Source organism: Lolium perenne, chromosome 7 (genome assembly GCF_019359855.2).
Source record: "Lolium perenne isolate Kyuss_39 chromosome 7, Kyuss_2.0, whole genome shotgun sequence".
Classification (NCBI taxonomy): Eukaryota; Viridiplantae; Streptophyta; class Magnoliopsida; order Poales; family Poaceae; genus Lolium; species Lolium perenne.
The window spans coordinates 323,452,063-323,524,151 of NC_067250.2; the positions used below are offsets into that span (position 1 = coordinate 323,452,063).

Consider the following 72,089-nt stretch of genomic DNA (forward strand, 5'->3'; position numbering starts at 1 on the left):
TCATCCCATCATCTTCCACGCGCTGTAAAAGCCTGCCGCCGTTGCCGGACGCGTAGCTTCCACGCGGCGAGTTAATGCCGTCACCTTGGTTTCACGCGCGTTGCCCTCTATTTATCGCCGAACTACCGTGTCTGGCCGCATTCACCACGCCGTCTCTCTTTTCACCACCAATCTTTCCCAACCTCATCTAGCGAGAGCAAGCGGCGATTATCCATGGCGAACGACGGAGAAGCCTACAACGGCTTCGGCCGCCGCTCTCTCCACCAATGGGAGGGGTGCCTCCTGCACGCGGCGGGCTACCTCGCGCCGCTGGACTTCCGCGCGCCCGAAGGATGGCAACTCAGTGCGGGCGGCGTCCCGATCCCGCCACCGCCGATGGGTCGCGCCGCCCTGGAGGTGGAGATCGACGCGGTGCTCGTCACTCTTAGTGACGAGCAGCGCGCGGAGGAGCGCTTCTTGTCAACACCCGGATTTTTAAGTCCAGATGCCTATTATGCCATTCCTCGCAATCCCAGGAATATTTTTTTTTGCGAGACATAATAGATTGATATCACAACACATCATTCATTACATACCATAATCGTCTTACAAATAAAGGATCACATGATCCAGTCTCATTACAATAATAGAAGTTCTATTGATCAATTACATAACCCATAGCGAAAGCGAAACAGCGTAGTAGTAGTCCATTTATTCCACATGCAACTGTTGACGTCAGGAGTGATCCTAGTTGTCGTAGACGTCCTGCTGTCCTTCTTCCGGGTTCTGGTACTCCTCTTCATAGTCTGGCCATTTGAATAGCCAGGGACACAGCCATGAGTACTTTAAAGTACTCGCAAACTAATACTAAGGTAAACACTATCAACTATAGTAAGGGGGTTCTAAGCTCTAGTTTCATTTGCATAAAGCCAGTTTTATTTCATAAACACTTTAATAATCAAAGCCTCTTCATTTGCTTAACTCAAGTGGGAACATTCGTGTCATTCCCACAACTCAGTTGTGATTCAAAGTCAAAGTCACCTTTCAATTCAAATCACAAGTCACCATTCATATTTTTAGAAAAGTTCTGATGACGGAACAATATGGCCTTTCCAACTGTCCATGACCGCGGACGCGGCTATTCGAATAGGTTAAACTCTGCAGAGGTTGTACACTTGTGCCACAACAATTGCAATAGTTCGTCAGGGGTAACTGTCCCTGATTTATCGTACGCAGTACGCGAACTACCAATCCTAACCTTTCATTTACATACTCGTATAGGCACCTCTCCCCATGAGCTTGGCCTCCCGGTGAAAACAAACCATCAACCCGAGAACTGCACAGGGCTTGGGTAGGACATTCACCTCATTTCACGTTATTTCACTTTCAATGGAGGCAGCCTCGGCGTAACCCCTATGACGCTTGTTCAGAGGGAACCCATACTAAAATACATAAGTTTCCAGTTAAGCCTTACCCAGATTCAGGTATTGTGGGGGTACTTGTAAAATTGGAATGGTATCGCATCCGAACCCAACCATCAGTTTTGGTAAAATTCACCAAGTCATTCACAAGTCATATTCACCTTCAAAATATCTCAATGGAATAACTCATCATTCCAAGGTTTTCAAAGTCATTTCAATTCACAAGTTCCCAACTTAGAGTAGTCACTTTTACTCTTTAGCACAAGCAACTAGTTATGAGGGGTGCTAAGTATCTTGGAGCTTGCTAGGCTAAGTGTGATACTATTGTACTACTCCATAACTAAACCAAGTGAATCATAAATCAAAAAGTAACTCTGATAAATGAAAACCAATAAAGCTTGTAAAGTAAAAACTTGGGATAGGATCATAAAGTAAAATGTAATGGTGCCTTGCTCTTGTAGAGCTTTGCACTAATCTATCTTGCATTGGTAATAGCTTGCAAACAAAATAGCTTGCATTAGTCTAGCTTGCCTTGATTGGTGAGGTGATCAAAGTTTTCTTCTTCTTCCTCTTGGTAGAAGACCTCTTCCTCTTGATAGTCTCCGGTACTAGCGTCTATAAACGAATACGAGGATACAATCACCAAACAACACTTAAGTAGTCTTAATTAGCCTTGATGGCTCACACAAATGATATAGCATCACTACTTAACATTTATCCACAAATTATGCTAGGGTTTCTTACTTAGTATTAGGAAAATAATTTTCTCTCGTTGAAAATTGGAATTAGGGTTTCTTTTTAGTGCTTTGGAGAAATAATTTCCTCTCATTGAATCTTCTTAAGATTTAATCTTCTCAAATAACCATGTATGATCACATGTTGACCAAGGTCAACACTTCACACTTATCATTTGAGAAAAATGATTTAAATGAGATTCATCATCTCATGTGATTTAAACAACCATTGTAATTTAAATACTATTTTGATTTAAGTTTCACAAGTGAGCAAGTATGAGCCTAAGCAATAGAGGTCATCAAATTACTTCATAACACTTGATAAAATGATTCAAATGAGGTGCTACACCTCATAGATTTAAATTCCTAAAATATGAAATGGTTTAAATGGGCTAGTTATTGACTACATAGCCAAAATTTTGCTTCTAGCCCATGATCATATACAGAACCCATATCATATTTTTACATAGTAAATTAGAGTTTGTGAAATGTGAATTATAGCAATTGGATTCACTTCAAAATTCAAATTGGTTGATTTTCTAGATTTATTTGAATACTGAAAAGTATCTAACTTATTATTTTTACTATTAAAAATCTACACAAGCTATGGGGTCGAATCCAGTGGGGTTAGCTAGATCTTTTCATAAGGATTCTGGAACATTTTGATTTACTAAATTTGGACTTGTAGGTTTGAAACTATTCAAAAAATGTCAAAGGATCAGTATTGAAAATTTGCTGAATCATATTATTTGAATTAAACCAAATGGGCTAGGCGGGAGAAGAATTGGGCCAAAATGGTTTGAAACAGAGGAAACCAGCCCAGTAACGTTTCGGGCCAGCTGACAAGGGGTCCCACGCGTCAGCGACTTAATCCCACCGAATCGGTATCTCCTAACCTGGGCCGTCGGATTAGATCGAGGATCGACGGTGCAGCTGCGTCGTCTTCGTCGTCGAGAGGGGCATGCTGTCGCGGCGGAGGTAGGGGGTCGGCGGCGTGCTGGAGCTCCGGCGAGGGGCGGCACTGATGCTAGACGACGTTGTCGAGGACGAGGAGTCGACTGGTAGCCGTGGTGGAGCTTGAGGTGGACGGAATCGCGAGATTGCACTGCGACGGACTCCGGCGATCGACGTCTCAATTGGAGTGGTCTAGGGCGTAATCGGAGTAGAGCAGGGGTTGAGGAGGATCAGAGAGAGGAGAGAAACTCGTTGGTGTGAAGGATTCGAGCGCGGAAGCTCTCCTTTTATAGGGTGAAGGGTTGCTGCGGGGTGCCGTGGAGGGTCATCGACGGCAATGGTGCTCCAGGGCGCGAAGGGGCAAGTTAGGGGGCGCAGGAGGTAGGTGACGTATAGGTCGTGCTGATGAGCTTGAGGGCATGGCGAATGATGGACTATGGCGTGCGAGCGAGGTGCGTGTCCTTGCAGTACCGGTGCGGCAAGGATTGGATCATTGCGATGGCGACAGGTCCTCCGCGAGCTAGTGAGCTTGTCTACGGGGTAGATGAGGTGGTGGCAAAGCTCGATGCAGAGGTAGGCGTGCAGGGGTGTACTGAGGCGACGTCACGACTTGCCGCTCTGGCGCGTCCAGGACGTGTCCGTGCGCGCTCACTGCGTGCCTGACATGGTTCTGGGCGTGTCTGGGCGTGCAGCGTGTGGCCAATGCCGTGCTCTCCTTCGACTAGGGCTGGTACGAGCATGCTCAGGGGAGTGTGGGCGTGCTTGCTGACATGGTGAGATGGATAGGAGAGGACCAGGGCGATTGAGTGCTTGTGAGTGGGCATGGTACACGGCATGGTGAGGTTCTTGATCATTCCTCCACTTTACTCAGTGCAAAATGGCAGGGCTTGATGCAGAGGAGGTACATTGTGGGGACCCCGGACTAGCTGTCCAAAATCCCTGTTATGTATACAGTTCACGATCCCATGATCAGTGCGTCGTGAACACATAACCAAACTGATATCAAATTACACCATCCATTACAAAGCGGAATAAGAAAATTACAATGAGGTCACATGACCATTACTTACATAATAGCCTCGAAGGGCCTAACTAAACATCAGAGTAGCATCATCACTTCAGCAGCGCAGTACCCAAGTCATCTGCCATAACCCTACAGTAAATCGATCGGGAAGACGTTCCTAGCTCGCATAGACGTCGTCAACTCCTTCTTCATCTGTCGAACTCCTTCAAGTCTGGCCAAGTAAATAGCCAGGGACAAAGCCGTGAGTACATTTGGAATTGTACTCGCAAACCATCAAGAAGGTGATAAAAATTCTAACTAGAGAAGACAAGAGAGGAAAAATAGTTTCTCTCGTGGATGTAGCATGTGGAAGAGAAATAGTTTCTCTTGTGGATATAGCATGTGGAAGAGAAATAGTTTCTCTTGTGGATATAGCATCCCGGCATCTCGAGTGATGGGGACACTAAGGGAGTCCTATGACATCTCTATACCTTTGTTAAAGAAGAGGTAGCATACCGCCATCTCAATTGATGGGGATACTAGGGAAGTCCTATGACATCTCTATATCTTTATTGAAGAAGAGTCCCTCTACAAGAAACACTGGGAAGGGTCACCCAATTTTGTTTCATTTTCCTCGACCATCTCCATATGGTCGGCACCAGCCTTTCCGTACCCTTCTGGTACATCCAACACACACATTTCCTTTGGAAATCATTTTCTAAACCAAAACTCGACACAGCTCTGTAACGGCCATCCCAACCATCCATGACCGCGGACGCGGCTATTCGAATAGATTTGACTCTGCAGAGTGTGCGCACTTTCCCCACAAGATCTGATAAATCCGCCGGGATCATCCCCGGATCGTCATACGAAAGTATGCGAGTCTCGGATAATCAGTCGAAGCCTTTCGCCCATTCAACTTAGCAAGAGGTCCTACCCTATGGAGTATGTACCTCCCCGGCACCGTGGCAGCTCACCTCCCTTTGAGCGTGGCTCCACCGCCAAGCCAGGAGACCCATAGTGTCTTTCGGACGGGTCAGCCCCGAAGGCCTCCCGTTATACTATTGTCCCAACCATGACAACCCGGACTCGGGGGTAACCGTACCCTTGTATAGTTGTGCGGTGCCTCATGCTAAGAAGAACAAACGTCAAGCTAAGCCCCGTGCCCACGTTGGAGTAGTGTGGTTGCGCGGGTTAATTGTTCCGGGCGAATACAAAGAACCATGTGTCGTTTTTCTCAAAACCCAAGTCACACCCACATTTCCTTTTCTCAATCATCTTTGACAAGATCCTTTTTGCCTTCATAAACCATACACTCGGGTAAGGTCGACTCACCCAAGGTTTTCTCAAAACTTTTACAACAAGGTAAACCTTGAGGGGTTCCCAACCTACAGTTTTATGTAGGAGCTAAGATATAACAATGGCAATGATGCTAGCCATCATACCACTAAGGAGATGATAATTGAATTGTCAAGGGGATCATACATGCTTAGGATAAGCATGCATGGGAACAACATAAGTAGGATGATTCGACAAGGGTCATGATGTTGATCATCATACCACTAAGAAGATGATAAAATAGATGGTCAAGGGGGCATACATGCTCAGGGTATGCATGTATAAGATCAACAAGGGGTTCAACATACTCGAGAGTAAGTATGCAGAACATCAACAAGGGGTTCAACATACTCGAGAGTAAGTATGCATAACATCAACAAGGGGTTCAAGAAGGGTGTCAAGAGGTCGACACACACAAGATAAGTGGGCATACCCATCACATTTAGAGGGTACACCAAGATCATGATGTTGACAACCACCATTCAAAAAAAGGGGGTTTGTCCGCGAGGTGCCAAAGAGAGTAAGCATGCTCACGGTAAGCATGCTCCAACAACAAAAGTAGAAATCACACAAGATTGATCGAGAGACAATAATTATAACAAAGTAACCACAATATGTGATTCAACATTCAAAGATCAAGAGATGGCTTGCCTTGGCTTATTTGTCCCTGGACTTCTTCAACTCCATCAAATAAGAATTCCCACAGTACAAATAAAATCCTTGTCCGATTCCACTTCTTCTTCTTCTCCTCCGAAATTGTTCGCATCTATCGCCGGAAAATATAAAAGGAACACAATCAATCACATTGCTCCAAACATAACAAGCATGCAACATTCAACAATCAATAGCTAACCACTTTACTAAGGGCTAACATACAAAAGACTTATAGATACTACAAAGCAACTAAAAGAAAACCCCATTTATTTACCTAGTAAAGGTATGAGAGTGCCACGACTTAGCAATTGCCTCTCTAGGTATCACCATGGCACAACTAAGTATCCCCTGGTAGATAACATCATAAAGAGGACAAGAGCATTAGTTTGACATCAAATACATTCACAAAACATTTTCAAACATTTTTGGAAAAGTAGAAAACAGTTTTCCTAACTTAGTTTGCTCACATAACACAACATCCAAAATAGGAAGCAAACCACATTCCACATCATTTGAAAACTTAAGCAAAACAATAGGGCTAAAGTTGAGTTGCAGAGGTTTTGTTTTGCAAGCATAAAACAAAGGTTGCCCAGTTCTAAATAAAAGAGTTGGTCAAGGGTTTTAAATAAACCCAACAAGTTTTGGTCCAACAATGCATGTCACACATATACCTTACTAACAGTAACGAAAATGCATGAACAGAGACTAACACTATTTTTCCTAGATGGCCAGTACTAATACAAGACTAACCCAATTGGATTCACTCAAAAATATTAAACCTACAAATTTAGGAATTTGTTTGAATCTGACTGTACAGAAAACAAGATCTGTAAGCCATAAATCGTAGAAAAATCCTAAAAATATGGGACCACTGGCATTTGAAAGGTATTTAAACAGAGATGCATACACAATTGGATTTGGGTTCAAATTGTTTCTGAAACTCTCACAAATGGATTGACAAGGTTACTGCATGTTTGTACCATTTGCTTTCTCTCTGGAGTTACAGAATAGGTAAAGGTGTGAAACTTGTTTGAGAAGATTAAGAAAACATTCAGTAATCCTACAGAATTGGAATCACTCAATTAGGTTCACAAATGGATTTTTGGTGATTTAAAAGCTAACAGCCATGTCTGCAGAACACACATAACAAGTTTAATTCACCCAAAATCTTACATAACTCATAAAAATATGAGGTCAGCTGCATCTGAAAGGTATTGAAAATCTGGTTCTTACCCATTTTGTTTCATTCGAAAATTCGTTCCCAAGCTCCTGGTTTAATTCAACAAAGTCAGATCTGACCAGATCTTGATCTGTGAACCATTTCAGTTTCAGGAGGTCAATCGAAGTGAAACCAACGCCAAAATGAAGGTACTGAAGAGGGCTTTCACCCACCGTTGAGTTTGCTCAAAAAGGTTTTGTAAAACGGAACAAATCTAACAAACAGTGAATCTGCATATTTCCAGAACTTTATTTACCAGGGATAATCCGTAACGAATTTGAGGATGAGACCAACGCCAAGTTGTAGATCTTTCCAATATCTATCTGTGGAACTTTGAATCACTCGATTTGGATCTGCACACGAGATTTGGTGGATTTTACAAGTTTGTACCAGAATCTGAAACAGCAAGATAGCAGAAATTACTGCAAGGATTTGGACGAACTTTGCTCAAGAACTTCAGATCTGAGGATTGCTCAAGCTTCTTCATGCTTGGACCAACATGCACCTGCATCAAGATCCAATCTTAGCAATGGAGGAAGAAGAAGAGGGAATAAAACCATCTAGGGTTGGGGAGAAGAAGGAGAGGGATGCTCTCATGGTGAGGATGAGCTTGAGGGAGGAGGAGAGCTTCATCTTGGTGGCTTTCCATGGCCATGGCCGGCCATGGAAACTAGGGGGAGCAATATTTCGTGGGAGAAGGAGGGGAGGGAGTGGGTAAGGCAGGGGAATGAGTGGAGAGTGGAGAAAAATGAGAAGAAAAAGAGGAAGGGGTGGCCAGCCAAGTGCTTTTATAGAGGGAGAGAGTGGTGGCTGCCTCCTTTTTGATTGGCTAGGATGGGTGGCTGCCCATTTATTGATTGGGGTAGTTGGGAGGCAAGGCTTGTGGAGGAAGGAAAAGAAGAGGGAGGGCTGGCCGAAAATCTTGCCATGGCCGGCTCCTTCATGTGTCACTCAAAAATGAACAAAGAGAGAGAGATGCACAACATCCATGTGAATAGATCAAGGCATGATGTTGAGGAGGTAATGTCAATGAGTGATTTTGATGATGATAAGAATATGAGTAGGTACATATAGATAAAAAGAAGTATGAAGGTGACATGTGCCATGAGAATAATCTCCACCACTTGGGTTGAGACCAACTTATGATGAAGATAGTTCCCAAGGTATATTTGATGATTAGAGGTTTTTATTTGAATTCAATTTTTGGAAGGATTGGGATTGACCACATGCAACAATGCATGTGAATGTCAAGGTAGATGGGATGGTGATGGTGGTTTAGACAGTTATAGAGCAAGACTAAGAGACATGGTGAGTGAAGTAACCATGTACTCACAAGGATGAATATGGTGGCAGAAATCACCAATTCATGAGATCAAGGTGATGATGGAAAAGAATAGAGGATTGAGATGGGTATGATGAAATATAACTTGTTCTTCAAATAAGAGGTCAATTGGGAGTGATTTGAAAGTATCAAATGATCATCCATTTGATCAAGAATTGGAGGATGAGGGTGGACAATGTGGGAGATCAGAGAGGTTCACAACTAGGGACAATTGGGAATGAACTCAAGTGGAATGAAGTTTTGAAAGTGTTGAGATAAAACCAGTTGGAACATAGGGGTTCAAACTATTCTACTTACTTTCTCAAGTAAGGTAGAGTTTTTCTCAAATGTAAAATAAACAAGAGGAAAACAAGGAATGGTATAAGTACCATAGACAAGCCTTTTGTTAAAAAGAAAACAAAATAGCAAGTAATGTTTCAGAAATCAGTACTTGTTAGAAATGGGATGAAAAACAAAACCCATTTCAGTTCTTTGTTTTCTTTGAAGAAATATCTTAAAAAGATTTAGTAAAATTAGAAGTAGTTTTGTGATCAAAACTAGAGAAGGAAAAACAATAGGGTTTTTGAGAAAGAAAACTTAATTTAGGGAGAAGTGTTCTCAAGGGTAGATGGTGGCTACAAAATGTACCCATCATTCCCACTCTTAGTTTTGTGAAGATAAACTTGGATGAAAACAAAAACAAGAGGTAAAAGAGGAAGAAGTGATCTGGTGCTGGAACATGGGATAGGATACCAGATCAAGTTGAATATATGAGTTGCAAGGATTGACTGAGACATGCAGGACGTGGAGGTGGAAGAGGGTGTTGCATAGATGAGATCAATTGCCAAAGTCTGGACATTTTAAGCCTGTCGACACAGATGGTCGACATGGCCTCAAAACCAACAAGGATGAGTGGGTATAAGAGAGGGATGTAGCTAGGGGTAGACGATCCCAAGTTTTGAATTAAGGATGATTGAGCTATCTTGTACCACAAAGAGAAAAATCAAGATGACACACTCATGTTGTCACCAGGAGAGAGGTTTGATGTAGTAAAAAGGAAAACAATTTTTCCTAAGTCACACATGTGTTTTATTAGGTGAGTTGTTTGACTGACCACTAGAGGTGTTGTTCTTCGAGGTAACTCAAGACAAAACTCAACAAGCAAAACAAGACAATACATCTACCAACAGATCAAAGCAATTCATCTTAACAGACAGATCAAGGCAATTCATCTTAATTAGTCTATAGAAAAAGTTTTTGTTCCCCCTAATTTTTGCACTAAGGTCAACAAAACATGGTTGCAAAAGTTGGGGTGTTACAGATCTTCCACCCTTAAAATAATCTCGTCCCGAGATTACTAAGCGTAGGGCTAGAGGGGTTGTAAAGTTTAACTAAAGTTAGACTCCATTCTTCTGTAGATGTGCCATTGTTGAGAAGGTCGTTGCTTCATCTTCTGGGAGAGATGATGGATTCCTGCCGATGGCGAGCTTCATGAAGAGGTTGAATACTCCATGCCGGTGTTAGATTTGTAGCTTCTTAGCGATCCTAGCAGAGTCCATGATTTTGGAGAAGTTAGTGCACTCCAATGGTGTTTTAGCAGGTTCGAAAACTTTTTAGAGTTAGCTTTAAATTTTAATGGAAGACGAAGTCTTCCACCCTTAAAATCGTTCATCAGGGGTTCTGAAAAACTCTAAGCTTCAGCCACGGAGTCTGGTCGGGCGCTTTTGAAGGGGTCTTCGGTCTCTCGTCTTGAGTTGAAACATCTTCAGAGGGCGTTGTGTAGTCCACGGCTTCAAGAGGGGTTAGTGCATCCCACGTTTCCAATGATGTGTTAGAAAGGTTTAAAATGTTAGGGTTAGCTCCAATCGTCTTCCACCCTTAAGATTTTTCATCGGGTTCTCGGAAAAAACTCAGAGCTTCTGCCTTGTAGTTCTGTCTGGGGCTTCTGAATAAGTTGTCGATCTTCCGTATTTAGTTGAAGAATCTTCGGGGGAGAAATGTAGACCACGGCTTCAAAAGGCACTCACGGTGTTTACTAAACCTTATAATGTGCGGTAAGTTAGTAAGTCGATGAAGCGCCTGGTTGTGTCCATATGAAGTAGCAACGAAGGTCGTCGGAGACAATCTTGAGCTTGAGAGTTGGTGCTGACTTGTACCAGTTGAGAAGTGTGCGGTTAAACTACACCTAATCTTGAGTCTTGAGGTATCTTCAGGAGCTTCACTTGATGAGGAGCGGATGAACCAGGTGATGCAGCTTGGCTTTGATGCTATTGTTCCCTCAGCTTGTTAGATGACGTGTTAGAGGGTGGTTTCAAGAAGATATGCTCGAGGTTAGTGCGGTTATGCTCCAAGGTTAGTCCAAATTAGTATGTCTTCTCGCAGAGGTGCAGTCACTCTTGAAGGAAGGGGCTTCTGCTTTCTTGGCGTAGTAGAGATGCTCCAGCTGATCTTGAAAGTGGTCGGCGTGGATAGGGGTCTGGGTTAGTTTCTCTGACGGTTGAGAATCGATGGTTAACAGAGTTAACTTATCCAGTAACTAGCAGTTAGTATTCTAACGGCGTGGTTGATGAGGGTAAAAACATCTTAGGGAGGCTGTCTAAGCTAGGTTATCACACCGAGGGTGTTTTTCAAACTGAAGGATCAAGACAATCATGCACACAACAAACAGATAAAAACACTCAAGGCAACACACGAGGAACTACAAGCAATCATCACACCAGACATGGTACTCTAAGTACCCAAGGATGCCTAATACGTAGGGGTAGCTCAATCAAAGCGATTGAGTTTTGTCCTATCCATCCTATAGGTTTGGGGCTGGTCGCATATGTTGACGTCTTCATATCATCAACGTCAGCTTCAACTTGGATCCTTGTAGCAGTTGGTAGTGAAGGGGTCGGGTGTTGAGTCATTGATGATGAGGCGGAGGAGAAAACTGTGTAGAACTTCTAGTCTCGACATCCCGGAAATATGAGGTCTTCGAAGAGGTAGCTGTTGAGGTGCTCTCGAAGGCGGCAACTTCTGGTGGCTGGCCTAAAAAGTACTAGTCAAGAACTGAGGACTTGATCCCAGACGACTGCAAAAAGTGCAAGTCCATGGAGGAACAAGGTCAGCTCATCGACAGACTTTGGTGACAACCAAAGATGTGATGTTATCATCCCTACATGAGCACGGCTAAGTCGGCATCAAATCTTCAATAGCTGCTGTTGGAGATATGTGAGACTTCATAAAAGGTTGATCCATCTTCGAGTTCGAGTCTCCGGTCTGGGTTGGGGACATCGTCCAATATGTAGGTTTGAATTGGATGAGACAATAGAGTAAGAATTTTCAAACCCTTTTATAAAGCGGAGAGATAAGAATTTAGAAGCTTTGAATAAATAAGAGGAGTAGAAGCTATGCTTCCGACTAAAGAAAGAATTTGTTTTGTAAATAGTTTTTCCCAAGTACTTGTTTCCTAACTAACGTCCATGCTAACTAAGGTCTCCTACAGTCAGGATAGCTCTGATACCAGCTCTGTGGGGACCCCGGACTAGCTGTCCAAAATCCCTGTTATGTATACAGTTCACGATCCCATGATCAGTGCGTCGTGAACACATAACCAAACTGATATCAAATTACACCATCCATTACAAAGCGGAATAAGAAAATTACAATGAGGTCACATGACCATTACTTACATAATAGCCTCGAAGGGCCTAACTAAACATCAGAGTAGCATCATCACTTCAGCAGCGCAGTACCCAAGTCATCTGCCATAACCCTACAGGCAACTGACTGGGAAGACGTTCCTAGCTCGCATAGACGTCGTCAACTCCTTCTTCATCTGTCGAACTCCTTCAAGTCTGGCCAAGTAAATAGCCAGGGACAAAGCCGTGAGTACATTTGGAATTGTACTCGCAAACCATCAAGAAGGTGATAAAAATTCTAACTAGAGAAGACAAGAGAGGAAAAATAGTTTCTCTCGTGGATGTAGCATGTGGAAGAGAAATAGTTTCTCTTGTGGATATAGCATGTGGAAGAGAAATAGTTTCTCTTGTGGATATAGCATCCCGGCATCTCGAGTGATGGGGACACTAAGGGAGTCCTATGACATCTCTATACCTTTGTTAAAGAAGAGGTAGCATACCGCCATCTCAATTGATGGGGATACTAGGGAAGTCCTATGACATCTCTATATCTTTATTGAAGAAGAGTCCCTCTACAAGAAACACTAGGAAGGGTCACCCAATTTTGTTTCATTTTCCTCGACCATCTCCATATGGTCGGCACCAGCCTTTCCGTACCCTTCTGGTACATCCAACACACACATTTCCTTTGGAAATCATTTTCTAAACCAAAACTCGACACAGCTCTGTAACGGCCATCCCAACCGTCCATGACCGCGGACGCGGCTATTCGAATAGATTTGACTCTGCAGAGTGTGCGCACTTTCCCCACAAGATCTGATAAATCCGCCGGGATCATCCCCGGATCGTCATACGAAAGTATGCGAGTCTCGGATAATCAGTCGAAGCCTTTCGCCCATTCAACTTAGCAAGAGGTCCTACCCTATGGAGTATGTACCTCCCCGGCACCGTGGCAGCTCACCTCCCTTTGAGCGTGGCTCCACCGCCAAGCCAGGAGACCCATAGTGTCTTCCGGACGGGTCAGCCCCGAAGGCCTCCCGTTATACTATTGTCCCAACCATGACAACCCGGACTGGGGTAACTGCAGTACCCTTGTATAGTTGTGCGGTGCCTCATGCTAAGAAGAACAAACGTCAAGCTAAGCCCCGTGCCCACGTTGGAGTAGTGTGGTTGCGCGGGTTAATTGTTCCGGGCGAATACAAAGAACCATGTGTCGTTTTTCTCAAAACCCAAGTCACACCCACATTTCCTTTTCTCAATCATCTTTGACAAGATCCTTTTTGCCTTCATAAACCATACACTCGGGTAAGGTCGACTCACCCAAGGTTTTCTCAAAACTTTTACAACAAGGTAAACCTTGAGGGGTTCCCAACCTACAGTTTTATGTAGGAGCTAAGATATAACAATGGCAATGATGCTAGCCATCATACCACTAAGGAGATGATAATTGAATTGTCAAGGGGATCATACATGCTTAGGATAAGCATGCATGGGAACAACATAAGTAGGATGATTCGACAAGGGTCATGATGTTGATCATCATACCACTAAGAAGATGATAAAATAGATGGTCAAGGGGGCATACATGCTCAGGGTATGCATGTATAAGATCAACAAGGGGTTCAACATACTCGAGAGTAAGTATGCAGAACATCAACAAGGGGTTCAACATACTCGAGTAAGTATGCATAACATCAACAAGGGGTTCAAGAAGGGTGTCAAGAGGTCGACACACACAAGATAAGTGGGCATACCCATCACATTTAGAGGGTACACCAAGATCATGATGTTGACAACCACCATTCAAAAAAAGGGGGTTTGTCCGCGAGGTGCCAAAGAGAGTAAGCATGCTCACGGTAAGCATGCTCCAACAACAAAAGTAGAAATCACACAAGATTGATCGAGAGACAATAATTATAACAAAGTAACCACAATATGTGATTCAACATTCAAAGATCAAGAGATGGCTTGCCTTGGCTTATTTGTCCCTGGACTTCTTCAACTCCATCAAATAAGAATTCCCACAGTACAAATAAAATCCTTGTCCGATTCCACTTCTTCTTCTTCTCCTCCGAAATTGTTCGCATCTATCGCCGGAAAATATAAAAGGAACACAATCAATCACATTGCTCCAAACATAACAAGCATGCAACATTCAACAATCAATAGCTAACCACTTTACTAAGGGCTAACATACAAAAGACTTATAGATACTACAAAGCAACTAAAAGAAAACCCCATTTATTTACCTAGTAAAGGTATGAGAGTGCCACGACTTAGCAATTGCCTCTCTAGGTATCACCATGGCACAACTAAGTATCCCCTGGTAGATAACATCATAAAGAGGACAAGAGCATTAGTTTGACATCAAATACATTCACAAAACATTTTCAAACATTTTTGGAAAAGTAGAAAACAGTTTTCCTAACTTAGTTTGCTCACATAACACAACATCCAAAATAGGAAGCAAACCACATTCCACATCATTTGAAAACTTAAGCAAAACAATAGGGCTAAAGTTGAGTTGCAGAGGTTTTGTTTTGCAAGCATAAAACAAAGGTTGCCCAGTTCTAAATAAAAGAGTTGGTCAAGGGTTTTAAATAAACCCAACAAGTTTTGGTCCAACAATGCATGTCACACATATACCTTACTAACAGTAACGAAAATGCATGAACAGAGACTAACACTATTTTTCCTAGATGGCCAGTACTAATACAAGACTAACCCAATTGGATTCACTCAAAAATATTAAACCTACAAATTTAGGAATTTGTTTGAATCTGACTGTACAGAAAACAAGATCTGTAAGCCATAAATCGTAGAGAAATCCTAAAAACATGGGACCACTGGCATTTGAAAGGTATTTAAACAGAGATGCATACACAATTGGATTTGGGTTCAAATTGTTTCTGAAACTCTCACAAATGGATTGACAAGGTTACTGCATGTCTGTACCATTTGCTTTCTCTCTGGAGTTACAGAATAGGTAAAGGTGTGAAACTTGTTTGAGAAGATTAAGAAAACATTCAGTAATCCTACAGAATTGGAATCACTCAATTAGGTTCAAAAATGGATTTTTGGTGATTTAAAAGCTAACAGCCATGTCTGCAGAACACACATAACAAGTTTAATTCACCCAAAATCTTACATAACTCATAAAAATATGAGGTCAGCTGCATCTGAAAGGTATTGAAAATCTGGTTCTTACCCATTTTGTTTCATTCGAAAATTCGTTCCCAAGCTCCTGGTTTAATTCAACAAAGTCAGATCTGACCAGATCTTGATCTGTGAACCATTTCAGTTTCAGGAGGTCAATCGAAGTGAAACCAACGCCAAAATGAAGGTACTGAAGAGGGCTTTCACCCACCATTGAGTTTGCTCAAAAAGGTTTTGTAAAACGGAACAAATCTAACAAACAGTGAATCTGCATATTTCCAGAACTTTATTTACCAGGGATAATCCGTAACGAATTTGAGGATGAGACCAATGCCAAGTTGTAGATCTTTTCAATATCTATCTGTGGAACTTTGAATCACTCGATTTGGATCTGCACACGAGATTTGGTGGATTTTACAAGTTTGTACCAGAATCTGAAACAGCAAGATAGCAGAAATTACTGCAAGGATTTGGACGAACTTTGCTCAAGAACTTCAGATCTGAGGATTGCTCAAGCTTCTTCATGCTTGGACCAACATGCACCTGCATCAAGATCCAATCTTAGCAATGGAGGAAGAAGAAGAGGGAATAAAACCATCTAGGGTTGGGGAGAAGAAGGAGAGGGATGCTCTCATGGTGAGGATGAGCTTGAGGGAGGAGGAGAGCTTCATCTTGGTGGCTTTCCATGGCCATGGCCGGCCATGGAAACTAGGGGGAGCAATATTTCGTGGGAGAAGGAGGGGAGGGAGTGGGTAAGGCAGGGGAATGAGTGGAGAGTGGAGAAAAATGAGAAGAAAAAGAGGAAGGGGTGGCCGGCCAAGTGCTTTTATAGAGGGAGAGAGTGGTGGCTGCCTCCTTTTTGATTGGCTAGGATGGGTGGCTGCCCATTTATTGATTGGGGTAGTTGGGAGGCAAGGCTTGTGGAGGAAGGAAAAGAAGAGGGAGGGCTGGCCGAAAATCTTGCCATGGCCGGCTCCTTCATGTGTCACTCAAAAATGAACAAAGAGAGAGAGATGCACAACATCCATGTGAATAGATCAAGGCATGATGTTGAGGAGGTAATGTCAATGAGTGATTTTGATGATGATAAGAATATGAGTAGGTACATATAGATAAAAAGAAGTATGAAGGTGACATGTGCCATGAGAATAATCTCCACCACTTGGGTTGAGACCAACTTATGATGAAGATAGTTCCCAAGGTATATTTGATGATTAGAGGTTTTTATTTGAATTCAATTTTTGGAAGGATTGGGATTGACCACATGCAACAATGCATGTGAATGTCAAGGTAGATGGGATGGTGATGGTGGTTTAGACAGTTATAGAGCAAGACTAAGAGACATGGTGAGTGAAGTAACCATGTACTCACAAGGATGAATATGGTGGCAGAAATCACCAATTCATGAGATCAAGGTGATGATGGAAAAGAATAGAGGATTGAGATGGGTATGATGAAATATAACTTGTTCTTCAAATAAGAGGTCAATTGGGAGTGATTTGAAAGTATCAAATGATCATCCATTTGATCAAGAATTGGAGGATGAGGGGGTACAATGTGGGAGATCAGAGAGGTTCACAACTAGGGACAATTGGGAATGAACTCAAGTGGAATGAAGTTTTGAAAGTGTTGAGATAAAACCAGTTGGAACATAGGGGTTCAAACTATTCTACTTACTTTCTCAAGTAAGGTAGAGTTTTTTCTCAAATGTAAAATAAACAAGAGGAAAACAAGGAATGGTATAAGTACCATAGACAAGCCTTTTGTTAAAAAGAAAACAAAATAGCAAGTAATGTTTCAGAAATCAGTACTTGTTAGAAATGGGATGAAAAACAAAACCCATTTCAGTTCTTTGTTTTCTTTGAAGAAATATCTTAAAAAGATTTAGTAAAATTAGAAGTAGTTTTGTGATCAAAACTAGAGAAGGAAAAACAATAGGGTTTTTGAGAAAGAAAACTTAATTTAGGGAGAAGTGTTCTCAAGGGTAGATGGTGGCTACAAAATGTACCCATCATTCCCACTCTTAGTTTTGTGAAGATAAACTTGGATGAAAACAAAAACAAGAGGTAAAAGAGGAAGAAGTGATCTGGTGCTGGAACATGGGATAGGATACCAGATCAAGTTGAATATATGAGTTGCAAGGATTGACTGAGACATGCAGGATGTGGAGGTGGAAGAGGGTGTTGCATAGATGAGATCAATTGCCAAAGTCTGGACATTTTAAGCCTGTCGACACAGATGGTCGACATGGCCTCAAAACCAACAAGGATGAGTGGGTATAAGAGAGGGATGTAGCTAGGGGTAGACGATCCCAAGTTTTGAATTAAGGATGATTGAGCTATCTTGTACCACAAAGAGAAAAATCAAGATGACACACTCATGTTGTCACCAGGAGAGAGGTTTGATGTAGTAAGAAGGAAAACAATTTTTCCTAAGTCACACATGTGTTTTATTAGGTGAGTTGTTTGACTGACCACTAGAGGTGTTGTTCTTCGAGGTAACTCAAGACAAAACTCAACAAGCAAAACAAGACAATACATCTACCAACAGATCAAAGCAATTCATCTTAACAGACAGATCAAGGCAATTCATCTTAATTAGTCTATAGAAAAAGTTTTTGTTCCCCCTAATTTTTGCACTAAGGTCAACAAAACATGGTTGCAAAAGTTGGGGTGTTACATACATGAGCAACAATGATCAAAGATCAAAAGGGGTTTAGGCAAAAATCCAGTGTGTAAAAGCATGTGTTGCACTTTCCAAATGTTGCCTGCAAGGTGTTTGTGATAATGGTCGCAAGAGAAATTTGTTGAATTTTGGAAATCTTTTTGGTGGATCTCATTTATATAATTAGAGAGGTAGAATGGTGGTGGTGGTGGTCAATTTGGTGAAGGTTTGCAAGAATTCAAAATGGGGGTTGATCTTCTCTTTGTTTCAATGTCACATCTTGTCAACTCTGTTCTGGTCAACCTGGTCAAAGTCAGCACTGGTGGTCAACAGCAAAGTTGTTCACCTTGACATGGTCTTGGATGAGGTGGTGAGAGTTGACCAAGTTTGGTTTAAGAAATGTCAAAACCAGGGTGTAAAGTGGTGAAGATAATATAAATGGGCAAAGTGACCATTATCACATGTTAGTTGAATTTGAATTCTTCTTTGATTTGATACTGGTTTCTTGGATTCAAAATGGTGTGTTATTGATATATAAGTGTTTTACAAACAATGGCACAAGCAAATGTGGCCTTGGTTGAAGATTTGCAAAATTGGCTAAAGTGTATGTGAGTGAAAATGGGATTTTCTCACTATTTGGTTTCTCTCTATTTGATTTGACTTTTCTTGACTCAAAAGTGATCCTTATTAGTTTAGGAACATTTCCAAACCATTGAAACCATTCCAAAAGGTCTAGCTCAAAGATTTGCAAAATTGGCCATAAACACATAAGAGGTGATGTGTCAATTTTTCTTAATCTTGTGATTTGTTCCCCTTGCTTTACTTGGGCAAGGTTGAGGGTCAATTTAGTGTTAGATTAGGTTTATAGATGGTTTCACACCATTTGGTCAAGGTATAAGTGCATAGGACAAGAATTGGTGAAATGGCTATGTGTCACATATGCCTCTATGCATATGTTGCATTTGATTTTTAATTGGATTATTCTTGACCCAATTGATGTTGTTGAGTGTTGAAATGGTATAGAGGAGTGATCCAACCATTCACAACAAGTCTTAGGGTCAAGATTCTTAACTTCACAAATTTGCTATTTTACTCTCATATGCCTCTATGGCATTTTTAGTTTCTTTTTATTTTCTTTGGATTCAACTTGGATTTGGTTTGATAAGTACTAGGTAAGCTTTATGAAGTTTGTTCAAACCTCTAAACAAAGTAGAAAAGCCTAGGGTAAAGTTTTACAAAAATAGCCATAGGCACATATACCTTTTTCTTATTTAATTTCCTTTTATTTTATTTTAACTTGGGTGGTGAAAAGAGGGGTGAGGTTTAGGGTTTAAGATCATTTCAAAATACTTTAACAAGCAATCATGGCAATAACACAAGAATTAAGCAAGATCACTATGTATCAAACTTAATTTAACAAAAGTTTTTGTTGGTTCCAAAATTTGGAAATAGGAAAATTCATTTTATTTGTTTTGAGATTTTTGGGATGTTACACTTCTGCCGGACAACTACGAGGTGTGGACGCAGTTCTTCTGGCAAAGGTACGAACGCGAGCTCGCCGCGTACGACGGCCCCCCTCCTCCTCCCGCTAGGAACAACGCCACCGGTGGTGGAGCGCGCCTAGCCTCACCCTCGAGAATGTGCTCGCGCACATCGAGGGTGGGAACTCCCCCTTCTGGGGATGCCGCCGCCGGTGGCGGCTACCGTGTCGCGCTGGTACGGTAGTTCCTGGACGCCGAGGAGGATGGCGCTGTCCTCCTCCTCGTCTGGGTCGAGGTCCTTGTCCAGGTCCGGCGGATCGGCTCCTCCGTGGTCGACACCGCACTTCGTCAAGAAGGAGCCGACATCGCCACTGCCGACCAGAGGGCGCAACAGCGGCACCCTCGTCATCCGCGACCAACCCTCCTCTCCATCGCGCGGGCGGAAGAGGAAGTCGTCGAAGAACGAGGCCGCCGTCGCCGCCACCGCGAACCAGCTCGCCGAGGACGCCGCGGTGGCGGAGGCGATCGCCAGGTCGTTGAGCGACCTGGTCCCCACCGACAGCGCGCTCCCCATCGATGCCGCACTGGACTGGTCTAGGCGGGACTGAGAGCGGCAGGAGGCGGAGCAGCAGCGTCAGCTGCTGGACCTGGCGAACTCGCGTATATATGTTAAATATCTTTAAATCTCTTTTCTGTTTGAACGAGTTTCGCCTAATTTTTGTTTAAATTCGCCGTACTTTGTCAAAAGTTTTCATCCATCCTAAACTCGCTGCTGGGAAAATAAGCATCCCAAGCTAAAAAAATCTAAATAGCACCGGATTTTGGGGTGAGCAACGGCTGGAGATGCTCGAGCCCTCAGAGCATCCCCACTCGTTGGCGCTCCCCACGCCCAAATCCGGACGAAACAACCGCCGGATTGGACGAAATTAAGTCGTGGGGAGTACCGTATTTCCAGTCGTCCACCCGGAGTTCGGCGGATAGAGTTTAAATTCAAACAAATCGCCGTCCCGCGCTACAAGTACGGCCAATTGATCGGCAAAAGGAGCAAAAGGATCAGCCACAGATCGGCGATCGGAGGGAAATTACACGGAGACAGGCTCGTCGGCAGTCCCGGCCGGCACGGCGGTGTCCGACGGACCAGTTTCCTCACACGCCGTGGCCGAAGCGGCTGCGGCGGCCGATGAGGAAGCAGCGGCAGTGGACGTCGAAGCAGCCGCAGTCGACGAGGTAGATGGTGAGGTAGACGAGGTAGGAGCCGGCGGAGACGACGAAGGACTGGCCGGAGGGGCTCGGAGGATGTCGCTGCGGTGGCCCTGGTACCAATTCCTCGTCTCCTCGTCCATCAGTTCCATGTCGCCGCCGCCCATCAGGAACGCCAAGTCTGTGTTCCTCTTCTTCGCCGCCGCCGTCGTCTTCAGCAGGGCGATCCAGACGCCTTGGTTGGCGAGCATCTCCCGCCACCTGCCGTCGAACTTGTCGTTCCTCCCGTCGGCGTGCGACCTCAAGTCGGCCCAGCACTTGTCGATCGACGCCTGCATCCTGTCGGCGGGATTGTCCGTCCGTTTGAGCTGTTTCAGCTTCTTCTGGCCGAGTTCAGGGTGCCCTTCCGCCGCGCAAGCCGCCGGAGCGTCGGGGTTGTACTGCTCGGTCTTGCTCTTCGAGAGGGTCGTGCGAGTTTCCTTCCACTTCTCGCAGTTCTCGAGGCGGGCGTAGACGTTGAGGAACTTGAACTGCAGGCCGGTGTCGTCCGTGTACATGTCCAAAGCTCGGTGCAGCTGGGGAAAAAAGAGCACGGCGATACGGGTCAGCTAACGACGATGTACCTCGGTGATGCAGGGTCGACGGAGCATACCTTTTGCTCCAAGTCCTGGCCGCTGATCGGCTGTTTGTCGACCTCCTCCTGTATGCCGTGCCATTTGTTGCACGCCGTCTGCATGATCCCCCAATGGGTGGCCATTGCCTTGTCTCCCCGGTACACGTTCATGTTCGTCTTGTTGAAGTAGGGATCGACGAGTTTGCGCTCCTCGTACGCCTGCCTCACTCGAAGCCAGTATGTGTCGAACGACTGATTGGCCCCGATTATGCCGTTCGTGGACACAGTCATCCAAGCTTCGGCGAGGCACTCCTCTTCCTTCGGCATCCATTTGATACGCGGTTCGGCAGACGGCGTGTCCTTCTTCCTCTTCTTCTTCCCCTTCGACAGGTTGGCGGCGGCTTGTGTTGGCTCTTCTTCTTCCTCGTCTTCTTCTTCGACGGCTTGGCTTCCGTCGGCAACATCCTCCCGATGCTCGTTGCGCGCCGCCACAGCTGCCGTCGCCCTCGCCTCCTCTTGCGTGAAGAACCCCAGGCACGCAGCGGCGGCGGCCATGAAGAACCCCGGGCTCGCAGCGGCGGCCATGGAGCCGGAGGTGATCATCTCGTGGATCTCCTCTTCGTTCGGCGCCGCCGTCGCATCGAACGGAGCGGCCCTCGTCGCAGGGCCGGCGAGGTGCCCTCGAACTGGCCGCCGCCGCCGACGTCAAGCTCGGGCGGCGACGGCGTGGACCTGGACGGTTGGACGTAGGCGCCCTCTTGGAACACGGCAGTCGGCGACGGCGAGTACAGCGAAGGGGAGAAGGACGACGGGGAACTGGTTGTAACTTGCGTCGGCCATTGGCCGGGGAACATGCTGCCGCCGCTCATGGCCATGCTGATCATCCTCGCTTGTTCGTCCTGGGCCGCCGCCGCCGCCCTCTTGGCGGCGGCTCTTTTCACCCTCTCCGCCCTGCCGCTTGTTTCCACCTCGCGCCGTTTCTCGTCCGCCGCCCACTCGGTGTTCGACATGCCCGGCGGCTTCGTCTTCTTCGCCCGCATCTTCCTCGCCGGCGCCTTCGGCGGTATTGTGGTGGACGAGAAGACGAGGAGCAGAGTGGTGGTGGACGAGAAGACGGCGCCGGGAACTGGAGCTGGAAGACGAGGAGATTGGCCAATTTCGGCGGGAGAGAATGGGGATATGCAAGCAAATTGGAGGGAATGGGGATATGCAAGCAAATTGGAGGGAAAATCGACAGGATTTGGTTTTCCAGTCGCCGACTACGCGGGTCCACACGACGTTTCGCGCCAAAATCTTTCGTCCGGAGTCCCCGAGCGCGCCCCGGGGGGCCGGGGATGGCGTGGGCTCGCCGGATGGATGAAGGGCCAAATCCGGATGAAAACGAGGAACCGAGGGTGCGATTGAGCCGATTTACGTCGTCCGGATGTAAAAAAGGCTCGCCGGAGGGTCTGGTCGGGGGGACGAGTGGAGATGCTCTCACAGTCGAACGCAGCCATCGGATTTTCACTGACACAAGGACCACGCCACATACCCCAGCAAGTCTTTGCCGTGTACACCCGCGCCGTGCGCGTAGCCAAGGAGCCGACCCTGTCCCGAAGCAGCCGCCGACCCTGTCATGAAGGCTCGGGATCCCGATCCGACGGCCAGGAGCGCGTCGACAGTGGGTCCAGGTGACCAGTCAAGGCCGGTCAAAGCGGGCCGGGCCGCGGGCCGGCGCACAAAAGCGCACGCTAGAGAGAGAAGCAGCAGCCAGCAGAGGGACTGAAGCAGCCGAAGCTCGCCGCCCGCCCGCCCGCCCGCCAGCCAAGGTGAGATTTTCCCCCCTCGCCGACGGTCGCTCTGCTGCCGGCTAGCTCCAACCCGCCTCTCCGCCCGCGTCCCTTCCGGCCCTCCGCGGGGATTCGTCCGTGCCGTGCTCGGGCTCGCGTCGGCGGGCGGCGGGGGATTTCTTCTTTTCTCTCCCCCGGGGGAAGAGCGGGGGGTCCCGGTTCTCCGCAATGCAGAGACCGGCGGAAACCCGCTTCTCGTCCGTGCTCGTGAATCTTTCCTTGTTATTATTGTTTCTGCTGGGGGCGGATTTCGACTGCGCTCAGCTCCGCTAGGGTTTTATCCGCGTTCGCTCATAAGAAAAAGATTTGGGGATATATTTGGTACTAGCTCGCGTTGCCGGCCCGCGGGACGTGGGCGGCGGAACCGCGCGCGCGCCGGGGACGAGATCGTGCGCCATCCACTCGTAGCAGCAGCTTATGCGGCGCTGCCAGGAGAGTATTTTAGCTGCCCGAGGATCTGCCTTATTTTATTATTATAGTTCCAGCCCCTGCTCGTTCTTCCCCCCTCCTCTTCTTCACAAAATCTCTCGTACCAAGTTAGTAGTATGCCACGGGGAGTGTAATGCCTTGGTCACAGCAACCTTTCACGGTTCTTTATCTGCGATTCAGATTCCTAGTAACTGGTGAAGACAACTAGGGTTTAGCAGTCGCAGGCCTCTGAGGTGGTTCGATTCGCTTGCATAGACAATTTCGTATGCTGTGCTACCAGCTAAACGCACCTTTCGTCGAGATCAGTAGGAAGTAGGACGCATTTTGCTGTGGTGAACCGGACCGTATGGTCGAGTAGATGCTGTTTACCGGTTCAAAGCTAGTTTTTTGTTCTTTTGTTTTGCGCATTGCGGTGGTTACTGTATCTGTGGGGCGGTCTGTAGCTCAAACTAAAAAAAAGTTTGTCTTTTTTTAATCTTTCTCCTGCACTGCTGCTTTCTGTGTATTTAAGCTCTTTTCGGCATTGCTTGACAATAGGCTGGAGAGTTGGTATTCCTTTTTGAAGTTCAACTTAAATGTGTTTCACCTAATAGACATGACCAGCACTTGCATTTTCGTGGCGGCTAGTTTTATTTTGATGTATGATGTCCTGAGAAAGCAAATGCTGCGACTTATAAGCGTTAAAATCAGGACGTGTTGAGCTGTTCGTTCATTGGCTGATTTGCGTGAGAAATTTTATGCTGGCAGTTTCCTTGTTTTGCTTATATCTCTTCGAAGTCACATTGATTGAATCACACTTTGCATTTTGCAGCTAAAAGATTTGAAGACCCACCCTCAGTAGATTCTAGTGATGCTCTCTTAGCCAGTAGGCAAGATCCTGCGAGGCTGCAACATTGGTGACCTCCATGTCTGGGGCCCCACGCTCCAATCTTGGATTTGTTGCCAGGGACATGAATGGTAGCATTCCAGTAAGTTCTGCAAATTCCTCTGGGCCAAGTATCGGTGTTAGCTCTTTGGTGACCGATGGCAATTCATCACTCTCTGGAGGTGCCCAGTTTCAGCACAGTACGAGCATGAATGCTGATTCATTCATGCGCCTCCCTGCCTCCCCGATGTCATTTTCATCCAATAACATATCTGGCTCCTCAGTCATCGATGGGTCCATCATGCAGCAAAGTCCACCCCAAGATCAGATGCAGAAGCGCAGATCATCTACTGCAACGTCCCAACCTGGGACTGAGGCAGGCGCTGCATTCCATGCTCAGAAGAAGCCAAGGGTTGATATTAGGCAAGATGATATCCTGCAACAACACTTGATTCAGCAGGTGCTCCAAGGTCAAAGTTCTATCCATCTCCAGGGCCAACATAACCCACAGCTTCAAGCTTTGATCCGTCAGCAGAAACTGGCACATATTCAGCATCTACAGCAGCAGCAGTTGTCACAACAATTTCCTCAAATCCAGCAATCACAAGTTGGCATACCTCGGCAGCCGCAGTTGAGGCTGCCGCTAGCACAGCCTGGCATGCAGCTAGCTGGACCTGTTAGGACTCCTGTCGAGAGCGGGCTTTGTTCTCGAAGGTTAATGCAGTATTTGTTCCATAAGCGGCACCGGCCAGAGGTGAGTCTCTTACTCTCTTCATTATTATACATTGAATACAAGATACATTAGGTGCTGTTAAAAGATCAATTTAGTAATTTGCTCACATATTATCCTGTAGGATAACCCCATAACTTACTGGAGGAAGCTTATTGATGAATATTTTGCACCACGAGCAAGAGAAAGATGGTGTGTGTCATCATATGAAAAAAGAGGGAATTCTCCAGTTGCTATTCCACAGACATCTCAGGTTAGTTAACAATTCATACCTGAAATTTTGGTTGGATAGTCTTAAGTTCACTAGTCCAACATCACTTTCAGTTTTAAAATGGATGCTCAAAATAAAATCAATTAACATCTTCTTAAAGGTCTGCTAGGATTATTGAACACTCTATTTAATTATCAAGTGTCTTTGATGACAGTGATGAACACAATTTATGTGTGAGGCTTCTGGAAGAAATATTTGTTATTGTAGCAAGACATATAAGATCTATGAAAACAGTCACACGGTCCTATTTTTCCTTGTCACAGGATACATGGCGTTGTGATATTTGCAATACACATGCAGGGAAAGGACATGGTAAGTTGATTTGTGTCTATCAATGGATGCTGATGAATGATTATTCTGCAGGATGAATGCTGATCTCTTGTATGATTATTATGTAATTCATTTATTAGCGAAATACAATATTATTGTACTTTTTGCAAAAGCAATTGAGCATCAAAACTTATAAGATGTGTTACCCAAACACATTATAACATTCTTGAGCAGCACATGACACCTTATCATAAGGAATCACAGGTCACACAGTCATGACTGAAAAATAATCTCTTGGAAAGATGGTAGTACTGTAGTATGCGGTCTTGGCATTGCATTTCTTGAACAGCACGCATTATCATGCGCTTTGCTCCTCCTATTTTTGGATGAACACCTTGACGTTTCTTTTTCGCGCTCTTTCTGTTTTGCTCTTTCAACCTCCGCGGCACCGATACAGATACGTGTATCCGTACCGGGCCAATATGGACACAGAAATACGGTATTTTGAAAAAGCGTGGATACACGGATACTTTTTAATAGCTTTCTAAATCAGAAAATAAATGTACGCAGATACATTGATACAGCGGCATTTGGTATTGGCCCCACCCCCTGATTTCTCTGAAGTAGTAACATTGCTCCACAGTAAAGCCTTAAGATTTGTAGCTTGCTCTGCCATTAGATATTAATATACAAATTAGAGAGAGAGAGAGAGAGAGAGAGAGAGAGAGAGAGAGAGAGAGAGAGAGCGAGGGAGCAAGGGAGGGAGGGAGGGAGTGCTGCTGTCTTCCTTCCCGGTGCTGGCTGCTTGTTGCTTCTCACCGGCGAGGCAGCGAGCTGCTGCTTCCTGGCTCCTGCCGGTGAGGCAGAGAAGTGTTTGAATCGCCTCCGGCTGCTGGATGCAGATCTAGCAGCGCTGCCCCAAGAGGGAGGATTACGAAGGGAGTAGTGTTTTTTATCTAGGCTGGGCTGTATCGAATCTGTGTCCAGAACATATCGGAAATTCGGAATAGGTATCCGAATTATCACCAAATAGTTTTAGTTCATTAATTTACAGATACGTCAAAAACCGTAGGAATATGGTATCGGAGACGTATACATATCAGATACGGTATCGCGGACATGCCATCTCTGCCCCGTATCCGTCCATCGTAGCTTTCAACAAGTTATGCTCATACACTAGCAACCACACGCGTGAAATGTACTTTTCAAATCATATATTTTGTAGAATCTGTACTTACATGTGAAGTATAAGTTACCTAAACTTATTTGTGCCATAAACATCTCAAAGGCAAAAAGAAGGATATTAGGCTAAAAATTGGGGAGTAATCTGGAGGCAGTTAATAGCAGTGATCAGGGTGAGAGTAACTTTTGCCACTAGCCATTGCATCGACATTTGTAGATGAATTGAAGATTCATGGACCTTTCAGATTGGAAGTATCTCAGCCTAACTTGTACTTTTATTAGTACAGATGTGAGTTAATTTTGTGTAACTTAATATCAAAAATTTATTTCTTCGAGCTTACTCAGTTTTCTTCCCTTTCATCTGTTACCCGTCTTACAGAGGCTACCTATGAAATACTTCCTAGACTCTGTCAGATTCGATTTGACCAAGGTGTTATAGATGAATATCTATTCCTGGACATGCCCAATGAATTCCGGTTGCCCAATGGATTACTTCTCCTGGAGCATACTAAAGTTGTTCAGAAGAGCATCTATGATCATCTACATGTTACACACGAGGGGCAACTGAGAATAATATTCACTCCAGAACTAAAGGTATGTTCCTAGATGTAGTAGTTTGCCCATGCCATAGCACCTTTTGGGTTACTTTTATTGGGATCATTTGTCAGCATTTGGACTTCAGAAATGAGGTCCAAATGAGAATCATTCTTATGTACTGATTGCCTATGCAGATTATGTCTTGGGAGTTCTGTTCACGACGACATGATGAGTATATCACTCGCAGGTTTCTAACACCACAGGTAGAGTTCTTGGACCGTCATGCTTTTCCTGTTTTGCACATTTGGAAGTTATGTTCTTTTTTCAATGTTTCTACCAGTCAGTTTATTTTCTACGTAGTAAGTACAAACGGTCAGTATTCAACTAGTTTACCAAATTATAATACTGAATTTGTGGCCAAGTGTGATAGGCTTTAGTTTTGGCACCTTTATATATTCTTATGTACATGCTTCTGTTTTTCAGGTTAATCATATGCTGCAAGTTGCCCAGAAGTATCAAGCTGCTGCCAATGAAAGTGGGCCTGCTGGGGTATCGAACAATGATGCACAAGCCATTTGCAACATGTTAGTAAACCTAGCATTCATCGCTAGTAACATTTGCTTCTTACTGTTTCTTTTGGCACTATAAATCACAAAAAAAATATATTTCATTTTCTAAGAGCTATCTTCCTGTTTTATTCTAATTAATGCAAGGGCATTTCGGTTTTTAAAGGTTTGTGTCTGCATCACGGCAATTAGCGAAAAATCTAGACCACCACAGCTTAAATGAGCATGGTCTCTCTAAAAGATATGTTCGCTGCTTGCAGGTAATTAGAGTCCCTTAATTGTATTTATCCTTTTCTTCTCTCAATATTATCTGGCAACTAGTCTTGATATTTTACTTATTTATTAGGCCGTGCATTGGATGCTTCTCTGTTACTTATGTGATTCCATATTTGGTGTGTTAATTTCTTGTGTGCTCTTTTCAGATATCAGAGGTGGTGAATCATATGAAGGACTTAATTGAGTTCAGCCACAAGAACAAGCTTGGTCCTATAGGTATGACCATGCATAATGGTCTATCAGTACCATTTTAAGTGTTCACCTAGGTGCTCAGTTAGGTTTTCCTAAAACAATTTCTTCATGACCAATGATTTGTCTCTAGTTTGCATCAGCCGGTAGAACTAAGAAGACTATTTGATCATTTTCTTCAAAAAGTTTGAACCATACTATATTTTAGAAAGAAAACCTACAGAACCTACATTCTAACTCCAGCCGTGCCAAACCCATACAAATCATGCAAGTTCAGTGGCGATTCTCACTTTGCGAACATGATTCGTAGGTATGTGTACAACAAGCTAGAACATGAACACATTCTGCTAAAAAGTGGACCTGGACAAATTGGTGTCTTAGTATGAATCTTTACATATTATATGTTGTCTCTGTTGCTTCAGTTTTTTTTATGAGCAAATTGCAGCAATTTGAGAGAACCATTTCTTGTTATATACTACCTCCGTTTGAAGGAATAAGGCGCACGCGTATTCCAAGACGAACTTTGACCATAAAAATTGAGCAACAAAATCTTAATTATATTATCTGTATATAGTATCGTTGGATTCGTATTGAAAAAATACTTTTTAATGATATTAATTTCATACAAATAATCTTTATCTATTTGAAGTAATTCTTGGTCAAACAAAAAGCTCGCAAAACGAGGACGCCTTATTCCTTGAAAGGGAGGTAGTAACATACAGCTGCTCCCTTTTCCTAGAAAATCCAGCAATATTCTGATGTTCATGGGTAGTCCTTCCTGTTTTGATCCAGTGACCTGTGGTATAAATTGCTTAATGCTTCGCCTGTGAATGCAGAGGGCCTGAAGAACTATCCCAGACAAACCGGACCAAAGCTTACAACGCAGAACATGCATGATGCAAAGGGGCTGGTCAAAACGGAAGCAAGTTCCCATGTGAATAACGATGGTCCAGATGCTGGACCCGCTGGTAGCACTCCTCAGAATCCTGGAGCACAAAACAACTACCAGAATATGCTGAGAAGCCCAAGCCCAAATCAGGGACTGACTCACCAGGAGGCATCCCAGAATGCAGCGGCACTGAACAACTACCAGAATATGCTTAGAAGCTCGAGCGCAAACCAGGGTTTGCTTCAGCAGGAGGCATCACAGAACGCGGCGGGGTTAAATAATTACCAGAATATGCTTAGAAGCTCGAGTGCGAACCAGAGTATCCTTCAGCAGGAGGCATCGAGCATCTTTAAAGGCCCTACAGGAGTGCACAGTGGCATTCAGCTGGAAGCAGCCAGATCCTTCCGTGCGGCTCAGCTTGGGCCCATGTCGTTTCAGCAAGCTGTGCCCCTGTATCAGCAGAACAGTTTTGGGGCTGGTGTGAGTCCGCAGTACCAGCAGCATGTCATGCAGCAGCTGCTGCAAGAAGCCAACAGGAGTACCAACAACCGGGTTCTGGCGCAGCAGCAGCCTCTTAGCAGCCCCAATGCAAACGGAGGTCTCGCGATCACCAACAGCGGTGCTAGTGGAGATCAGGCACAACACATGAATAATAACGGAGCCGCAAAGGGCATGGCAGCTCCAATGGGTACGGTGGGGACCAGCAATCTGATCAACAGCGGAGCAGCTGGGGTCGTCCAGCGATGCAGCAGCTTCAAGTCGGTGACTAGCAACCCCGCTGCTGCCATGGCCGGCAACCCACCGACCCCCAAGGCCGAGTCCATGCACGAGATGGACGAGCTCGACCATCTCATCACTAGCGAGCTCACGGAGAGCGGGCTGTTCATGGGGGAGCAGCAGGGAGGTGGCGGCAGCTACTCATGGCACATGTGAGAGAGACTGCTAAATTAACCTATATAGTTCATCTGTTCTGCGAGTTGTGTTTGATGTGTAACCGCCGTAGATTATTCGGAGTCTATCTTCCTTTTTTCGAGCTTCCGTGTAGCTGACTGGAACAGATGGAATCTTCAGTTATGTGAGTGTGAGCTGGCTTGGGAATTTGTGAGCAGTGCAGCCCAGTGTTATTATCTATGGAATGACATGGTGTGGTTGTCGTTTGTGCTGCAACATTGCTGATTTTCTGTGTTCCTAGAAAATTGCTGATTTTTTTCCTGTGGAATTTTAATTCGAATTGTCTCTTTCAAACTGAAACCCGAACAAGTTACTTCCTGGCGTGCTCTTGGACTAAAGGTGAAAACATACCCAGTTTGCAAATGAAGCATAAACGCTTTCGAGAACATTCGTCTAAAACCATTTCCATCTTGTTTGCCTGGGGCTAGATGGGTCTAACTGATGTTTTATGCATCTTTGGTTCTTTATTGTCCAGAGTTTCAACCATCTACATGTAGCATTTTTTCGTGGAGTGATGAAAACGTACAAAAAAACATCACGTCTTTCTAGAAACAGCAATGTAGCAAAAAAGAGTGCAACAAATCCGCGCTGGTCGCAGCAGATCTCCCACCATCATACTAAATTCACGAAAAAGAAGTCATTGAATGTAAGCAGCGTGGGAAGACAACGTTTGTAGTCACACGCAGAAACATTTGCAGCATTGAAGCAACATTTGTAGCAGATGTCCAGAATTGTTGCAACATCTAATTTGTGCAAAGCAACATTTGTAGCAGATGTCTAAAATCATTGCAGCATCTTATTCGTGTGTTCACATCAAAACATAGATGATTTTTAACATATAAAAACACTTATTCATTGCTGGAAATCACATGCACGAATGTTGCATATGATCACCGACTTCACCGGATTGGGTTCCTCGGCTACGAATCTATCTAGTTGGAGCCCTAGCGTCAAGTATGGTGATCTTAGACCCATTCTAGCCGGTCAATCACCTTCCCCACGCTTTACACGAGTGGAGGCTTGGATCGAAGCTCCGCTTGCTCTACCGCCCTAGCCGCGTGAGAGGAAGGGAGAAGTTCAGGAGGAGGAGTGGAGGCGATAACGGTGGTCGGTGGGGAGGGGCGAGCAACATCGATAGTGTGCTGGAGATGGAAACGAGAGAAACGTTTTAAGAAAAGGGTGTCGAGAGCTACTTGTGCTAGTGAGCCACCCGAACAATGTTCCTCGGGTGGTATAGTAGCGTTTCCATGTAAAAATGTACCATTGTAATGTGATGAGGGACAAAATAGAAAATAAAATAAAGTAAATCGAACAAATATCTAGTACTAGCTTTTACACACTTCTACTATATTCTAGGTAACATGATCCTTTAATCACATGTGTTGTAGTAGCAAGGTTCACGAAAACGGAAAAAACGTCGCTTAGGGCATGTACAATGGTCCATCTTAGCCGTCTGTAACGAGTGCCACGTTTGATTTTCTTTGACGTGGAAGCGGTTGAAATAGGAGAGAGAAGAACGCCGTATGTAAAGCTACAGACGGTCTGTAACCTGAAAAATCGCTAGTTATAGACAGCCTTTTCCCCGTTGTACGCGTAGCTATCTGTAGTTTGCAGTTTCTTCCGTTGAAGCGCCCTAGATCTCAGCAGGAACGTAATCCTGAAATTATTTCATTTTCTCTGCCGTCGTCGGATCCGGACGAGGCCAAGCCGCTGCGTCGTCATCGTCCATGCGATCCTTCACCATGGCATGGAGCGTCTGTCGACCCCGGTCAGGAACTACATCAATGCTGCGTCGCCGTCAGCCACGGCAGGCAATTTCTTGTTCATGCAATTAACGGTTTCTTGTTCAGACACCTAAACAGACAGCCTTGTTGTACAAATTGTTTACATTACAATCTGCATATGACGTGGAGATGTAGTACAGACGGTAGCTATGTAGACCGTTGTACATGCCCTTATGTGCGCTGAAGCGAAGGCCCTCCGCATCGATTGCATGAGGGGTTAAGTGAAAAAAATGGAAAAGAAGGAAAAAAAAAGTGCCGCGTATGCACGCTGAAGCGCTAATCGGAAGGCCACCGCACCAATTATGCTTAATGCTTTCTTGAACTTTGTGTACAAGTTTCTAGCATTTTCTAGCTATAAATCTTGACTAGGATATTTGTATCTCTTCTCCTAGCTTGTGTAGTGTTCTCTAGAACACTCTAGTTGTGAGTAGAGCTAAATAATGAAGGCTCATGCAGCCTATTAATAGAGGTCCAACCTCTACCTATGAACTGGACTATGTACCCACTACCTATGAAATAAATGAAACCTTGTGTTCTATCTTAGATCTTAGACTAGATCTTGTGTGTTGAGAGTTTTGACTAAACTCTTGACTGCCCTCACCCCTAGAGAGATATCTAGCTTACGTCCGTAGAGCGATATCTAGTGCATCACATTGAAGTGGTTCCTTCAACATTTGCGTTGTCCACGTTGTAATAACACAGTGGAGTTGTTCCTCCACAACATTACATTGTGCTTCTTAACAATGCCTCCTTTTCAATCCCACTCCCTCTATTTCAAATTAACTGACATAGCCTTTTTCTCTTAAATGACCTAGCCTACAAACTAAACCTCGTTTAGATAGGGTTTACATCATAAAAATTTACGTTAGTTAATTTGGAACGGAGGTGGCACATCATGAAAAAACAAAGATTTTTTCCAAAAGGTTTCGTAGTATTAGATATAGGGAAAAACAGTTCGTAGAGAAAATGGCATGGAATTTATTTCTACGGATCAAACTGCTGGCATCGAAATTTATGTAAGGATTCCAATACAACCTCTAATCTAAGCTGTGCAACTTGATTGGTTGCTAAAAATTGTTTGTGACAAGGGTTAACCTTGGCAATGTCCATTGATGATGGATTTGGGTTTTCAGGAAAGGAGAGCGCTCGTGAATTCAAAGAAGATCACCTAAACTAAGAAGCCGACGAGTATATGAACAAGGGCAAAGTCGCCGAGATTGTATTATAAAATTAGGGTTAAAGAGGTGTTGCGAGTTGTGAATTTGGATCCCCCTCGATGGCTCCTCCTAGCTCTTATATAGTGGGCTAGGTCTCAGAGTCCACCTTTGGGTCGGTTACAATGCCTAGGTCGGTTTATCCGATATGGGCCTAGCTCATTTACTTTACATGGCTATTGGGCTTCGACTAGATGCGGTATTTTTCATGGGCTTCGCCTATTCCTTCCTGGATTTGCACCAGGGACGGTAACGTCAAGTACCCAATATGGTATAACCATGTCAGTTTGGTTGCCCAGAAATTGTGTTTCGAGAAATGGACAACCGTTTGGTTACATCATGTTTCCCGGATACGGTAACCTCATAGCCTTTATGGTGAGCTTCCCTAGTTAACAAACAATCCCATTGTTTGATGCAATAGCAAACAAGACGACGTCAACTGTAAATCACATAATTAACAATGCTAACATAGTTCTAGTATAGGATCAAAGTTCTAGCAGTGGATCATAGTGTTGCACCACGAGTTCACGAATAATTGCTCGTAATGCAACACAAGGTCATCAACTAAGGGGTTACATAGATACCACCTCACAAAATATACAAACTTGACATCAATTTAAATCAAACCTAGTTACTCCCAAAATATACATCATGAACGTGTTGTTCATCATCGGCACCAGAACAAGCATGATAACAAGCACCCAATGCCCGAGCTCCTCAGAGGTAGTACTTCCTTATGAAGGCAGTAACCAGGCCATCCTGTCTTTAGGAGTCATCGCAAGATACATGTTAGCTTGTGCCTTGTGATCCATGAGGTGGCTAAGAACATGGTGGACCGCAGAGGAAGAAATTGGAGCTGCTGGACGACCCATGGTGTAGATGATCTTCATATGAGCGTAGTTCTCTATGGGTTTGTTGATCAGATCAGCATCCTTAGGTTGAGTCTGCAAACAAGAGTTTAGTTAGTTTTTAGCCAGTTGCAAACTAATGACATGGTGAATGAACTGGAATAAGAGGTGCATTGATCCTACATTGACGTGGGTAAAGTAGTCATCATCGTCCATTATGATAGTTCTTGTCTTCTCCACTTAACGGACATTTGCAAAGCTTTTTGAACTTCATGAGATGAAACCAGATTCCTCTCCAGTGACGCAAATGGTTGTAATTTTGACCGTGTCCAACATCACAACCACTGATCTTGAGAACAACATCCGCAATAGCTTTAAGGTGCACCGTCCTGAATTCCTTGACCATTGGCACCCGTTCTTGATGAACTCACACACCTTGTTCAACAAGAAGGTGGATAGAGCAGCAAGCCATACCATAATGTGCCTTTTTCTAATTGGGAAGTACCTATAAACCACCGGATGTACCAGAGCAGCACCGCCGGCAGCACCGTGTACATTGACAGATTAGGCGAGCTCACATCCTACAACCGAAATCATATAACCATATAAGCAAAACAAAGGTAAGAAATCACCTTGTAAGAAAGCACACTAACAATCTTCCTGACCAACATGTTCACTAAGCAAGCACACTAACAAGCTATGACGATCACACAATAAGGTGTTCGACGCAAACTACACCACCTCCGAATCTATGCAGACTAGTCAAGCCTTGCAGATCTAATCTACCAAGTCCAAATCTAAGCAAACCCTCCCAGATCTAAGCTATGGTTCTATGGTACTTACAGTGATCTGATAGTCGAACGTGGCGGAGGAAGACGATGACATGTCAGTGAGGCAGACGAAGATGACCTGCGGGACGGAGCTCCACCGACCTGAGACTCTCCCTTACCTGGCCGTTGGTGAGAATCTTGGAAAGACGGAAAACTCGAATGGGGAAAATGGTGGGGAGGATTTTGACGGTGAGGTGGGGCGGTGTAAATATGATGCTAGTATCGGCGGGAGGTGACCAAATTTCCCCCGTCGTATTTTCCGTACGCGCGACCTCCCGCCATCCTCCCCTCGCACGAGCTTGGTGCAAAATTTCTCTATCCAACACGAGAAGAAGTTGGCTAGCTGATAACGTTAGGACTCCAAGTGCAGAGTGTGTAGTTAGCAAAGAAATTTTCCCCATAAGAGTGACTCGAGGATTATATCGAACTCTCAAGGAATTGGGCAAAGAGTTTCCCTCCATCTCTTCTTCTAGCAATCCTGCAAAGTAAAATAAAGCCTTAGCTTGTGTCCTCAACTCCACCGTGTGGTTGTCAAGCACACGGTTTCCTATTAGTAATAGTAAATAGTAGTAACACATGTAAAGTGAACTAGACAAATAAAGTAAACTAAGTAAAAGCATTGATTGTTATTCGGTTTTGTATGCAATAAAGATAACTAAATATTTTTGTATTTTTGGATAAAAATAGTGCTGCAAAAAGTAAGTAAGATAAATGCAATGGAAATGTGTTCCTTATGATAAATGCAATGCAAAAAGTAAGTAAGATAAATGCAATGGAAATATGTTTCTTATGCAAAAAGTAAGTAAAATAAATGCAAAGTAAGTAAAAGCATTGACTATTCTCTCTTTTAAGTTGTAATGGATAGTAGCCATTCATCAATGAGATATAAAGAACATAACTTTAATATGTGTGAGATACACATTCATATGTGAATCACGTTCTCTTATACTCCACAAGAAAGGAAAAACTCTATGCAATCTTTTATTAAGAATTAATAGAGCATAGCCATAAGTACTTTGACATGATGTTTGAATATCAAACATGCTACCTTGAACAAACAAGATCATCAATTTTGTCACGTGACGAACATAGCATATGCATTCACTTTATCCCTAGTGAGATAGCAAAAGAAAAGGCAAAGCCATAATAGATCATGAATTTATTGTTATTATTCGATCACTAAAACCATGCTACTCTATCTAATACACACATCATTCCACATACGTTCTTGCATACAAGTTGGATCAGAACCAATACTTAAGGACGGGGTACATAATGTGCATCTATCAATACATCTCACACATAATATAACCATATCTCATAGTACAATATCATAGAATAAAGATCCACCACATAGGAATTATATAAATGCCATAGTCATGTTGGGTAGCTCATATGGTACTAAGAACTATGAAGAACATGAGAGAATAAACCAAGCCTTCAAAAAACAACGAATAAACTACCAAGATCTAATCTAGGAGATGCATGTAACGATGCGGTAGCATGTAACAATGCGATAACTTGATTTGTGTACCGTTGCAAATTGGGTGCGGAAGCTTAACGGTTGGTGTCGATGTAGACGATCACGATCCGTTCAATCTTGACGATCCAACTCGATCAACTCTGTCGCTTGTGCGGCGGCTCCGAGGTGATGCACACATACAGCTTGACGACGTCGGCTCCTTCTCGTTCCAGCAATTTGGAGTCAAGGTAGAGAGATCGCTCCGGCGTGATGAAGAACTTGGTGCAAATTCGGCAGGGCTTTGCCCAAACTATCTTTTCAGAGTTCGCCGAAATTAGGGTTTCGACGAGATTCCAGCGATCACCGGTGGAGGTCCGAGGACCAACGGAGGTAAACAGGGAGGATAGAGGAGGACCCCGACGAGGACGGGCGACGGAGGCGAGGTGGCCGGCGGCACTAGTAGGAAACTAGCTATAGGTGGGATGCTATTCTGTGGCGCACCGGTTTTGCGTGCGCCACAGAAATAGCTTATTTTTGTGCCGCACCAGGCACACATGTGCCACAGAAATAATGTGGGCCCCACAACCGGCCAGCCCCAATCATTGGTTTCACTATTTCTCTGGCGCACCAGGCACGGTGCGCCACACAATTAAGACATTATGTGGTGCATCATGCCTGGTGCGCCACAAAAATAGTCCCAATTATTGCTCCGTCCGTATATCTGCCCATACGCATCCCCTCCTCCTCCTCCCCTTCCGCAGCCGCCCTCCTCCACGCGCCACCACCACGCGTGACAACAACAGTGACCGCCGCGGCACCCCCTCCATCCTCCCCTTCCGTCGCCCATCTCCTGCCTTGGTTCCCCGTCGTCGCGACCTTCTCCAGCACCCACGCGCAAGCGCCTGTGAAACCCTAGCCGTCGGGCTTGGGCTCGTGGCACGGCTCCCGTGCGTGCGCCTCCTCCGGAGCGCCTCCACCGAATTGGGGACGCCGGTGTACGGTGCTCTTCACCTAGGCAGCAGCTTCTCACCGGCCTTCGCCGCCGCCGCTGCTTTTCCTACGGCCGGCGTCTCCGTGGCCGGGCGGGACGCGTCCACGACGTGCAGGACGGCGGTCGAGCTACTCATCCGCAAGGGCCACCGCGGCTACCTCTTCGATGCTAGGGACATCAACATCCCAAAGGTACTGAATTTAGGCGCGCTGATAATATTATATGGCTATGTGATTATATTGTTTTAGGGATAATATGGCTATGCAATTATATTGATACTGCTATGCAATTATATGGCTATGCAATCATATTGTTTTAGGGATAATATTGCTTGATACTGCTATGCAATTATATGGCTCGGGCCTTCTATGGTTAGTGCAAGTTTGATAATTAGTTTGTTTACCACCTTGATACCTACTCTCAAAATTATGTAATTGTTGCAGCTGATATTTGTAGTTTCCTTGGGTTGGCAGCACACATTTTCTTATTCCTTGTGTTTGTAGAACATGAATGGATCTATTTTACAAATGCATAATTACACGCACAAATGGATCTCATGAATAATCCCCGCGTGAAGTAAGATAGCTGACCCCAACTTCTATGGTACGAAATTTTGGATTGGTCGAATGAATTTCTGCCCAATCTATATGCTGCTTGGTTTTGCTCTGTTCATCAGCACTACGTGTATTCACTATTCAGTCCAATTATCTATTTGTACTGCTACTTTGAAAATGAATTGGAGGTGAGGTGCTGATGTACATGGTTCAATAAAAATGAACTGGTGATGCTGCTGATGTACATGGTGATGATTCTGCTACTGTTTAGTTAGGTGTATGCTTAATTAGCCCTAGTTGACAATATTCTTATACACGGATATGGTTACTTAGAATCTGCCCATGCATGGTTAGAATTAATGTTGAATAGTTACACTGATAAGAACATATATAGGCTTGTTATCTTAGTCTAACCAATGATGCATAGGCTGAGGCATAAATTTGTAAACTAAGAACAAATACTATGACTTGGCTTTTATTTCTCTGTGATGATTGTGAACATCACCTCTGTTCAAGACTGGGAGAAATAATCCTTCAAATCGTCCTAGGCAAGGTCTAGTTGAAGGGTAGATGGATTTGACTGCTTTCATTTGATCCTTAATTTTATTTGCACTTGCCGATGATTAGAATATTTGGTCACTACACTTGGAGGTGAGGCGAGTGAACCTGGTGTGATGGCACAAATATTAATCTCTTGTGCATCCTACTTGGTTTCACTCACACCGTCTCTAAATGTTAATATTTGTTTCGACCAACAATGCATGAGGCATTCCATTTAGTTCATACTACTTGTCTCTTATTTGAGTTGGCACTTCTTAATTGCATTGGCCGATGATTAGAATCTTTGGTCACCCATACACTCTGGGGTGGGGCCAGTGAACCTGGTGTGACGGCGCAAATATCAATCTCTTGTGCATTCTACTTGGATTCACTGACCCCATCCCTGAATGTTAATATTTGTTTCGACCAACAAAGTATGAGGCATTCCGTTTAGTTCATACTACTTGTCTCTTATTTTAGTTGGCACTTCTTAATTGCATTGGCTGATGATTAGAATGTTTGGTCACCCGTACACTCTGGGGTGGGGCTGGTGAACCAGGTGTGATGGCATAAATATCAATGTCTTGTGCATCATACTTGGCTTTGCTGACCCCATCCCTGAATGTTAATATTTGTTTCGACCAACAAAGTATGAGGCATGCTATTTAGTTGATACTATTTGGCTTGTATTTGAGTTGGCATTCTTCGTTTATTTTGGCCTTTCTTCCATTTTAGTGCCAATGATTAGAATGTTTGGTCACCTGTACACTTGGGGGTGGTGCAAGCGAGACTGGTGTGATGACACAAATATCAATCTCTTGTGCATCCTACCCGGCCTCGCTTACACCATCCCTGAATGTTAATATTTGTTTAGACCAACAAGGTATGAGGCATATGCTATCTAGTTGATACTACTTGGCTCGTATTTGAGTTGGCATTCTTCATTAACTTTGGTCTTTCTTCCATTTTAGTGTCAATGATTATAATGTTTGGTGACTACACTCAGGGGCGGTGCTAGTGAGCCTAGTGTGATTGCACAAATATCAATCTCTTGTGCATCCTACCTGGCTCACTAACACCGCCCCGAAATGTTAATATTTATTTCGATAAACAAAGTATGAGGCATGCTATTTAGTTGATCCTACTTGGCTCGTACTTGAGTTAGACTTATTCATTTATTTTGGTATTTCTTTGAGCTAGTACCACCCTAGCTGAGCTCTGTGATCGACTTGTTGCTTGTGATACTCGTGAGGTTATGCTCAACGAAACTAGCCAAGGTACTGGTGCATTCACCTCTTTTTCTAATGGCGCCTATCGCTGGCATCGTGATCATGATGACTGGAGCCCACGTCATGATGATGACCGTGAGCGTCCAGAGGACCGCCGCCGTGATGACTATCGCCGTCGCGATGATGGTGACCGACGTCACTATGATGGACTGTGTCATCGTGATGATGACCGCCGCTGTGAACGGCGTGATGATATGCATTGGGATAACCTTGCTCCATGTTGTTGTCGTGATGGTCGCCCCATTCGTGACCCCACTCCCTATGTTGACACCACGTGTCAAATCTGCAAAAATCATGGCCACGCTGCAAGTGACTGTTGGTGGCACTATGAGGATGATGATGTCTCTCGTGATAAGCGTGCCAATGCTAACTCTTACGGTGTTGATACAAACTAGTATCTAGATTCTGGTGCCATAGCCTACATAACTAGCAATGGTGTGGAAATTACTCATGTTGGTCATTTTATGCTGCATACGCCCCATTGTTCATTGCATCTTAAAAATATCTCCATGTTCCTAGTGCATCTCAAAATCTCTTGTCTGCACATAAAATTGGCCTAGATAATCACGCGTTTCTTGAAATTCATCCTTCTTTCTTTTTGATCAAGGACCAGGACATGAAGCACGTAATGTTTAAAGGTCCATTCCATGATGGGCATTATCCTATCATACCCATGCCAATGAATTTCTCCAAGCACGCATACCTCACCATGAAGCCTATGTCCTCCACTTGGCATCATCGTCTAGGCCATCCGTTGTCTTTTATAGTGCAACAAGTTCTTAAGAGATACCAGCTTTCTTATTCGCCAGAAATAAATCCTTACATTTGTGATGCATGCCAACAATCCAAGAGACATCAACTTCCCTACACTATATCTATTAGTGTGTCTAGTGTTTCATTGGAACAAATTTTCTCTGATGTATGGGGCCCAACTCCTCTCTCCGTTGGTAAATATTCATACTATGTAAGTTTCAGTGATAATTTTAGCAAATTCACTTGGGTATATTTGGTAAAAAATAGTTCTGATGTGTATCAAGCCTTTCTTAATTTCCAACAGTTTGTTGAACACAAGCTTGCACGTAAAATGATAAGTATGCAAACAGATTTGGCAGCGGGGGGGGGGGGGGGATATGAAAAACTTCATGGTTTCTTTCAAAAAGTTGGAATCACACATCATGTTACATGTCCTCCTGCTCATCAACAAAATGGTTATGCTGAACGCAAGCATCGTTACTTTGTGAAAGTTGGCATATCTTTACTTTCTCATGCCTCCACGCCATTGAAATTTTGGGATGAACCCTTACAGCCACTTTTCTCATCAATATGACCCCTAGTAAGGTTATTAAGCTTTAAAAACTGCTTGTTTGCACAACCTTCGTCCGTATAACACGCGTAAACTAAACTTTTGCTCCAAGCAAACGTGTTTTCATTGGTTATAGTCCTCTACACAAGGGTGTCAAATGTCTCGATGTGTCCACTGGTCATGTATATATATAGGGATGTTGATTTTGGTGAGAATGCGTTTCCGTTTGCCTCTCTCCATCCAAATGTAGGGGCTCAGCTTCGCTCTGAAATTCTCCTTTTACCTAATGATGTCTTACATGAACATGGGAATGCATCTACCAATGATCAAATGCCTAATGTTCTTTATATACCTATGTATAACCATGCACCACAATTTCTCCTATTCATACTATAGATCCCAAGGCTGAAAATTCGAGTTCAAATGCTACTACCAGCTCTTCAAATAGTGCATACATATCCATGTCTGCACAAAATGACACGCATGGCGCTGGGACCGAAGCTGGCATCGGATCCTCCTCAAGTGCCGCTCCATCCTTGCCAGGATATGGTTCTCCCGCATCATCGCCCCCGCACGAGTCGCGTGCCACCACGTACGTCTCCTACCCGGTCCCCTTCTCCACCTAATTCTCTATGCGGTCCCCCATCGCCGACAGGGTCCATCAATGCCTCTAGTTCTCCCAGGTCGCCCCACGAGCGCGTGCCTGCTGATGACAACGACAGTTCCTGTCCCCATCCTCTGCAGCCGGATCTTCTGTGGCTGCCTCCTCAGCTGGTCATGACCCTGTTTCGCCTCAAGCTCCACCACGGCCTCCTCCTCTTGGTCCTCGGAACCGGCTACATCAAGGTATTCTTCAACCTTAACAATATACTGATGGTACCATTTGGTTTGCCATGTTCACGTCTACAGGTGAGACTAGCAAGCTTTATGATGCGCTTGCAGGTGCACATTGGCACAAAGCTATGGAAGAGGAATATATGCTCTCCTTGAAAATATAACCTGGCACTTGGTTCCTCCCAACTCCACCAAAACTCTAACAGACTGCAAATGGGTCTATCCTATCAAGCAACATGGTGATGGAACTATTGATTGTTACAAAGCTCGTTTGGTTGCAAAATGTTTTAAACAACGCTATGGAATTAATTATGAGGATACTTTAGTGATAAGGGGTGGCCCGATCTTCTCAGTAAGCATGGTGGTGATGATGATCACGGGATGAACACAACGAAGATATCACGATGATGAAGTGGATGATAACTTGAATGACGCAACGAAGTCTCTCGATTGGTCCCTATCACCAATGCAACATCTCTCAACCCTGCAAGATATTCGCAACTCCACACACTTGCGCACGTAGCCGCCGACCACGAAGTGGTAAGTTGCAACCGTCTAATTCCCAATGAAACAGCAGATCACACAAGACTTTCAGAGGTAAACACCAAATCAATGCAATAAGATGTATAAATTCGATAGAGTTGCAAAGCAATCAACTATGAACTAGGGTTTATCTTCAACATGGTCTAAACCTAATTTGGGGGCGTCCTCGGCACTTATATAGGGGTTCAGGACGACCATGGGTCAAAAAGATACATTAAAAACCGACCCAGATTGGATCTGGTCGAGACAGACTCGGACTCGGCCGGCGTGGGAGCTGGTCGACCGAGCCTGGGATCGGGCAGGCCGGTTTCAAGCGGGCCTGGCACTGGGTGGTGACCGGGCTAGGGGTCCAGGCTTACTGGATGTTGCCCGGTGTGCCACGGCTGAGGATCCGATCGGCGCCGGGCTGACCCGACGTGGCATCCGGTTGGACCGGGATGGGGACCGGGCGTGCCAGCGTGGCGGCCGGTCAGACCAGGCCTGGCGCCGGCCTGGACTTCGTCTTCTTCCCTCGCGCATGCCTCCCGCTCCTCCCTCGCGCGTCCATGGGATGTCTTCATGTCTAGCTTCATGTCCAGCTCCATGTCCAGCTTTACGTCCAACTTCTTGTCCAGCTGCTCCTCTCCTCCTCGTGCGATGCTTGCTCCTTCTTCGTACCTGATCATGCACAAGTAAAAGGACTTAGGTAGTATAAAGTTCTCACCTATCAAAGTATCACTTAGGAACAAGTTCACCTGTTGTTTGAGTAGCTTCGCATGAGCCCTTGTAATTGGTTCAATCCTGACTTCATTGGACTTGAGCTTTACAGCAGCATCGTCTTCATCTTGCAATGACGGAGGTAGTAGTGTAGTAGGGATGTCCTCATCATCTCCCCCCCCCCCCTTCAAAAGGCGTCGACCTCGACGCTCCAAGGTATTCTCCGTCATATGTTGTCAAATCAGCCACATTGAAAGAATTGCTGACACCAAAATCATCAATTGGAAGATCTATCGAGTATGCATTATCATTGATCTTGGCAAGCACTTTGTAAGGACCAACACCACGAGGAAGCAACTTGGATTTTCGTAGCTTCGGGAACCTATCCTTGCGAAAATGTACCCAGACCATATCACCAGGCTTGAACAACATCTCCTTGTGCTTCTTGTTCACCCTTGCAGCATTGTTCTTGCCTTTCTTCTCTATCAACTCTTTAGTTTTCACATGTATCTTCCGTACAAAATCTGCCCTCTTTGATGCCTCCATATTGACTCTCTTATGTATGGGTAGAGGCAACAAGTCAAGTGGAGTAATGGGCTTGAAACCATACACCAACTCAAAGGGACACAGTTCTGTGGTAGAATGTACCGCCCTGTTGTAATCAAACTCCACATGCGGCAAACAATCTTCCCACTCCTTTAGGTTCTTCTTGATCATTGATCTCAACAGTTGTGACAATGTTCTATTCACCACCTCAGTTTGACCATCAGTTTGGGGATGACAAGAAGTACTGAAAAGTAGCTTTGTCCCCAGCTTTCCCCAAAGTGTCTTCCAGAAGTAGCTCATAAACTTCACGTCACGATCAGAAACAATAGTCTTCAGGACTCCATGTAGACGTACAATCTCCCTGAAAAACAGGTTAGCAATATGCGACGCATCGTGGCTCTTGTGGCAGGCAATAAAGTGTGACATCTTAGAGAATCTATCCACTACCACAAATATAGAATCATGGCCTCTTTTAGTACGCGGAAAACCCAACACAAAATCCATAATTATATCTTCCCATGGTGTAGTAGGTGCCGGTAAAGGAGTATACAAACCGTGAGGCTTCATCTTGGACTTGGACTTATTGCAAGCAATGCATCTCTTCACATACCTATCCACATCCCGCCTCATCTTTGGCCAATAAAAATGGCTAGCTAACATAAGTAGCGTCTTCTCACGCCCAAAGTGACCCATGAAACCTCCAGCATGAGATTCCTGCAATAAGAGCAAACACACAGACGATTCTGGAACACATAGTTTGTTAGCTCGAAACAAGAACCCATCATGTATGTGATATTTCTCCCATGCTTTAGCAATAGCACAGAAGCGATATGGTTCAGCAAAATCATGATCAGTGGCATACAAATCACATAGTACTTCTAATCCAGGAATTTTAACATCAAGTTGAGTTAATAGCATATTTTTCCTAGATAGAGCATCAGCAACGATATTATCTTTTCACTTCTTATGCTTAATAATGTATGGAAAAGACTCAATGAACTCAACCCACTTAACAAGACGCCTATGCAATGTAGATTAGGCTTTCAGATATTTTAAAGCTTCATGATCAGCATGTATGATAAATTCTTTTGGCCACAAATAATGTTGCCAAACCTCAAGAACTCAAATTAAAGCATACAATTCTTTATCATATATATGATAGTTCAACTTAGCACCAGAAAGTTTCTCAGAAAAATATGCAATTAGGCGACCCTCTTGCATCAACACACCACCAATTCCAATATCACTAGCATCACATTCAATCTCAAATTGCTTATTGAAATCAGGAAGTGCAAGCAACGGTGCAGAAGTTAACAATCTTTTCAGTTCATCAAAAGCATGATCTTGGGCTGCGCGCCACTCAAAGACAACACCATTTTTTAGTAAATTCATTCAAAGGTGCATCAATAGTACTAAAACTGGGCACAAATCTTCTATAAACCCAGCAAGACCATGAAAACTTCTTACTTGACTCACATTCATGGGAGTAGGCCAATTTTGAATTGCTTTAATTTTAGACACATCTACTTCTACTCCATGCTTAGAGACAACATAACCCAGCAATATGACCTTATCTTTGCAAAATGTGCACTTCTCAAGATTACCATGGAGTTTACAATCACGCAACACTTGCAAAACATGTCGAATATGTATAGTATGATCAGATTCATTGCGGTTGTAGATTAATATGTCATCAAAGTACAGAACCACAAACTTGCCAATAAAATCACGCAAAACATGGCTCATCAGTCTCATGAAAGTGCTAGGTGCATTAGTTAAACCAAAAGGCATTACTAACCACTCATATAAACCAAATTTTGTTTTAAAGGTTGTTTTCCATTCACCCCCCTCTTTCATCCTAATTTGATGATAACCACTACGCAAATCAATTTTAGAGAAAACAACAGCACCACTCAATTCATCTAGCATATCCTCTAAGCGGGGAATAGGATGACGATATCAAATAGTAATGTTGTTTATCGCTCTACAATCAACACACATGCGCCATGTACCATCTTTCTTAGGAACTAGAATAACAGGAACAACACAAGGACTAAGGCTTATGCGGATATAACCTTTATCGAGTAGCGCTTGTACTTGCTTCTGTATCTCCTTCGTCTCTTCAGGGTTCGTCCTATATGGCGCCCTATTAGGCAGCGAGGCGCCAGGAATCAAGTCTATTTGATGCTCAATACCACACAATGGTGGCAATACTACGGGCACCTCCTCCGGAAACACGTCGTTGAATTCCTGCAAAACATTAGAAATACCAAGAGAAATATGGGTCATGTCGTTAGAAACCAAAGCCTCGCCCTTGTACATAAGCACAAGAGGCGTGGCTGTAGGATCCTCACTAAATTCTCTCATGTCCTCTTTGGTGGCTAATAAGACTAAGGAATTCACTCTCTCACTTTTCGTTATATCACTCACGGCATTACAATTCTCTCGCCTATCTAAAGGTGCATCCTCCAAGTTTACTTCAACTTTTTGACGAGATTCATTGACAATTTGCTGTGGTGACATAGGCTGCAAGTTTATTGTCTTGCCCTTGAATTCCAAGTGATATGTATTGGCACGGCCATTGTGTTGCACAGAACGGTCATAGAGCCATGGCCGACCCAATAGTAGGTGACACACCGTCATAGGAACCACATCAAAATCAATGGAACCCTTATACGATCCAATATTAAAATCAACACGCACCATGTGGTTTACCTTCATCTCATCATTGTCGCTCAACCACTGAATATAGTATGGATGTGGGTGCGGTAGATACTTCAGTTTCAGCTTGGTACACAACTCCTTGCTTGCTAAATTGCGGCAACTCCCGCCATCAATAATAACCTTGCAAGCTTTATCAGGACCAACTAGTGCCTTTGTTTGGAAAAAATTGCAGCGCTGAGTAGATGCACTTGGCAACACATTAAGAGCACGCTGAGACACAACAATGGTGCAAGCTTCAGACGGATAAGCATCTACACCATCACTGTTATAGTCATCATCTTCTAGAGCATATGGATCAGCATCATCTCCAGTCTCATACTCATTGTCCTCACTGATAAACATGACCTTGCGATTCGGACAATCTCGCTTAAAGGACCCTTGCCACCACATGTATGACAAGCCATACCACGGTTACGCGTAGTAGATATGCTAGAACCACTTGTACTTGCAGCAGATTTGGACTTCTTTGTGTTGGACACATTGGAGACCGGCTTGCTAGACGAAGTAGGAAAAGGTGCGGAGCGCGAAGATGACGCCGGCGCCGTAGATGGAGGCGCCCTAGGCGTGTAGCACCCAGCTCCCATAGCATGACCTTTGATTTGCGCTTCTTCAGCTAACTGTGCTTCAGCTTCTCTTGCATGATGTAGCAACTCATTCATAGTACTGTAACTGTGATAACGAACAATACCTTTGATATCATACTTCAAACCATGTAGAAAATGCTGCAGTGTCATCTGAAGTGACTCACGGACACGGCCACGCTGCATAAGCATCTCCATCTCCATGAAATAAGTATCAACAGTCTTCACACCTTGTCTCAAGAGGGTCAACTTATCATATATAGATCACAAATAATTAGTGGGAACGAAACAAGCTTGCATAATGTCCTTCATCTCGCGCCATGTAAGAACTGACAATTCGTTATCTTCCTGACGAGCACATGTAGCTCCATCCCACCAACGCAATGCATAGCCATCAAATTCTTAGGAAGCAAACTTAACCTTGCTATCTTCAGTATAATCATGTAGCCGCCACAACCTCTCAATTTTCAGCTCCCAAGTGAGGCATTCTTCAACATTAGCACCTCCTTCAAATTTGGGTATTGAGAACTTTGGCTTACTCAAACCGTCATCTTGCTGTTGTGGAGGGACACAGCGAGCTCCGAGTTCAACGAAGCCACGACCATGGTTACCACGTCCAGCACCACGACCAACACCAGGTGCTTCATCTTGAAGCTCTGCATCCACATCTTCATGTTGTTGTTGTAGGGTCAGATTATCAACAGCTAGAGTCAACGCTTGAATACTGCGCTGAATATCCGTCACTTGATCTTGCATTTTGTTGACGGTCTCATTAGTAGCATCCAGCTTCTGGGCGACCTCCTGAACGGTCCCCTTAAGTTCTTCATCCTGAGTGCGGAATTCACGTCGCACCTCATTACGAAGAGCTTCATACTCCCTCCATGTCATCACATCAGCGGCATCCTTGTTTTTCTAGTTAACAATTTTTTCATCACTAGAAGACAAGGTTAGTAGGTTAGTGCACTAAAACAAAATCTGTGGTGGTACTCTCACAACTCACTCAAAACTGATAAGAAAAGGAAATCTTACCGCTCCAAAGTGAATTAGTGTTGCTTACCACTTGTAGTGACAACTAATGCACGGATGTAGCGAAGCGAATATCAAAGGTATAAGAACAAATCACACGACAAAGCAGGATATATGTGCGGATGTAGGTAGGCTACCTATTTGTACCAATAACAAGATGTAGCGCTGACCGTAGACAACCAATGATACTCACACAAGGCGATAAATGTGGAAATATAACTATATGAAAGAATAGGTTGCAATGCACTTGAGAGACACTAGCAAAGCTCAACGAAACAGGAACAAGATTGCTCAACTACAGGTGCAGAAAAGTTAACTAGGCCTTCAATTGATCTGACTAGCACTTCACGTTTTTTCACTCTTTTGCTCTCTTTTTTTGAATCACTTTTTCTTTTTCTCTATTTCTCATGGTTACTGTAGCTACAGTAATTTTTATTTGATTTCACGACTCTTCTCCTTGTAACACGGCCAACAGAAATTGCAAAGCACCAAAAACCTAACGAGCAGCCTGTCGAGCGGTAAAACTAGTCTCTTTTGGGAAAGTTCCTAGTCACGTATATCGAAAGGCTATGTTTATGATTGGAACAAGCACACTGTATGCTATGTGGACTCGGAGAAACAAAACTGAAAACTAGATGATATCGAAACACAAACCCTAACAACACTAGATTTTAAAAAGATACGCAAAAACAACTACGAAAAGCAACTAAAACTCGAAATTAGTGCAATCTAAGGCTATGGCAAACCCTAACCCTAAATTTTTATGGTTTTTTCTGGATATATAGGAAAACACTCACAGCTCAACTATGTGATGGATTGTGCATGGCTTACCGAGGAAACACTGAAATCTGATACCAAGATGATAAGGGATGGCCTGATCTTCTCAGTAAGCATGGTGGTGATGATGATCACGGGATGAACACATCGGAGATATCACGATGATGAAGTGGATGATAACTTGTATGACGCAACGAAGTCTCTCGATTGGTCCCTATCGCCAATGCAACAACTCTCAACCCTGCAAGATATTCGCAACTCCACACACTTGCGCACGTAGCCGCCGACCACGAAGCGGTAAGTTGCAACCGTCTAATTCCCAATGGAACAGCAGATCACACAAGACTTTCAGGGGTAAACACCATATCAATACAATATGGTGTATAATTTCGATAGAGTTGCAAAGCAATCAACTATGAACTAGGGTTTATATTCAACGTAGTCTAAACCTAATTTGGGGGTGTCCTGGGCACTTATATAAGGGTTCAGGACGACCAGGGGTCGAAAAGATACATTAAAAACCGACCCAGATTGGATTTGGTCGAGACAGACTCGGACTCGGCCGGCGTGGGAGCCGGTCGACTGGGCCTGGGACCGGGCAGGCCAGTTTCAACCGGGCCTGGCACCGGGTGGTGACTGGGCTAGGGGTCCAGGCTTACTGGATGTTGCCCGGTGTGCCACGGCTGAGGATCCGGTCGGCGCCGGGCTAACCCGGCGTGGCGTCTGGTTGGACCGGGCTGGGGACCGGGCGCGCCGGCGTGGCGGCCGATCAGACCGGGCCTAACGCTGGCCTGGACTTCATCTTCTTCCCTCGCGCATGCCTCCCGCTCCTCCCTCGCGCGTCCATGGGATGTCTTCATGTCCAGCTTTATGTCCAGCTCCATGTCCAGCTTCATGTCCAGCTTCTTGTCCAGCTGCTCCTCTCCTGCTCGTGCGATGCTTGCTCCTTCTTCGTACTTGATCATGCATAAGTAAAAGGACTTAAGCAGTATAAAGTTCTCACCGAGCAAAATATCACTTAGGAACAAGTTCACCTATTGTTTGAGTGGCTTCGCACAAGCCCGTGTAATGGGTCCAATCCTGACTTCATTGGACTTGAGCTTTACAACAGCATCATCTTCATTTTGCAATGACGAAGGTAGTAGTGTAGTAGGGATGTCCTCATCATTTAGTCCAGTTGTCAATGCAACTATTATCAGGCTTGTTCTGGTAGTTGTTGTCTCTGGTAGCTGGAAATTTTGCCAGCTAGGTGTCAAGAGCGCATTTCTTCATGGCGTTCTGGAAGAGTAAGTGTACATGAAACAACCTCCATGTTTTGAGAACTCTCTCACTCCCCATACATATGCAAACTTGATAAAGCTCTTTGTGGTCTCAAGCAAGCTCCTTGGGCATGGTATTCTCGTTGCGTCGTCTACGCAATGGTGAACCCGCACATCGATGTCCTCCTCGCGGACACCGGTGTTGTCCTGCACCTTCTTCTGTGACTCGAACGACTCGACGATCGCCCACTGCTGCGCCGCCTGCTCCTCCGGGTCTGGCCCGTCATCATCGAACCAGTCAAAGTCATCGTCGGCGTCCTCCTCCTCCTCCTCCTCCACTTGCACCGCCGCCAACGCCTCTGCCTCCCAGGCCGCCGCTTCCGCTGCCGCCACCTCCTGCTCCATCTCCTCCTGCCGCTGCCGTTGATGGAGCTCCCAATGCACCGCCGCTCGTGCAACTCATCCGCACGCCGTTGCCGCTGCAGCTGCTCTGCACGTCACCGCTGGCCCATCTCCTCCGCCCGACGGCTGCACATATCTTCCACTGTGGCAGCGTCGAACGCTGCTATGGTGGCTGCTTGCGCCACCTCCTCCGACGCTTCATTGTCCGCCAGCTCCGGGTCAACGTCGAACTCCGGTGGTGGTGGAGATGGAGGTGGAGGTGGAGACGGTGGTGGAGGCAACTGGCCTCCGTTGGCGCGGCTCATCATTGCGTAGGTGGTGAGCAGGCGACAAGGCATGTGTTGCGATGGAGAAAGGGATGCCGGCGGCTGTAGTGGAGTCCATTGAGCGGAGGAGGCCTTTTATAGGCGCCAAAGATGCGAGAAGAGGCGGGAAAAAAGCGCAGGAAGAGGCAAGAAGCCACGGGAAGAAAGAGCGGGAACGCACGGTGGCGTGCGAACTGCAGCGACGCGTGGAGGAGGCGCAGCACCGACGGGATGTCTCGCCTGCCCCTCTGTCTCCATTAAGGCAAAGCTACGACGCTTCATTTTTGTGTCAATGACGCGTCAGGCCCGCCACGCTTCGCGCTCTGTCCGGCGCGCTCGAAGCATCCCCTATGGAGCAGGGACGGGCTCGGTGTGCCGGACAGCGTATTGGGCCACACCTAGCGGAAAGAGCCTTTGGGGCGCGCGACTGGGGCCGATAAAATTTCCGGCGTGCCCCAAAAACCTTTGGGGGGCGCGACTAGAGATCCTCTAATGTGCCCACCGCAGTTCTCCGGGAGCGCACCATCCCTTACGGTGATTTTGAGCTTGACGATGCATCCAAGATCAAGAGAAGCCTGCATCCCAACAACAAGGATTCGTGCCCCTGGGTTTGCTGCGGAAACTAGACAACCGCCTCGCATTGTCGCTGATTCTGCTTCCGATGACGAGCCGTCGGCAAGCGCGAGATCGACCGGCGGCGGGGGCACCTCGGGAAACTTCGATTCAAATCCTCCACGCTCTTGCCGTTCACGAAGAAAGGGGATAGAAGGGAGATAGGGCGGTGATCTCGGTGGAGGTTAGGGCGGCCCATAGCGCCGCAGGGCGTTGAGGTAAGAAAGGAGAGACCACGGGACTGCCCGGTTGGTGCAGTGCGTTTCGTTATCTTTTTAAGGACAGACATGAAGGTGAAGTCGTGGATTTTGAGGGATTAAATTGCAAAATGTGGGCGACGTACCACAATCATATCGGCGTTTTATTAGTAAATATTGAGATTGATTATCATTTTGTTCGGAAACAACTTATAAATAAGTTACCGGATACCAGATGTATTCACAAAAGCTTTGCCTGTCAAGAACCTTGATGACTTCAGGCGTAATCTCAACCTTTCTCAATGCAATATCTGTTCAATATCTATTCTTCTAGGTCTCCTTTCTCTGTACGTATATGGATATGGAGTAGTACTCCAATCCTATACGAATACCTCTCAATGTATTGCCATAGTGGGGATTTTCCACTCATATATTAACACGTACCCGAGCCCCCAAAGGGGTATGGTTTTCTGCCCAAATTACAGGGTGGATAGGTCGGTATAACTTGGACACTTCGGAGACATCGCAGTAAGAAGGTGGCATTTGTTTTTCACAGTCCGATGGAAAGAAATATTTCGCTCCATACAAAGTACAAAGATTTTCTTGTGATGTACAGGGTGATAGACAGAGAAAATTAAGACAACACATTAGTGCAACTGCAAATTCAGTAGCATCTGTCACTCAACATCATAAATTATAAAATTGTTGAAAGCGATAGTGCTTTGCTGATAAATGAGCTGAACATGAATGCGAGAACCAAGTCTTGCATTGCTGACACCGTCCAAGAAATCAAAAACTCCCTCTGGTCCTTCCAGGAAGCAAAGTTCTCCAAGGTTAACAGAGAGGCAAATAAGGGTGCTGATGGTTTAGGCATAGTGTGTTGAGTGATGCATGTGGTGTGGTTGGGGCGTGCCCCACTCTGTGTGGTGGACTTGCTGTATCAGTATTGTAAGGTTACTGACAATGGTTCTGTTTAAATGAAATGCCCTATATTCAAAAAAAAAAACATCAGAAATTATAAAACATGAATAGTCACTTGTGGAACTTCTGTGCCTATGATGTGCGGGTCCAATGCTGGTCATGTTTTTATTTGAAGGGGAATCTCAGGAATAGAGGCAGCATTGCAGTCATCACAAGTACATGAAAAATGGTTCCATATGACATAACATAAACTTATTTCCATTCTAGAAAATGGAAGTCTTATTACAACCGGGGAACTGCATCGATGATGCGTATAGCCAATTATTCTGCACGTCCTCTTCGACGTCGGGAACATAAAGTTATTATATGATCCTTAAAACACAAGGACCAATTTAAAACAAAGGCTAAAGTAAAGTAGAAGCCCACACCGCTTCTAACTACCTACTACAATTCGGCGTTTTTTCGCACAACTCCGCAATACAATGTGCAGGAACCATGGACTGATGATCATCATCTCGCCTGCACAAAATGCGGAGAGATCTTTGGCGCAGGTGGGGTGAACAAAGGGACTAATATTCTTCACCTAACAAAGTAGCTTCTGGATTGAAATCCTGCAGTAAGGAAATAAGTTCAGATTCAGATGCACCTGACGTGCTCAGCAAATTCATATGCAGAGCCTAAAAAGTAGGCAGAGTGAATGAGAATAGTTGTTACCTGACTAGCCATACTGGCAAACATATCCTCCAGGAAGTTAGAAATGCTGTTGGTTGGCTGATCATTAGAAGCTTGCCCAGCTGGCTCATCTTGCACAGGTAGAATGCCAGATGCACCCTCCCCGCCATTAAGCATCCGAGTCTGCGGCGCGATAGAGCTGTCCAGATGGCCAGGCAAAGAAGAGATGCTGCTTCCACCACCATTAACCATCTGAGCTGGCGGCACGAGAGGGCTATCCATATAGCTAGGCAATGCGGAGCTGCTGCTTCCACCACCATTTACCATCTGAGCCGGTGGCGCGACAGGGTTACCCGCCTGAAGGTTTGGCGATGGAGAGCTGGTGCTTCCGCCATTGACCATCATCTGATTCATCGATGAGAAGTTGGCATTGGCCATCTCCATTGGGGCTGTGTTGCTTGCCATGTTGAATAATGGCGTCATCTGCACACTGTAGACACCCACTGATGCGGTGTTGTTGATGTTGACCCCTTCCATCCGATTCTGCTGCTGCTCATTCTGAAACATGGCCGTCTGGCCAGATGAGGGTGCAAATATTGTCAGTTGCTGGTTGATCTGTGGGAGGTTCACGTTCACCTGTGATGATGGGAGGAGAGGTGCTCCAACCATATGACCAACAGAATTTGATGGCGCCACATTCTGCCAGGGATTGCTACAGTTCCCAGCATGGTTCTGGAACTGGGCGTCGCCAGAAGGTGCCATGCTCATCGGACCGGAGAAATGGCCGATCAGTTTTGGAGGCTGCACCGGGAACTGGTTTGCAGGTTCTAACAGCCCTCCATTTGGCATTTCTGCTGGGAAGGAGGAGCTGCCAGGATGGGAGGAAGGCACCATGCTTGTGTTCACCTCCAACAGTTTCCCACGCAGGACGCTCTCGTAGGCTTTGTGACAACGGATACGAGCAGGGCCATGGATACGAGGAAATGCATCCTGCATTGGGTGATCCGATGTCTTTGCAAATGGGCCAGAAGCGTCGTAGCTTCCTGGCATGAGGCCAGCATTACCGATTGTGCCCGTGGCCCAGTTCCTTGGCTGAACATAAAGACCTTGAGGTGCTGCGTATAGATTTTGTGAACCACAGGAATACAGGGCTGACGATGGCGGGAGTGGGACTATCTGCTGACCCATGTCCATGTACGAGTTCCTCCGCTCGAACAAATCACCCAGAGGATTAGGCTTCGCGGGATCATCGATTAATTTATTCAGATAGAGCCGATACTTCTGAAATGAAAGATATATGCAAGAACATATGAGATTCATGTTCATGGGAAAGAAATGGAAGGCATGTGCGAAGCAAAAAGATATGAAGGTGTTTCAAAAGCGCTAGACATGTTGGGGCATGCAACATATCAGATATGTCCCATATTTTCACAAAGGAAACGTTATTTTCTTACACACATCTACATAAAAGATGCATCACTAAAGATTTGACTAATAAACGAAAATATGTTAATCTGGAAATAATATGAACAAAAGCATAAGGATATATAGAAGTTAAACCTGTAAGTGGCTCGAAACACTCTCCCTACTAAGGTTATGGACATTCATCATTTGTAATATTGCCTTTGGAACCGCCCCTACATTTACATAATCATAACATTTTGTTACTTAAAAAAATTCAAGAACCATAAAATTAATTTTGGTGAATAAGCAATGAAAAAATTGTGAGATCTTACGATCGATGCCAAGTCGGTTGACAACTTCTAGGAACCTATTGTGCAGGTCACCGGTCCATGACACCCTTGGTTTCTTCCTGATGGTCCGCACGCTCCTGCTTTCTCTATTCTCATCAGAGCCTTCTCTATCAGTTCTCTTCTGCTTTGAGCACTTCTTACTCTTTGCACCACCTTCAGCAATCGCTGGTTTCCCCACCCTCTGGGCAGCATCATCACTCTCACTGCTGTTGTAGTTCACAGCGACGTGGTTTTTCCTTACAACATGCTGCCATATGTTTCTGATATCATTGATATCCACGGGTTTCACAATATAGTCACACGCCCCATGCTTTATCCCCTTGTACACGGTTGCCTTTTCTCCGTTCACAGATAGCACTGCGTGACACATGGTCAGAGACTTAGCTTTGGAATTTGGAAATTTAAAAACTTTAAAACTTGACATCGAATTATCCTCATGAGTCCAGATCAAATATTCGAGTTCAATATTTTTAATTACAGCCCAATTGTAGAAGCCAATATGTTACACATGATGGGCAAAATTGCATCACGACAACAGTTAGTTTGATGCATCAAAGTAAAACAAACGGGGTAAAGTTTACACACCCAACAAAAAGAATAAGAAATAATGACCACAGAACTAACGGTAACTCAATGCATATATAGAAACCATCACACCATGTTCATAACTTCTAATTATTGCTGAACTTCAAGATCAAGTACTGTTATTGACCACCTTTTTCCCTAGCCTATTAGGTAGTAGCTACCGTCATAGAAATTTTCTTATACATGTAAAGCGGTCATCTAAAATTTCAGGTTTTGTACGATTATCCGCATGGCAAACAGTTTTATTATTACAATTTAGTCAAATAAATATGTGTTTTAGTTACACTTTCTCTAAAATTGATGGAACTACAAATTTATATGCCATCCATATGGTAGATCCAGTCAATACATGCGTCTGCATAAAAGGGGCTCTCCTACTTTATATGCTATTGTCAGGAGTAAATAGGTTTGAAGACCATCAACTGATCTTAAGTGAGGTATAAAAACTGTCTCTTTTTTAAGCATGAAGAGAACTTAGTTGAAGCGGAGACTTTAATAAATAATTACTGGAAGACCATCATGGGTTCAACTAATACGCACATGTATCTGTTTATTTCGATTTTCGTATCTCTGGCATAGAACTGCAGAGTTCATGCATTACGTATAAAATTAATAAAATCAAATTATCTAGAATTATATATCTTGTACCACAAACCTGCATGAACCGATACCCCACCCCCACGTAACTCATGTGTCGCTTCACCTCCGCTCCACTGGCCGTCCGATTTGACTGATGCACGGCCAGATGGGACCACTTGGTTCGGCCCAAAATTGGATTCTTTTCAAAAGACTGGGATTCTAATAATGACCGAGAGGCTCCTCATATGAGTCGGCCATCTCCCATGACTCCTAATAATAACCATCACCACCATCTGCTCGCCAGTCGTCTCTTCTACCACCCCGTCTTCATGAACCACCACCACAGCCGGTCCCGCCATCCCCACCTAACCCATGTGTCGCTCCACCTTCGTTCAGCTCCCCGCTAGCCATCCGAGCTAGAAGACGAACGCTTAGATGGGACCGCATTGCTCCATGCCGATAAAGATGATGCATTAGATGTGACCGTATTGCTCCATGTTGATAAACATGATGCATTCGTTTGATAATTATTTAATAAAAAGTTTCATGTCCCCAATTCGAGAAAAAAAACTTATGATTTTCTCTACGGAAACTAGGAAGTGTGTGTGCGCAACAACACATCTATGCACGTGCTTCTATACAACTTAATGCATGTACTCGTACCATATATAGAAACATTGCTAACCTCATGAGTGAGGACTAATAAACGTTCTTAATGACCATGAGCTAGACAACAAATAATTAGTAAAACACGAGCTAGCAAAGCTGGACAGTGCAAGAGAGATTAATTATACTGATGACTGGCAGATCCATCTCGAGGCCGATGATCTCCATGAGCTGGAAGCCGTCCATGTTTGGCATGTGCACGTCGGTGATCACTAGGTCGAACTGCTCCTCCCCTTCCTCCCTCAACATCTTCAGCGCAGTCATTCCATCCATCACAACCGTCGCTGCATCAAACCCAAAGAATCAAGCATGGCAAAGATTACTCCTAGCTTCGACTAGTTCTAATGGGTTAGGTCAAAAGGAGAGGAGGAGGAGGCAGATCGAGAGCTCTCACGCTTGTAGTTGCACTGGCGCAGGACGGCCGCCAGGACCCTTAGGCAGACACGGTTATCGTCGACGGCAAGCACGCGCAGCCCGTCCGGGAAGTTGTCCTCCGCCACCACCGCCGGTTCCTTTCCATGCCTTCGGTCACCGCTGGCCATGCCTAACATATAAAAGGAAACAACACCCACAATTAAACAAACATATAAAAGGAAACAACACCCAAAATCACCCCTAAAACCCCCACCTTTCCAACCTTCCTCTAATGGCTCCCTCGGTGGAGGAAGAACAGTCTACTTGGTAAAAGAGCGAAGAGCACGGTGGATGGTCTGTAGGACGTGCGGGGAGCGCAATTTATAGGGCTAGGGGCCTCTAGAGAGGTGCGGTGGGAATCGCGCTGTGGTCCCCTACCAGAGAGGGAAGGCACACACTCACGCGCCCCGTGCCACTGCCAATCTTCTACTCATTAATTTCAAATTTGTGGTGTTATAATTTAATTTCTATCATCAACGTTTGTCCGTTTGTGCTCTTTCCCGTGGGAGGGGCACCAAAACCTTGGGCACGGCTGCTGGTTTCTCGCTTCAAAACAAAATTGGGAGTGGTAGTGAGATCACCCGCTGCAACGGAGGGCTCATATTGAGAGAGAAGGTCAGACCTTCCTCCAATCTACCATCATTAATGCAGAGAATTAACACCCGTAAGTGTGCCTAATTAAATTACAACTACTTTTTTTATTATGTTACGTTTCTTGGTCTTTTGGTAAATGGGGAGGTCCCCTTGAACACGTACTTGTGCATAAATAATTTTGCCCATTTTTTTAGCTAGTGTTTATGAGGCATAGGATCAATAATTCTAAGTCTTACATACCCTTTTGGTTGGCTCAAATAATTTCACCTCCCGTGAATCTTGGGCCATAGTTGCTCAACCTGACCTCCACTTCATTGCGTAAGTGCTTCCCTGTAACAAACCATCCATAGATGTAGCATTATTGGACACAAAATTGCCAGTCGACGATAAAAATTTATAAGTTGATTTTTTTTTGGATGAATCGGATCCATTGTATCGATAAATGATCAATCCAATCTTTCGTAAGTAAGCAGCATGCCACGGCTTATCCGGTGATATAAATAATTGCATGAAGTCAACGTATCACGTGAAAATGGAAAATGGAGAAACGACAAAAACTCCGTACTGAGTGAAATACCGTTGGAAAATGCGATGTTGCTCCAGGCGACAAATGCTCTCGGCTGATGCCTTATTTTCATTGGTTGAAAATATGGTGGGTCCATAGGGTTCGTATGACATTTTAATAGCACACTGCCAAATACCGAATACACGTATACGACCATCATCTCGGGGAGAGAGAGAGAGACCATGCGCTTGTTTCATACTTTCTCTCCCCATGTTTATTTTGCAGTGGCTGCCCAACCTAGAACAAGCGGCAGCGTGACCTGATGCAATGCATGGTGAGCATGATATGAGGGGCGGCGCGTGCACCGAGAGCTGCGGCGATGGCGCATGCACCGGGAGCTGCGGTGACGGCGCATGCACCGGGAGCTGCGGTGACGGCGCATGCATCGTGAGATGAAGGAGACCCGCGTAGGCAGTGGAGCCAACATGAGCTGAACTGAGCGGCATGACCTGAAGCAGCACGTGGCGGAACCTAACGCGGCAGTGGTGCAACGCATAATCGATGGACAGGCTCGAGAACTAGGAGCGGAACACGGCTATGGACAAGGCGGTGATGGTGATGGTGAAGGATGGAGTGCGGACAATGATGAATGACGTCGGCACCACTGAGGAAGGTGGACCTGGTGCTGATAGTGGCAAGAAGCATACAGGTGGTCGGCGAGGGGGCACCTGGAGGAAGGGTATGTAGCCCTACCGAGGAAGACGGCGCAGAGGGAGACGAGATCTCCAGTGGGGGGGAGGGTGTGTGAGAAGTAGCCGGGGAGGGGATCAGATCACTGTAGATTTTTCCAAATAACAGACTATTGCCGGCTTTATATAAAGTTCCAGGGCATCCAACAAGATTTTTACACCAACGAGTGATAACGAGGTTCCAGCACACAGAAACCTGAACAAACCAAGTTTTAAAAACAATTGTGGAAGAAACAAAAGGAGCAGACATCGCAAGAGCTGCGAGACCTAGGAGGAAGAAATTTCTCTACCCTTCGAAGGCACCATGTATATTGTACTCATTAAATATGATAATTTAACGAGAAGAATACCCTGCCACCATATTGGTGCTACAACTACCGTGGACCAACAAATTTTGGGGTTCCGTCAGGAGATAACTCTTTGTTGAAAACGCCCACTCTCGTACGCTAATACTACAATATTTGATAATATATACACATATGGTCTCATGTTTTTTTCGAAAATCTTCCAGATCAATGATATTTGATGAATTACCAATAATTTTGCATTGTTATTTAGGTGGGTCGAGACCTGCATAGTACATATCAAAGATTCCAAGTTATATATGCGCGTGGATAACTCTTTTATGAAATATGATACGTAAAATTATAAGATTTAAGGAATATGTTAAGGCTTACCATCTTTGAGGTGACATGTTTATGAAAACATTCAACGTTCAAGAAAAAAAAGAAAGGGCCATTAGAAATGGAACTTTAGTTTATCTCTCTCGCCCACCATCCGTTCCGACTGGTCACCTCGTCTTCTTCCTTTTCTTCCCTTCTTAATTGCATGGATCCTCGTAGAACTGAATAACCAATAACATGCCGGGTCATAAGCCTACTAAACAAAGTTTGGTGGAAGTTTTATAAGTTGAAAATAATTGACATGTCTCAAATCCATACCTTCCGAGTGACAAAGTACAATTAACTTGTTTCAAGGCATGGTTGAACATAACTATCTTTTATTTCCGATTAATGGATACCGGGGCCAAAGTCAAAATCAATGTTGGGAGTTTGTAGTAGAAAAAAAAATCTAACTAATGCAACCCGGTTGCCATGATCTATCTAGGAGTAATGCAGGAACATAGATGATATCGGTGACATACCCTTGTAGACCGATAGCGGTTAACATTCCGCCAACACATGATCGATGTAGTCGTACTTCGTAGCCCTCGGAGTCGTGTAGCCATCCTCCCGTACCACAATGAGTAACGAAAGTGCATCACCTCGTAGTTTCACACATATATGGTGCTCAATGACCCTCACGGCCTCAGATCCACTAAGGTTGCAGAAGAAGATCTTGTAGATCCGATTCCGGCAGCGCTCCCATGTACCGTGTGGAATACTCCCTCCGTGCGCAGCACTTCGAGGAACCTCGGGTGGAGAGAGAACTAGAGAGAGGGGAAGAGGAGAGGAAGGTGCCTAAGGGGTTCTCCTTTTTTCTCAACCCTAATTGTGTGTCGCCTCTCCTACAAATCCCTCCACTATATATAGGGGGAACGGGAGGGGTGGAGGTTATGCCTTCACAATGTGGGACCAAAAGGGGGCATGGAAGAGGGGTGGATGTCTAGGCCCAAGAAAAGTCCCATGCGCCCCCTCCATGGGGGGTGGCCGGTCACTTAATGGGCCTCCCTTCGGGAGGAGCCCATTCACGTTGGTTGCACCTTTTTATTATTAAATAAATATATATTTAATATTAATTCATTTAATTAATATATAATATATATTATTTAACTCCTGATGATCTGAGACACCTCTCGTATCACTCCGAACATCCTTCGGATTCTCCCGGAAACCTTTCCAGTTTTCTCTTCTCCATTCTCCAACGTTTCCAATGAATCAAGCTATTGCCACAAACTCGTAGTCCAGAGGTGGAATACTACCCCTTGATCATGATGTCAATGAGGAAGATGTTGGAGAAGGTGGAGATCCCTCCGGCGGCGGCTCCGGCGGAGTTTCCCCCTCCAATCTTCGCTGCGTAGCCTCTATTTTCGTGTTTTGTGTTTCTACGGTGCTCCCTTCCGACAACCTGATACATCTCAAATGTATCTATAATTTTTGATGCTCCATGCTTGTATTACACCAATTTATATATGTTTTGCTCATACTTCGTAGCACTTTTAAACATTTTCCGGCATTAACCTATTACCAAGATGCTAGTGCCAGTTCCCTATTTTCTATTGTTTTGTATTTCAGAAAAGTTGTACAAGAAATATTCTCGGAATTGGACAAAACAAAAGCTGAAGTCAATATATTTCCGTAACAAAGACAGAGTCCAGAGGAGGGTCAAAGAGGAGCCACAGGGCGGCAACGCCATGCATTGGTGCGGCCAAGTGACAAGGTATTAACTTGTCAATGCCTACAAGTAGTAGACTAGGGTTTCGTTGGATGTAGAGGGCAAGTAGATCTCGAAGGTTTCAGCCGAAAAGTACTCGCCGAGATAAAACTAGGGTTTACTCAACAATGATTCGATGATCTTTCTCGTCCCTCGACTCCCCCTTATATATGAGGCGGAGCCGAGGGATTCATATTGTACAAGTTACAGAGTCCGGGGAGGTTTCTAACTCACCCCGCAAGATTACACACAACACTTCCTATTACAACTCTAACTTTCCTTAATAATATCTTTGGGCTTCCGAGTCTTCTTATTCTTCGGGTAGTGGGCCTTCAGTAAGTCCCGGGTACTATCTTCGGCAGGCCCATTGGGGATGCCTATGTCAGTAGCCCCCGAGATTTTCCTTCGTATCTGTTGATACGGATAAAAGTAGCAAACCGCCGTCAGAGACGGTGCCACGCCGCACAGAACGGATCTGGGGTCTTACCTTCGCAGTGTTTTGCGGCATTCAGAATTTATTCGCAACTTTTGGCGTTCTGAGAATATATTGTCGAGTGCATATTCGGCTGTTGGAATAGGACATTTTATCGAGTCAATTTCTGACTTATATTGCTTTCCCGATGGGAGTATATGTAGAGTTATTTTTATAACTCGAAATATACTCCTTCTTCCTTCTTTTACTTTCTTTCTTTCTCTTTTTCTTTCTGATATTTTTCATCGGGCACGCGAACAGCGTTCCCGATGGGAGTAGCCCCCGAGGCTACAGCCAAGGACTTGTGCTTGGTTGTAGGCTCAACATTGTAATGCACCATGTTGCTATATTGTCATTCCTCCTCAATACTTTATTTTTTTTATATCTCGGGAGCGCGAACAGCGCTCCCGATGGGAGTAGCCCCCGAGGCTATGATCAAATGCTTGCGTTTGATCATAGGCTCCCTCAATTTCTATATTTTCACACTCGAGATTTCCCTTTTTTTTCAAAATAGCCCCCGAGCATTTGGGCAAAAACTTGTATTTGATCAAAGGCTCCCGAAGTATTCAATAACTTCTCCTGTCGCCAATCCTCTTTTTTTTCCTTGTCGAAATTTTCTCCCTTGGTCGAAGTTACTTCATTGCTGTTGATAGTCGCATTTTTGCCGCCTATAAAGTGTAAGTACCACTATCTCTCTTCCTTGTGGGTCCATTGTTTCCACCACGTTGACACGTCGTGCAAGTGGGGGACACACGTCCTCCGCTTTTTCTGGAGCACGTACCGTAACTCCTCCAATGTTAAAATACTTTTCTACCCTTGTCTATACATGGCTATCATCTGCTGCACACTTTTTCTATCCAACGGTCCGCCATTTCGCCGCACCTCTATATAAGATCTCCTTCTTCTTCCTCGAGCACTTCCGCTCACGCCGTTGCTGTGCTCCCCTCTGCAAATCCTCCTGCGCTTCCACAATTCTCTAAGCTCTGCACTCCTGCGCCATTGTTAATGCCTCCGCGCCGCTTGACCAGGCACAGCACGCCGGAATCCTCAATGGCTGCCGTGGATCTGGGAACCGCGGAGTGTGAAAGATCCAAGCTTTCCGCTCAAGACATCAATCTGCTGAAGAAGCCGGGGCTCAATAAGAAGCCCAACGCACTGCGCTTTCCTAGTGAAGAGAGCTACCCAACCCCTCCAATGGGGTACCGGGTAAGTTTCATCGACCACCTCATCCGCGTCTTTCCGCCCCCATTCATCCTTTTCTCCGCGGACTGCTTTTTGTTTATGGTCTGCAACTTCACCACTTGACCCCCAATTCTATCCTCCATATTTCTATCTTCATCACCCTCTGCGAAGCCTTCCTTGGCGTCCAACCTAACTGGGCGCTATGGAAGCGCATTTTCTTCTGTCGCCGCAATGGCTCTCCAAACGTCGCCTATAATATAGGTGGCGTTGTAATTTCTGTTCGCCCCACTGTCGACTACTTCGACGTCAAGCTCCCTGACTCAGTTCAAGGGTGGCGCAAGAAGTGGTTGTACATTCAGGAGGAGAACCATGGATGTGCTGAAGACAACATCCCCCCTTTTGACGGTGCCGAGAGAATTCTTCGCCGCCGCTCCTGGGACGCGGAGGCTACCGAAGAAGAAAGAACAGCGACTGAAGCCCTGATGGCTCGTATCCACGAGTTGCAAAATACTCGCAGCAAAGAATTATCAGGCATCCAAATCACAGCCTATTTTCTAAGGACCAGAGTGCAGCCTCTTCAGGCTCGCAAACACCCTCTCTGGAAGTATTCTGGCGACACGGACGTTGATCGGTTGTCGACGGATTTAGAAGTCAAGGATTTAGAAAAACTTGTCCGAAAAATCTCGTCTCTCAGCAAAAAAGATCCTGTCCCTTCTTCTTGTCGCGTGAAACCATTCAGCTCCACCAATCCACTTCCCAAGGTAAGCCTTTTCGCTTGGTTTGCTATTGCTTTGCTATCTTTATTTTTTCCTTTCCTACTTTTTAACATCCTCCTCTGCTTTTTTATAGAACCATCCAAATCTCGTCTCGCTCCCTCCCCTTCCTGAAGGTGGAGAAGTCGAGGAAAGGGCTATCATCGCCGACGACAACCAAGATGCCCCCTCGTTTGTAAATGAACCCGTAGATTCTCGAAAATCTACGGGTTCTTCCGAAAAGGAAGCTGCCTCCGAGGGCACCACGTCGGCACAATCTCCTCCTCCTGCTGTTTCTCCAAGGAATAAAAGGAAAAGGAATGACGCCGAGGATTCCGGCACCTCCAAAGCCGAAGAAGTTGATCCTTCACGTCAGAAGGCAGCTTATGATCCATACCTTGGATCCCTCATCAGCTCGTAAGTTGTTTTTATTTCTCCTTATCTTTGTACTCGAAGTTTTTTGTCTATCTTGCTTTTTATGCTGTCGTCTTTTATTCACAGTGATGATGAGGAAGAACTACCAACTCTTGACGTGGCTGCTCGAACGAGCTCGTCACGTACTTTAGTTGTTTCGGAGACGCCAGCTGAAGGAGAGAAATCCTCGCCTCCTCAACTGAATGTTGGCACTCCCACTCCACCTTCGAGCCCTCTTGTCCCTTCACCAAAAAGGACAAGGGTAGAAACGATCGTGGATCCTACCGTTGAATTGGGTAGCTCCTCCAATTCTTTCTTGGATGACGTAAGTTCCAAATTTGCTTATCTATATTTCCTCTTGTTCCCTTCTTTTATGCCTTCATATTTTTCCCATACCGATGTTTTCTTTCTTTGTCTTTCTTTGACAGCCTATGGTCAAAGAACTTCTTCGTATCGGTGCCCAATTTGTTGGGTACCGTGAGTATGCTAGCAAGACTGAAGGTAATAATTTTTCTATGACACCTGCTTTACGATTTCCTGCTCCTGCTTTGTTTGTATTTTTTGACGACTTCTTGATTATTGTGGCAGAGAAACTTGTAGAAGCCAACAAGCTTGTCGACACTCTTGCTCAGAAACTAGAGCAGAGTGAAATGGCTCGCAAGAAGGCTGATCTTGATGCTAGCCAAGCTAAAGCAGAGGCTGAGGAGGCCACAGCCAAAGCTGCTGGTGTCGAAGATCTGCAGAAGAGGCTGGCTGACGTCGAAACTGCTTTGAATGAACACAAGGCCTCCCAAGCTACTCGTGAAAAGGCGATCACCAAGCGCTTGAACGCGCAGAATCGGCGCTTTGTCGGTAATTTTATCGTACCCTTCTATCTTTTCCTTTTTTAGGATTAATTTTTCCTTCTTGCTGTCGACCAACATGTATTTTCCTCGGCAGCCAAAACAAACCAAGAATTTGAGCTTGAAGATCCCGACGATGATCCTCTTCTGGACGCACTCTCTTTCCTGGAGTTTCATGGAACTGAAGTTCGCGAGGGCATAGAACATGCTGACGCGGGTTTATCAAAGCTGTTCCCCTACTTCTTCCCCAGGAAAGAGGAGCCCAAAACTTTCCTTGCTCTTGCCAAGGAGTTTGATTCGTCAGAAGATCTTGGACTGAAGATGCGCCAGGAGAACATGAAGGTTGCTGTCGAGAGCACTGTTGCCTTGGTCGCGGATAGCCAACAAACTGTTGACTGGACGAAAGTTGGCGCCACCGAGCAGATAGAACAAACGAAATGGCGTTCGTTGATCAAGGCAGCCAAACCCAACGCGAAGAAAATCTTGGCCTATCTCGGGATCAAGCCAGCTTCAACTCCTAGCTCATCCAAGCCGGAGGTCTAGTTGAACGCCTCCTCTTTTTCTTTCTTTGCTTTTGATGCTGTCGCCAAAGTAGCTATTTGGCGACACTTATTCCACTAGTGCCACTGTAATGCCTTGTAAATATGCTGAAAGATCAATGAAAACTCTATCTTGCTTGTTGATTGATGTCGACTTTTGTGTTAAATTTCAGTTGGTATTTGATAACTATACTCCGTCTTCTGCTCCTTCCAATGTTTTGCCCTCTCCTTCTCGCTCAAGGAAAGTTCTTGCTAATATTGCGCCTGTCGAAGATTCCTTGCCGCAAGAATTGGAAGAACTTCGACAGCAACTTCAGTATGCGAAGAAGCAAACACTTGTGATGATGGATGATACGTCTCAAACGTATCTATACTTTCTTATGTTCCATGCTACTTTTATGATGATACTCACATGTTTTATACACATTATATGTCATTATTATGCATTTTCCGGCACTAACCTATTAACGAGATGCCGAAGAGCCAGTTCATGTTTTCTGCTGTTTTTGGTTTCAGAAATCCTAGTAAGGAAATATTCTCGGAATTGGACGAAATCAACGCCCAGGTTCCTATTTTGCCCGGAAGCATCCAGAACACACGAGAACCACCAGAGAGGGGGCACTGGGCCCCCAGACCATAGGCCGGCGCGGCCCAGGCCCTGGCCGCGCCGCCTTATGGTGTGGCCCCACCAGGACTCCACCGACCTTGCCCTTCCGCCTATTTAAAGCCTCCGTCGCGAAAACCCTATGACAATCGACGAAACCCGCAGAAACCTTCTGTAGCCGCCGCCATCGCGAAGCCAAGATCTGGGGGACAGGAGTCTCTGTTCCGGCACGCTTCCGGAGCGGGGAAGTGCCCCCGGAAGGCTTCTCCATCGACACCACCGCCATCTCCATCAACGCTGCTGTCTCCCATGAGGAGGGAGTAGTTCTCCATCGAGGCTCGGGGCTGTACCGGTAGCTATGTGGTTCATCTCTCTCTATGTACTTCAATACAATGATCTCATGAGCTGCCTTACATGATTGAGATCCATATGATGATGATTGCAATCTAGATGTCATTATGCTAGTCAAGTGAATTTTACTTATGTGATCTCCGGAGACTCCTTGTCCCACGTGTGTAAAGGTGACAGTGTGTGCACCGTGTGGGTCTCTTAGGCTATATTTCACAGAATACTTATTCACTGTTATGGATAGCATAGTGAAGTGCTTATTTATATCCCTTTATGATTGCAATATGTTTTGTATCATTATTCATCCATGTGCTACTCTAGTGATGTTATTAAAGTACTCTATTCCTCCTGCACGGTGTAATGGTGACAGTGTGTGCATCCGTGTTAGTACTTGGCGTAGGCTATGATTATGATCTCTTGTAGATTATGAAGTTAACTATTACTATGATGGTATTAATGTGATCTATTCCTCCTCTCATAGTATGAAGGTGACAGTGTGCATGCTATGTTAGTACTTGGTATAATTACAATGATCTATCATGCACTCTAAGGTTAATTAAACATGAATATCGAATGTTGTGGAGCTTGTTAACTCTGGCATTGAGGTGCTCTTGTAGCCCTACACAAATAGCGGTGTTCATCATCCAACAAGAGAGTGTAGAGTGGTTTTATTATGTGATCGATATTGAGAGTGTCCACTAGTGAAAGTACGATCCCTAGGCCTTATTCCTAAATACTGCTATCGCTGCTTGTTTACTGTTTTACTACATCTCTACTGTCCGCAATATTACCACCATCAACCACACACCAGCAAGCTATTTTCTGGCGCCGTTGCTACTGCTCATACTTTCATACCACCTGTATTTCACTATCTCTTCGCCGAACTAGTGCACCTATTAGGTGTGTTGGGGACACAAGAGACTTCTTGCTTTGTGGTTGCAGGGTTGCATGAGAGGGATATCTTTGACCTCTTCCTCCCTGAGTTCGATAAACCTTGGGTGATCCACTTAAGGGAAACTTGTTGCTGTTCTACAAACCTCTGCTCTTGGAGGCCCAACACTGTCTACAGGAAAAGGAGGGGGCGTAGACATCAAGCTATTTTCTGGCGCCGTTGTCGGGGAGGAAAGGTAAAAGGCACTCATACTCCGGTTCCAGGTAACAGTACTTTTCTGGCGCCGTTGTGTGTGTGCTCGAAGCTATTTCCTTTAGATCCTGCAATTGCATCTTTTTGTTTCTTGTTTACACTAGTTTGGCATAATGGACAACAATGAGCTTCTTATTCTATTTCCTGATTTAAAACATGGATGGTTTGATCTGAAAATTAAAAAACCCATGGAACATGTTAGCATGAATACTTTGAACACCATTATTGCTAATGATATGGAAAATTCTAAGCTTGGGGAAGCTGGTTTTGATGAGCATGATCTTTTTAGTCCCCCGGGCATGGAGGAGAAAATTTACTTTGATGATACTTTGCCTCCTATTTATGATGATTATAATGATAGTAGTCTTTTGGTACCACCTGTTATGGAGGATAAATTTGATTATGATTACAATATACCTCCTATATATGATAGCTACTTTGTTGAATTTGCTCCCACTACAACTAATAAAATTGACTATGCTTATGTTGGGAGTAGCAATAATTTTATGCATGAGACTCATGATAAGAATGCTTTATGTGATAGTTATATTGTTGAGTTTGCTCATGATACGACTGAAAGTTATTATGAGAGAGGAAAATATGGTTGTAGAAATTTTCAGGTTACTAAAACACCTCTCTATATGCTGAAATTTTTGAAGTTACACTTGTTTTATCTTTCTACACTTGTTGCATTATGCCTACATAACTTGTTTATTTACAAGATTCCTTTTCATAGGAAGCATGTTAGACTTAAATTTGTTTTGAATTTGCCTCTTGATGCTCTCTTTTGCTTCAAATACTATTTCTTGCGAGTGCATCATTAAAACTGCTGAGCCCATCTTAATAGCTATAAAGAAAGAACTTCTTGGGAGATAACCCATGTGTTTATTTTGCTACAATACTTTATTTTATATTTGAGTCTTGGAAGTTGTTACTACTGTAGCAACCTCTCCTTATCTTACTTTTATTGCATTGTTGTGCCAAGTAAAGTCTCTAATAGAAGTATGATACTAGATTTGGATTACTGCGCAGAAACAGTTTTCTTTCCTGTCACGAATCTGGGTCTAATTCTCTGTAGGTAACTCAGAAAATTATGCCAATTTACGTGAGTGATCCTCAGATATGTACGCAACTTTCATTAGTGTTAAGTTTTTTCATTTGAGCAAGTCTGGTGCCTGTTAGAAATTCGTCTTTACGAACTGTTCTGTTTTGACAGATTCTGCCTTTTATTTTGCATTGCCTGTTTTGATATGTTAGATGGATTTTTCGATTCCATTTACTTTCAGTAGCTTTGTGCAATGTCCAGAAGTATAAAGAATGATTGTGTCACCTCTGAATATGTGAATTTTTATTGTGCACTAACCCTCTAATGAGTTGCTTTGAGTTTGGTGTGGAGGAAGTTTTCAAGGATCAAGAGAGGAGGATGATACAATATGATCAAGGAGAGTGAAAGCTCTAAGCTTGGGGATGCCCCGGTGGTTCACCCCTGCATATATCAAGAAGACTCAAGCGTCTAAGCTTGGGGATGCCCAAGGCATCCCCTTCTTCATCGACAATACTATCAGGTTCCTCCCCTTAAACTATATTTTTATTCCGTCACATCTTATGTACTTTGCTTGGAGCGTCTGTTTGTTTTTGTTTTTGTTTAGTTTGAATAAAGTTGGATCCTAGCATTCATTGTATGGGAGAGATACACGCTCCGCTGTTGCATATGGACAAATATGTCCTTAGGCTTTACTCATAGTATTCATGGCGAAAGTTTCTTCTTCGTTAAAATGTTATATGGTTGGAATTGGAAAATGATATATGTGGTAATTGGTATAACATCTTGAATAATGTGATACTTGGCAATTGTTGTGCTCATGTTTAAGCTCTTGCATCATATACTTTGCACCTATTAATGAAGAAATACATAGAGCTTGCTAAAATCTGATTTGCATGTTTGGTCTCTCTAAGGTCTAGATAATTTCTAGTATTGAGTTTGAACAACAAGGAAGACGGTATAGAGTCTTATAATGTTTACAATATGTCTTTTATGTGAGTTTTTCTGTACCGGTTCATCCTTGTGTTTGTTTCAAATAACCTTGCTAGCCTAAACCTTGTATCGAGATGGAATACTTGTGCATCCAAAATCCTTGAGCCAACCACTATGTCATTTGTGTCCACCATACCTACCTACCACATGGTATTTCTCCGCCATTCCAAAGTAAATTGCTTGAGTGCTACCTTTACAATATATAGCTCATGGGACAAATAGCTTAAAAACTATTGTGGAATTGAATATGTACTTATGCACTTTATCTCTTATTAAGTTGCTTGTTGTGCGATAACCATGTTTCTGGGGACGCCATCAACTATTTCTTTGTTGAATATCATGTGAGTTGCTATGCATGTTCGTCTTGTCCGAAGTAAGAGTGATTTATCATGATCAAATGGTTTGAGTATGCATATTGTTAGAGAAGAACATTGGGCCGCTAACTAAAGCCATGATCCATGGTGGAAGTTTCAGTCTGGACAACAAACCTCAATCTCTTATGAGAATATTATCTGTTGTTGAATGCTTATGCATTAAAGAGGAGTCCATTATCTGTTGTCTATGTTGTCCCGGTATGGATGTCTAAGTTGAGAATAACCAAAAGCGAGAAATCCAATGCGAGCTTTCTCCTTAGACCTTTGTACAGTCGGCATAGAGGTACCCCATTGTGACACTTGGTTGAAACATATGCTATGCTATGATAATCCATGTAAATCCAAGCTAATTAGGACAAGGTGCGGGCACTATTGGTATACTATGCATGAGGCTTGCAACTTGTAGGATATAACTTACATAACTCATATGCTTTACTACTACCGTTGACAAAATTGTTTCTTGTTTTCAAAATAAAAGCTCTAGCACAAATATAGCAATCGATGCTTTCCTCTTTGAAGGACCTTTCTTTTACTTTTATGTTGAGTCAGTTCACCTATTTCTCTCTACCTCAAGAAGCAAACACTTGTGTGAACTGTGCATTGATTCCTACATACTTGCATATTGCAATTGTTATATTACTTTATGTTGACAATATCCATGAGATATACATGTTACAAGTTGAAAGCAACTGCTGAAACTTAATCTTCCTTTGTGTTGTTTCAATGCTTTCTACTTTGAATTATTGCTTTATGAGTTAACTCTTATGCAAGACTTATTGATGCTTGTCTTTAAGTACTATTCATGAAAAGTCTTTGCTTTATGATTCAGTTGTTTACTCATGTCATTTACCATTGTTTTGATCGCTGCATTCATTACATGTGCTTACAATAGTATGATCAAGATTATGTTGGTAGCATTGTCACTTAAGAAATTATCTTTGTTATCGTTTACCTACTCGGGACGAGTAGGAACTAAGCTTGGGGATGCTTGATACGTCTCAAACGTATCTATAATTTCTTATGTTCCATGATACTTTTATGATGATACTCACATGTTTTATACACATTATATGTCATTATTATGCATTTTCCGGCACTAACCTATTAACGAGATGCCGAAGAGCCAGTTCCTGTTTTCTGCTGTTTTTGGTTTCAGAAATCCTATTAAGGAAATATTCTCGGAATTGGACGAAATCAACGCCCAGGTTCCTATTTTGCCCGGAAGCATCCAGAACACACGAGAACCACCAGAGAGGGGGCACTGGGCCCCCAGACCATAGGCCGGCGCGGCCCAGGCCCTGGCCGCGCCGCCTTATGGTGTGGCCCCACCAGGACTCCACCGACCTTGCCCTTCCGCCTATTTAAAGCCTCCATCGCGAAAACCCTATGACAATCGACGAAACCCGCAGAAACCTTCTGTAGCCGCCGCCATCGCGAAGCCAAGATCTGGGGGACAGGAGTCTCTGTTCCGGCACGCTGCCGGAGCGGGGAAGTGCCCCCGGAAGGCTTCTCCATCGACACCACCGCCATCTCCATCAACGCTGCTGTCTCCCATGAGGAGGGAGTAGTTCTCCATCGAGGCTCGGGGCTGTACCGGTAGCTATGTGGTTCATCTCTCTCTCTATGTACTTCAATACAATGATCTCATGAGCTGCCTTACATGATTGAGATCCATATGATGATGATTGTAATCTAGATATCATTATGCTAGTCAAGTGAATTTTACTTATGTGATCTCCGGAGACTCCTTGTCCCACGTGTGTAAAGGTGACAGTGTGTGCACCGTGTGGGTCTCTTAGGCTATATTTCACAGAATACTTATTCACAGTTATGGATAGCATAGTGAAGTGCTTATTTATATCCCTTTATGATTGCAATATGTTTTGTATCACTATTCATCTATGTGCTAC

At 44.5% G+C, this 72,089-nt stretch overlaps 2 protein-coding genes and 1 long non-coding RNA gene across 3 annotated transcripts; 1 reads left to right on the plus strand and 2 right to left on the minus strand.

Annotated features, from left to right (window-relative positions):
- Positions 1–4,257: 4,257 nt before the first annotated feature.
- LOC139833027 (uncharacterized) lies at positions 4,258–14,804 on the minus strand. Its single transcript, XR_011748024.1, has 5 exons — positions 14,496–14,804; positions 14,219–14,333; positions 6,358–6,431; positions 6,081–6,195; positions 4,258–4,323 (listed from the first exon to the last, which is right to left on the minus strand). It is a non-coding gene; the product is annotated as an uncharacterized lncRNA (long non-coding RNA).
- Positions 14,805–23,122: 8,318 nt separating this feature from the next.
- On the plus strand, positions 23,123–30,560 carry LOC127314841 (probable transcriptional regulator SLK3). The gene is made up of 10 exons (XM_051345370.1): positions 23,123–23,168; positions 24,430–25,237; positions 25,338–25,466; positions 25,748–25,796; positions 27,316–27,530; positions 27,668–27,736; positions 27,957–28,057; positions 28,206–28,299; positions 28,462–28,531; positions 29,341–30,560. The coding sequence occupies exons 2-10, from the start codon at positions 24,524–24,526 to the stop codon at positions 30,324–30,326; spliced, it is 2,427 nt and encodes an 808-aa protein (XP_051201330.1). The 5' UTR covers positions 23,123–23,168; positions 24,430–24,523; the 3' UTR covers positions 30,327–30,560.
- A 22,591-nt stretch (positions 30,561–53,151) lies between these two features.
- On the minus strand, positions 53,152–57,380 carry LOC127314264 (two-component response regulator ORR24-like). The gene is made up of 6 exons (XM_051344714.2): positions 57,233–57,380; positions 56,967–57,122; positions 54,991–55,365; positions 54,815–54,891; positions 53,297–54,535; positions 53,152–53,193 (listed from the first exon to the last, which is right to left on the minus strand). Exons 1-6 carry the CDS (start codon positions 57,378–57,380, stop codon positions 53,152–53,154), a joined length of 2,037 nt encoding a protein of 678 aa, XP_051200674.2.
- Positions 57,381–72,089: the final 14,709 nt, after the last annotated feature.

Excerpts from the sequence above, each read along its gene's own strand:
- LOC127314264 (XM_051344714.2), bottom strand. The coding sequence starts at position 57,380 with ATGGCCAGCGGTGACCGAAGGCATGGAAAGGAACCGGCGGTGGTGGCG. Across the intron at positions 55,366-56,966 it reads GATGGATCTGCCAGTCATCA|TGCTATCTGTGAACGGAGAA; the intron begins GTATAATTAATC and ends TGTGTCACGCAG. Across the intron at positions 53,194-53,296 it reads TTGCCAGTATGGCTAGTCAG|GATTTCAATCCAGAAGCTAC; the intron begins GTAACAACTATT and ends TCCTTACTGCAG.
- LOC127314841 (XM_051345370.1), top strand. The coding sequence starts at position 24,524 with ATGTCTGGGGCCCCACGCTCCAATCTTGGATTTGTTGCCAGGGACATG. Across the intron at positions 25,238-25,337 it reads ATAAGCGGCACCGGCCAGAG|GATAACCCCATAACTTACTG; the intron begins GTGAGTCTCTTA and ends ATTATCCTGTAG. Across the intron at positions 27,737-27,956 it reads GCAGGTTTCTAACACCACAG|GTTAATCATATGCTGCAAGT; the intron begins GTAGAGTTCTTG and ends TCTGTTTTTCAG.